Source organism: Taudactylus pleione, unplaced genomic scaffold, assembly GCF_031769625.1.
Source record: "Taudactylus pleione unplaced genomic scaffold, aTauple2 ptg000286l, whole genome shotgun sequence".
Lineage (NCBI taxonomy): Eukaryota > Metazoa > Chordata > Amphibia > Anura > Myobatrachidae > Taudactylus > Taudactylus pleione.
Genome location: NW_028284688.1, coordinates 2782158 through 2854246, shown reverse-complemented (window position 1 = coordinate 2854246; position 72089 = coordinate 2782158).

Here is a 72089-nt window from a genome sequence, read left to right as displayed (position 1 = left end):
CACAAAGAACACTGACCAACCACAAATTGGGAGTTTTTCTATTATGTGGACGCTGCTCCTACTGCTGTTTGCACAATAGTACCACTAAATGCACAACATGAATTAAGTCCAACCAAACCAAACAAGAATACCAGATCAAGGAACAAATCACCTGTGACAATACAGACTCATATATCTAGCAGAGTGCCTTGCGGCCTACAATATGTGGGAAGAACTAAGAGGAAACTATGGGGCATATCCAAGTAGGTGCATATTTTTCATGTTTTTCTCCTATTTCAAAAACTTACTCGCGCCTTATTTTTGCAATGCTTTGCCCGTTTTTCGCGCAATACAATTGGAACTAAATTGCACACGTAATCTGCATATGGATGCGAGAGGAACCAGCTCCAAAGTTCATGCGTCGCATATGTAAACCTCGCCTCGTGGGATATTGATATCCATTTTGTAAGACTTGAGGGAGAGATGACACGCGCAGCTGTGTTTGTAAGCTGATAATGGGTAAGTTATTTGCACCACTTGGCCCACAATGCACATATTTCAGTTTTACACACCAACAAACTAACCACACTCACACACACTCCTCAATAATTCCCCCTGCTCACTGATAGTCCCTTTCTCTTTTACAAAAGTTTAGAAATGTCTCCGATGGCCCTTACAACATTAATGATGTACTTAATTTTTACACCATTTAGAACCATGGTTGGAAACAAAGTTTTTCTTTTTTGGTTGAATGGTCGTGGCCTCAGTGTACTGTGGCCCCTTCCACCATTGTGTTGGGCTCCCAGCACATAACCAAACACAACAGTCAACACCCAGGCCAGCAGCACTAAACACAAACAGCACCCCTCTGTCAACATAGATCAGAGCACACCTCACACAGCAGCTCTCTCTCAGCACATGACACATTACAGTACCCCTCACCCAGCACAGTCTAGAATATAACATCTCTTACCCCTATAACACCTCAGCACCCCTCACCCAAGGCAACAGAGACCATAGCACTCATCACCCCACATCTCTCATTACCCTTCACCCAGTTCTGCACCCATCAGACTGGCATTTAGTGTGCTCAGCACACACCTTTTACAGCACAGCATGTTCTCAGCAACCACTCTCAGCCAGCACTTGTTTCCCAGTAGAGCACACCATTCCCAGCTGCCAGCACTACAGCAACCTGCCCTTCTCATAGTTCCAGACTTGCTTTGTTTGAGTGCAGGCAGACTAGTCTTCTAAATTTAGTTTGTGCAAGGCTCTGGAGGTGGACCTGTATAATCTGCCTCTTCCAGGCTGCATCCTTTTGCATGTTGCACCATAGGGCACCCCGAATTTTAAATTAATAGCTGTCTGTAGAGTCCCAAACAAAAACATGCTCCTGTTTTTGTGCTGCTTCCCACTCACTGTCTGCTGGTGTGGTTTTTTTTGGAAGCAGTCATGCTATCTCCACACATTTGCATTAGCCAGCATCAGTATTAGCTGGCATAATCTACAGACATGCACCATGAGCTGCCCCAGCTATGCCTGGTCCTTGCCTACATGTGAACAAGTTCCTAAGCATTGTACAGTGCCATTGCTTTTCCTTTTTGGCAAGAGGCCTTGGTCCAGCCATGTTAAATTCCCTACACACAACTTTTCTACCCAATTGTCATATAACTCCATTTTCATTCTAATTTTTCCATTCAAATTTCTCCCTTTCAAATGTAAAAAACATTCACACACATTCTATAGAGCAAACAACCATTACATTCAACCTTACTCATATCCTAAAAATACTACAGTAGCCAAACACAGTTTTTTTTAAATTTTGCAATGTTTACAACATACACTTTGTAAATTCAGGCATCCCTCATCTTAGTTTTTGGTACTTCACCCCCCTTTACATTTCACCCCCAAATTTTTTTACTTAACTACCGATTGGAAGTTTACATTAAATGTAAATTTACTTTGAAGACCCTTTTTGGTCTTTTTAAAGAGGAATTTTTAAGCCAGCAGCCTTCCAGTCCACCTTCTTCTACTGAAGGTTCGGGTTCATCCTATAGTCCATCTGAAGAACTCGAGGAACAAAGACATCAAAAGAAGAAGGAATTGTTGTTGTCAAAAAAGCAATGCAGTGGTAAAGGCAAAAAAAACAGGCAGATGATGCTGATCTAGAATCAGCAAGTGCTTCAGCAGGTGGGAAAGCCATCCACTTCACCAACACTGAAAACCTGTGTCTTGTGTAAGAATTATAGGGATTATAGGCTGCAAGGGCCAGACAACTGCTCCCCGAGAGAAGAAAGCCATCTGCCTTTCTATTGCCCAAAAAGTCAGTGCTGTAGGTCATGCATCCCAAACTGTGGATGTTTGCAAACATCGCTACAGGGATTGCAAGCATAAAACCAAGGAGAAAATGGCCAAAGAATATCGCCATGCTTGCGCTACAGGTGGTGGTCCTGTAAAAATAATAAAGTGGTTGGACTGGGAGGAGCGGATGCGGGATAAATTACAACCTCAAATGGTTGAAGGGGTAGGTGGAACAATTGACTCAATGAAACCTTCAACTGAGATAGGGACAGGTAATTTTTTTTGTTAAAGTTTTTTTTTCAGTTTGATACTTCACTAAACAATTTTCATTGGTTGCAGATGAATCACTCCTAAGCCAGGGCATCACACAGACATCTGCAGTCCTGCGTAAATCCAGTGTTAATGCAGGTAAATATCTAATGATTGTGTTTTTTGGGCCTGGTTTGGCAAGGCTGTATGGTTTTGGCAAAAGTTTGTTTTTTTGCTATTGGCCTGTGTGTTAGTCTAGTTGTTAATTTCTAAGTTTAATGTGTTGCCTCCTAAATCCTGTTTTTTTCATAAAAAATCAATTATTGACATTTTACACACTACATTTCTTTAAGGGCCAGCAAGTAAGAAGTCAAAGACAACAAGCACCAAAAGAAAGTCAAAGGGTAATTTTTCTATTGTTTGATCCTTTAGAATGTTCAAATTATACATGTTTGGTTATTTTTTCTCAGATTTGGGAATGTCTTCTTCCAATCTTCAAACAAGTATTCCAAACATTGGGCTTATAGATATTTTTTAGTTAGAGCTCAACCATTTATGTTAGTTTGTAATTTATGGTATATCCTAGTTTGCATTTGTAGTTTCTAAAATTTTGTAAACATTAGATATTTTTACATTTGCATTTTTAGTTACTCATAAGTTTGTTGTAGCTAAGGGGCATATCAAATTATGTGTGTAGTTTCATGGATGGCAAATTTGCACCTCAAACTCCAGCAGCTCTGGGACAAGCTATTACTTTAATTGCTTGCAATGCATTTTGAATGTGGATCTTGTTTTTTTTTTTTTAAACATTATCACTGCCTTTATTCCTCAAGTGCAAGGTTCAAAATCTAAATTACATCTAAAATTTACCTTACATCTCCAGGACATGTAAGTTAAAATAGCACTGTGGGGCCTCCAACGCAGGGTTGTGTCTTCCGGCACATGTATTCCCTTCCAATTGAATTATAGCAGATAACCTATTAGCCACAGTGAAAATACCATGGCTAATTGGATCTGGCCCTATGTGTTTTAATGTAATTAATGTAATGGTGTTTTTTTATTTTTGGACCATTAAATCAGACTCTTTTTTTTCTATTAAATTTTTTAGATTGTTGTAATTTCAATTTTTAAGTGTTTATCGCTGTATTTGTGTCTATATCCATGTAATGGCTTTTCCTTTATTTATTATTTCTAAATATCAGTGCAATCCAAAAACACAGTTTAAATACAAATTGAGTGGCTGCATGATGATCGCATTGTAAGCAGTTTTGAGGATAATAACCCCACAATATTATCACTGGAAAAAGGTGGATATCTGAGTTAGCATAAACAATTCCTGGCTAAATGTCAGTGTTCACACATGCAAATAGTTAATAATATGCCCCAGGAGTGTGTTAATGTTGCAATGTATGTATTTCTTCTTTCAAAGTTGGGTTTGGTGTGTTTAATATTTTGCAAAATAGTATGTCCAGCCTGTATCTGTAAATGTGGACTATTTGAATGTGTGTTTTGGAGGAGCTAGCCCATGCTCCATAAATTACATATTGTTTTACTGTTAATTGTAGGTATCCTCCCCTTTCTACTTTAAATGCACCTATGCTTGATTATTAAAAAGGTGCATTGAACACTCCCTTCATGTTCTTTCAAAAATCAACATAAACCTCATATGTATGTAGTTTTGTTTGGTAATGCATTCCCCATATTTTGCACCATAGATATCGCCATCTGAAGATGGCATTATTCACTGTTGGCTATGGTTCAAACACTGCACTCTAACCTCGCATTGACCAAAGTTTGTTTCCAGAATGGCTGGAGCAGATGTGCATCTGCAAACCAGGAGAATGCACATGTGCCCCACCTCCTCTAGTGGTTGTCAACTCTACTAAGTGTTTGCATGGTTGGTCTCTTTTGAGAGGCAGTGACCCTGCATGTTGCAGATCAGACATCTCTCTATTTTCTTTTTTTATTTATATGTGTTCATGGCCATTTCTGGCATGGCATAATTTTAACATACAACCGAAGATTGTGAAATGTTTTCATTTTTTAGTGTTTTGTAAGTTTTTGTTCTGTTTTGCCATTTAATTATTGTAAACTTGATAAATATACACCTAGGTGAAGTGCCACCACAGGTGATCCTAGAATCTGAGGATAATGTTGAAGTTGCTGCTCAACCACCAAATACAGATGTTGAGGATGTTGATGTTTTGGAAGGACTTGACGGTATACTTTAAACATATTTTCCTTTAAAAATTAGACTTCTCAATCATGCATGACCCTCTAGGTCTGTTGTCTGTGTTTTTGTTTCCAAAATTATTGTATGTATTCTGTAACACATTGTATTTTGGTTTGCTTTGTGTCTCTTATCTATGTTGTTTTGTCAGGTTATTTTTGTGGTTGTTTTTTTTTTTTGGTTACATGTTGTTGCAACCCTTTTGCCCCTTCAATATTTATCTTAAATTTTTTAAAAACATATCACTGTAGACCAACCAATGACCAGTGGTGGAATGTCTTTGGGACTAACATTTTTTCATCCAGATCTAGTAATACATGGTAATTTGAACTCAATTATTTTATTATTTGCTAGTCTCTGGGTATATTTCATAATGTCAGGTAATAATGGTTTCATTTTTCATCCTTAATCCAGATTCAGACTCAGATGTGGAGGAGGATGTTCAAGTCGACTTGTCTATAACAGACAGTTGTAAGTTATTTTTATAAATCTTACACAATGTTGCAATCATAACACTTTGGGTTAGTAATTGACAAATATACAATTGTGTTTATTAGCGAGGCCAGCAGGTCAACCTAACAGTGGCTCAACAGCTGGAAGCCAACAAACACCTGTGGTGGCACCAGCAGCAGCTGAGGCAACATCAGCAGACAGAATAGCCATGATTAAACAATATGGTAATGTGATGGAGCAGCAGCAAGACAATCTAAAATTGGTGGTTGAAAGTGGTTTTGCCAAATTTGATAGTAAACTAGACAACATTAGCATCAGCCTGGAGAAGATTATAACCAAAATGGAGTATATCTCTAGAAGGCAAGATGTCTTGATAGACTGCATGTTGAAGTATTTTAACAGCATTGAATGTCAAGCAAACAGTCAAGCTCAGATGACTTCAAATTTCATGCAGTCTGCAGTGAATTCAACACTAATAGCCACTAACTTGGAATTGCTGGTCAATTTAGAACTACTTTCCCGAATAAATGTACCACTAGGTAATACACCAGCTGATAGAATGGAACCTCGTTGGCTGGAACACAGATGAATGGTATCAAGTAATCCAGTTGACCTCTCATGTACCCTGGGAACCAGCCAAGAATCAGCTACCTTGGAGACTGAGGATTTACAACCCGAGGAAGAAGATGAGCCCACGGAGATCCAGCGTCGCACTAGGCATTGATGTTGTGGAGTGTGTTTTGACTCATATTTCAAATGCAAAGTAAGGGACTCTAACCTTGAAAAAGTACTGTTGTTTTCTCCTTAAATTAAAAAAAAAATTATAACAAAAAACATCTATTTGAACCATGATTATGCTGGCCTAGCTTGGTGTAAATTTTTACACCATTACTTGTACTGTGTTTGTTTGTGTGTGTGTGTTCGTGTCTCTGCATGAATGTGTTTTCATTAAGGTGCATTTCTTCAGTGTACTGTCACTCTGCCTTCCGTTTTTTATAAGAATTTTGTTTTTTAACTTTGAAATTCCGTGTAATTTTGATGATGTTTTAAGGAAAAAATTAACAATTGGACATTGTCTATTTTAAAAAATTTTGTATAAAAATTAAAAACATAAGTAGTTGTGTAGTATAATTCTCAATAACAATAGTCATTTTCTAATGGTCACGCATCAGGATGAGTGTACATTCCAAATTGTGAATTTTGTAAGGTGTACATTCCAAGAAAGGGTTCATTTTGCGTTTTTGCTTGGCTCCCAAAAACACTAGTTTACTTCTGGGTAGACAATATTAAAACATTTCCACACCATGCCACAGACCTAAAACTAAATACCCTATGCATAATGTGTCTAAACAAGAAAACACATCAATCCATACACCAACATTCTAAAGCTCAGACACACATTAATAAAACACAGTTGGCATCACAATGATGTGGCCATGCTATCACTGTTAAAGCCATAAATATTGTGTAACATTTTACATTGATTTCATTAGATTAACTATGTTTTTTTTTATTATTATTTACAGCATGAAACAGCTTAAAATTGATAATTACTTTGGTGTGGCAACATCTCACAGTCTACATGGCTAATTTATCCCAATGTTAGCCACTTTGGATTTTAATGTGTTTTTAACTTAAAAATTGACCTAAAAATACCTCCAGAAACATTTGTATGCTATTTTTGAGGTCTGACAATTTCACTTGCAAAGGTTGCAAAATTGTTCCTCTCTAAACAAAAACACATTGTTGTTTCTACTATGTTGTTACCGACCCATAAAAAATAAAAATTGGTAGTGTCGGTTGACATGGCTGATTGGAATTATGTCATTTTAGCCTACAAACAATAAAGGGTTGTAAGAGGCATGTTACCCAATTAAAAATTACACCAAAAAGGGATTTGGATAACACAAAGAAAATTAATAAACTCAACACATAATAATGTGAGTAATTGCAAGAAAAGTTAAACATATGTTATTACATTTGGCAATGTGATTGACAAAGTTTTTTTTGAAACAAATGAAGCTCCAAATTTCACAAAGAATATACAATAGTCAGAATCCTTAATATTTGGCCTCATGCTTCTATTGTTAACTCAAAATGTGCCAAAATCATCAAATACATTGAGATTATTTAATCACAGACATTGCATATCAGTAAAATTAAATTGACAACTGAAGGAGCTACAAAGAAAACAAATGCACTGTACATGTAATGCCAGTTGATAGTATCTTCATTCTTACATGGCCGAGTCTGGGCTAGTCATTTCCAAATTGGTTTGCTTTTTGAAAAAATCACACATAAAAAAACAGTGGCAAATTCTTGAGGTGGTTTGGGAATGGGAAACAGTATCTGCTTTGAAAAAGAACACTTTTTCTAAATTTAGCAATCCATGCAAGTTGAATAAGTTTTTCCATGGTCGATGACCACCAGATTTTCAATCTAAATGAAGGAAACATAAGCATTAATGATATTGCAAGCATCAAAAATGTGGGAGTCATGAGTTAGCTATCATTGGCCCTCATTCAGAGCCGTTCGCTATTTGCGTTCATTCGTTCAAAAACAAGGGGTGGCTATGAAAATGATCCGTTTGCATATTGCAGTCTGTTCACACCTCTAAGTCTGAACGAGCGAGAAAAACATTCGCTCGTTTATTTCATAAAAATGCCCCCTGGCCGCTCGCACCATACGTCATGTCCGCTATTTATTAGATTAATTGAGTACATCGAACAGGATATGAACTGCTCGCTATTCTTGTGGTTGGTTTTTTCAACCGCTATTTTGCGAGCAGTTCTGAGTTAAAAAAAACCAAGTGACGTGGTCATTGACGCTGCTGTATTAATTATGCACACCCATAAAACGCCCATTTTGACCTTTAAGCACGCCAGCGATCGGATCTCCACTCCCTGTTTTCAAGCACATTCCCCTGTTACCACCCACATACGCCTCATTCTGTCACTCAAAATAGCAGGCACTCGCTATATTGCGTACAAATGATTTTCGGCCGCACTGACTGGTTCGCGCATGCGTACTAAAAAACGTACGCATGTGCAGATGTGCAAACATCGCTCGGAACGAGCGTACTGCCGCTAGCGAGTGGCTCTGAATGAGGGCCATTGTTTGTTGTGGACTGGCTAAATTGATTAAAATTGGTCCTTAGAAATTACACTTAAAAAATAGGGAGACTATAGACACTGATGCAACAGCAAGGCACCTTTCAAAGGTTTGCCATTGACGAGGTTTGTTAACCTGTAAAAGTAAGTTCTTTGTGTGGTTCTCACTTTCCAATTTAGTAATTTAATGATGTTTTTAAAGCTAAAATAAAAAAACAAACTTTCAAAAACCAGAGTCAAAACTAAAATTAAACATGAATTTGTAAGGCAAACTAAAGCTTATTGTTTACTTGGGTGGCCTTGCTTACACCCTAGCAAACTATGGGGTAGGCACATATCTGCGCAAAGGGAGGACAAAATGCAGGGATGGCCAATTTATGCTGGGTTCATTTAATAATACATATGTTTGATATTAGAATATTTGGTTTACCCTTAAACTGGTTTTGTCCAGTTTTATGTTTTAACACCTATTTAGGGAACAATGTGAGCCACAAAATACAATTAAAACAATGGAAGTAATAATGTAAAATTATGTCTAAATGGACATCGGAATAGAAGTGTTAGTTTTTAACACATTGGATTTAAAATTGTAAAAATGTTTTGACTAATTAATAACCCTTGTCCAAATTTATGTTTTTAGAATAAAAAACTAAAATTTGCACAGTCAAGATCCAAAGCAACCAGTGGTTTGACAATCATTTAAAGCATATAAAGTAAAATCCAGTTTTTTTTATTGCAACAATTTGGACAAATATAAGCTACAAAACACAGGGCATGTTGGTTTAAAATAGGGATGTGCAGGCTCGGATAGGTTCGAGTTTGCACGTGGAGTTCCGATTTTTCCCTCCAAAAAAACGGAACTCAGAAAGAGGCAAAACGTCATCTTGCATGGACGAACATCATCATTCCTGGACAAAAGTCACCACCAGAACACCACCAGAACAGCTCTTAAGTAGGCCAAATGTCCGTTCAATAACTCCCCTTATAGTTTTATGGGCACACTGAAACCTTTTCTCTTCAGGAGTTAGAGGATTTGCAAGTGGTGTAAGCAACCATGGTCGGCAAGCATAACCAGCATCACCTGTTCAAACAGCATAAAATGAAATTGTTTGCTTCAACACAAAGATAAAATATAACTGTAAAACTTTTTTTATGGTGGAAGCGTTCAATGAATGGCCTTAGGTCCGGTCAGTAAAATGAAAAATAATAAAAGCAGCATGACAAGAGCAGACCAGGTAAGTATAATGGCCTAAAGCTAACCCTATACACCCATAACACTAACCCTCTTGTAGGGTGGCTAAACAGAAAATCACACCCTAGTGGCTAACCATAACCAAAACCCATAAGTGGATAAGGGAAGAATATTAGTAAAGGGCATTTTGTGAAACCAATTTGGCCATGTAAGTACAGGTCCGGATTGTTCCCAAAAATTAAAACTGAGCAGATGAATGTATTATCCAGCACATGCAGGGAGATGGCCTCCAAAAGAAAACCCTCCCTGTGATGTGGCCAGAGTGCACTTCTGTATGGTGTGCATGCACAGCTCAGCATCATGTACCTCAGCAAACAGGAGCAGTATAAAATCCCTCACACAACATTTGTAACACAGGTTTCCCAAGTCCAACTGTCTATTTCCAGAAAGGTACTAATGACACACGTCCAAATCACAATGCCTATCATTAGACCTATGGCAGGCGCACAATGGCTGGCAGACCAAACAAAAGTAAGCCGTGCGCTGCCAGCTTGTGCAGGGGGAGGCTTATGTTTCACGCCTCAGAGGGGGATTTAGGATTAGGCACATCCACAGGAGCGTTAGGTTTAGCCTAGGGGAAGGGGGGGTTAGGGTTAGGCAGTGGGGAAGGGGGTGTTACATTTATACACTTAGAGGAGTGTTTAGCTTATGTTTTGGGGTGGGGTTAGGTGTAGCCACACCTAAGGGAGGATTAGGGGGGGTGTAGATTATGGTTACTTACCTTTTTAGGCAGTGGTGAGATTCATCCCTCACCACCAACACATTCAAGTGCAGATGGTATTTAATCCGCCGGCCATGCCGACCATGGAATTAGATACAGATTGCCAGCAAACCACATTGCTGGTGGAGGTATGCTGCCAATCGCTCATACAGCTGTTAAAGAGTAATGTAGCCCGAGGCACCAGCGGCTAATGCTATCTTGAGATGAGGTTAGGTGGTGGAAATAATATTGGCAATGCTTCACAATATGGGTATTGGAACATTTGGAAGCTTGGCCCCCAACCCCCCCAAAAAAAGGTGATACTGATGCCAGCAGACTGCTGTGGCCCCTACAAGAAACCTCCTTTTTTAAAAGTTTAAAACACTCAAACATGTGTATGTGTGGAATACATTTAAAATTAAGAAATTTATGTTAACAAAAAAAACCATCAATTACCCTCCTCACACCATAATCTACCCAGGGGGGCAGGGGGCATAACCATAAACAACCCCTTGGGGAGCATAGCCAGAAAAACACCTTACCCTAGCCTCACCCTATCCCTCCAAGGATGGGGCCTAACCTGAAGCCCCCCTGCCAACCCTAACCTAACCAAAAAACAATGCAACTGCCAACTCACTGGGTCCAGCTTATCTTGCCTTGGTATGCCGGACGTCAATATCCCATCATACAGCTAATAAGAAACATTACATTTAAGACACCTTACATTAGGCCCCACACAGGTTTCAACAGTCAGGAAGCTGGAGGTGTCCATTTTAATCACCAGCTTCCACAATACATCCCTGTGGAGGGTATAGTACAAACAATGTTAGGGTAGGTACTTGACATTACACATCAAAATGCAATTGTACGCACCAACAAGTCATCCTGGCTCACGTTTGTCCTCCATAAATAAGCTTAAAAATGACTGCTGGAGAATGAAAGAGTCATGTGAAGATCCTGGGTAGCCGACCAAAATATTGCGGATTTTGAGATGTGAATCACAGACCATCTGGACATTGATAGAGTGAACATTTTTATGGTTGCAAAAGCACTCTTCACCACTCTGTGGCAGTGTCAAGGCAACAAGAGTGCAATCAATTGCCCCCATGACATTTGGAATGCCAGCAATTTGATAAAAATCATGCTTAATCTCCCTCCATTCACTCTCAGCAGGCAACTTGACAAAATTTGGAGTTTGTTTCCGGAATGCCTTTAAAACCTGCCCTAAAATCCGTGAAAAAGAAGCCTGGGAAACACCAGCTAACACTGAAAGTGTGGGTTGAAAAGTTCCCGATACAAACAAATGTAGGCCTGACAATAATTTTGATAAACCAGGGATGGCATTATTGGTGTGTGCCCTAGGCTCAAGGTCAAGCATTAATACATCATACAATTCTAAAATTGCTGATGATATGTCTATACAATCTAATTACCTCGGACTCTGAAATGTCAGACAGCAAACGCTGAGTGTGATATATTCCTGGCCGTAGGATTGCTACCAAATCAGCTACTGAAGGGATCCCAGCAGCAACATTTGTAGCCACTTGAGCAGTACCTTCTTTTCACCTTCCTCCATTACCTCATCAATCAGGCACAACAATAAAACTCCTCCAAATGCACCCATCACAGGTTCAAAGACTGAAATGTGCTGTGAGAACCAGACTGCTACAGCAAATTTGCAGGTCCAAACAGGAATAAAGCAGTTTAGAATGTGCTATTGAGTTTTTTAACAGAAATAGAGGGGAGTAATGGAATGTAACAGTTCATTTTGAGGGGGTTGGTGAGTTTTGGACATTGGACAGGTCAAACCATGCACCTCTTTGACATGCGTGAAAAAAAAACACGAACTTTACAGCCAAAATCACCCCTGAATTCTGATGTGAGACCAATTGGATAGCTAGGCGTCTATACTTTCCATTAGGAAAGTGCACGTTAAAGCACGCGCGTGCATGTTTTTTTCGCACACTATAAACTTTGGAAAAATCTTGCACATCAAAACAACATTTGGATTTTGCAAGTTTTTGACATGCGAAAAAAATAAATGTGCGCCGCTGAAAAAAAACACAAATACGCGACTAATTGGATATGCCCCTATGTGTAAGGACTGCAGAATACATATGAAACATCAGAAAAGGCCTAGACACTCACAGTCTCTCAAGCCACTTCAACGATACCCACAACAATGACCCTAAGGGACTACACATAATAGGGATAGAACTGATCCAGAGGAATTGGAGGGGAGGCAACTTTGAGAAACACCTAGATAAAGAAGAACTTAAATGGATATTCTCACTCAAGACACAAACACCAAGAGGACTGAATATCGATAACGTAGTCAAGTCAATAATCAATTATTGATTACCATACCCCAAGCTGGTTCACTATAACGGCTGCCAATTAGTTTTCATTACTCTTTCTTCTCAAACCGACGATGTTTAACAATTTACCTATTTATCGATTGATCACTATCCACATTTTATATAACTTGTCCCCTTTACAAATATTACCCTGTAATACCCAGTCTTAATAGAAAGACAGGTTCATGCAAGCTTGATTGCCACATTGGTTTTAGTCAGGCAATCCAGATGCATTAGTAAGTTACATCAGTGAACAATGCAATATTGATGAGAAAGGTCTGATTCACCACCGCACATCATATACAGTCTATATCAATACTCACCACAGACTTATCAGTGTAATATAATTATTCCTACAACAGACTGTTATATATTAGGACCACTAAATGCACTCTTTGGTCAGGAAATTTTATGTACTCCAATTCATTGCATTAGTAATCATGCAAGTGACAAGGCATAAACAAGCTCAAGCATGAATGAGTTCATAATTCCTTTATGTACAACATTCCGCTATACACAGAATTTACTGCAAGTTCCCAATTTGTGGAGCAGCTATCCATATACATAAAGAATCACATGCAATGCTCAGGTGATGCAGAGAAATCAATTACCCACCTTTGTTCACTTTACCATGATTTGTATCCATGACAACTGCCAATCACCATACCCCAGGTGATGCAGAGCAACCAATTACCCACCTCTGTTCACTTTACCATAATTTGCATCCATGACAACTGTTAATCATCATGCCCCAGGTGATGCAGAGCAACCAATTACCCACCTCTGTTCACTTTACCATGATCTGTATCCATGACAACTGTCAATCATCATTCCCCAGGTGATGCAGAGCAACCAATTACCCACCTTTGTTCACTTTACCATGATTTGTATCCATGACAACTGTTTATCATCATGCCCCAGCTGATGAAGAGCAACCAATTACCCACCTTTGTTCACTTTACCATGATTTGTATCCATGACAACTGTCAATCATCATGTCTCACATCATGAGCACTTCCCTTATAAAGGAACTACCAACTCATTTACTTCAAATCCCTGAAGAGGGCTAACCAGCCGCTACAAGTTGGACAGAGACATTCTTACACACACCATCATCTTTATTGATTTATTGCCAGCAAATCCACCAATGAACCCACTGAATTTGTCTGGCACACAGCATATGTGCACACCCAGAGCTGCATAATAGAACTACATTTCCTAAGTCTCCCTAACAGCTGGTGGGACTAGCGGCTGGCTGCATCATCAGTTAGCCAGGACCACATTACCGCAAGGAAGTGTGGGCTCTGTCAGATATCCCCATGGCTGGCGAACAGGAAGGAACCACAGCGAGTGTTTAACGCTGCACACACTCAAGCAGCAGGCAGTGGATCGATTACCACCAAGGACAGTGGAGGATTGTGGTGTTTCACAGGACAGAGGGTAAGCTGATGGACCGGAGGGCATGGGACGCTACCCCTCCATAGCGCCATTACCTAGAATTTTTTTCTATAATTTTTATCTATCTTTCATCCAAATTTTTTTCAATTTTTTTTCTTTTTTCCACTATCTATTTGGATGCTCCATGTGACAATTACCCACCCTCAATGATCATATCCAGTGGGCTATATGCACACAACCCCCTCTAACAACAATTACTAGTCCCAACCATTTTGGCACTAGACACCTCCGTGTTCCATCCAGAATCCATCATTATCCCCCTCCCCTATACCTTCCCCCTTCCCACCCTGCCTCAGAAGTGTTTAGCAGACAAGGAGCACTGTGAATCCATAATAACTCTGCAACTTATAAATAAATAAAATACTCACCATTTGTAGTTATATCTATTCATTTATCTCATTACCATCTCATCATCTTTCAAGCGCAGGCACATCTATTATTTTACTTACGCTAATTAGGAGTGGGGATTACTCCTAGTGCCTGCTGCTCATACTACTACCCAAAGAGTAAGCACAGGAAGTATTCATTTTCTATCCACCCATGTCTGTATGTCTCTCCCCTTCAGACTGTAAACTCCCACAAGCAGGGCTCTCTTTCTCATGTGCTTTTCCTTCCCTCACTTTTGTCATCATATTCTCCACACTGACTAAAATGCAACCAAAACTGGGATCTACTGTCTGCTGCTTATTTGTGTATTATGACTGCTTATGTACCAATGTTTATAAACTATGTCCATGCCCTGCAATGTTCTTGTTTTGTTCATACTGCTTCTGTTTATGTACTGTTGTAAGGCACTGTGGACCTTTTGTGGCACTATATAAATAAAGGATAAAAAATAATAATAATAATAATAATAATAATAATAATAATATGCTTTGTTATGTTATTGCTATGATTAAAGACAAAATAATTAATCTGAAGAGTGTGAAAATATATTTAACTCAACCCAGATAATATTTGCCACAGCATCTGTAATTTTTACATTACAAAATAAGTAGATGTAAAGATGGTAACCATCCAAGCATCTCCTCTTTGATTTACAGCACTCTCATTCAAGTTGTTTCTCAAAAGAAGGAAAGATCTTGTTTGCAGTAGTAACAAGATTTCCAGTTACTAGCATGGATAGATACATCATACTGTCCTCACCACCAACGCATTCATGAGCAAGCTCCTTATTAATAGAGTTGTGCGGTTTGGTTTTACTTGGATATGCTCAGTTCTTATAAACTGCATCATATTTTGCTACCCAGCTATCAGGTGTTTTTGAGAGCCAATAAGATAAATCCAAACTAATCTGAACTTGTGCTAATTTTGTGATAAAAACCAAATAAAACTGAACCAGCACATCTCTACTTATTATTAGACAGGACTATTACAGTCAATTTCCAAATAGAGACTGAATGCCCTAATGCAATCCATTGTTCTCAAGAAGAATGCATGTACACTAGGGCTGCTATTGCTGGGACGAAAATAAGCATAGTTTTGATAAATTGCATTTGTCTGGGAAACAAGAATTTGCAAGAATCAGCAAGTATGACAGACATCATACTGTTGCACTGAAGATCACTAGACAATTAAATTGAAATCAATTAAATGCATTACATTTGCATTCATTTTTTATACCAATGCATTATGTTTTTGCAGATGACAGTAGTTAAAATTTGCCCATGATACCAAATTCCATCTTGATGCCATTCCTGAACAGTTATTCCAGAGCTGTATCGGGAAGTTAGAGGCAAAGAAATTCACACCTAAAAAATAATTTTTTCTAGAATACCCACATAGCTATGGAGATGAGGAACAGTGGTACATGACTGTGACATCATCCTCATCATGTCAGCATAGTATTGCGAGCACCCAACATCAGGTCATTCACACACAGCTATTGTCTGTATATCTGGCTTCACTAGAAAAACATACTGGTATCAATAGGTTGGAAAGATATAGGAATGCAAAGCAATAAAGCCAAGTCCAACAAAACAATTAAAGATCATATAGAGAAGTTAAATATGATGGAGGACAAAACAAGTGATTCTGTAAAAGTAGGTTTCCCTTATATATAAAATTATTTATTTTCTTTGAAAAGACAGAAATATTTGCATCATCTTGTAATTACGGTAGATCACTAAGTTTTGGAAAACAGGCTTGAGGAATCTGGCTCATTAATTTTACTATTGTGTCATGAATCTCAGATGTACTGTATGTATGACTTTGTTTTTATTGAATTTATGGTATACACCAACCTTTGGACTTCATCCTACCTTTCTCAATTCCCCTGTTTCTTTTCTGTACAACCCTTGTTTTGTATTTTCTTTGAGAAAATCAAATAAAAATTAATGTTGAAAAAAAAAACAGGTTTCCTCTAGCAGTGGCCAAACTTATTTTATTGAGTGGTGTTTATAAACCCCCCCAAAAAATGTAAGGGTTACTCAGTGCCTTTGTTAAGAACCAAACATATTATGATGAATGGACCAATGATTTACTAATTTATTACTAAACAAACTGAAATAATAGTATTGTTCATCTGGTATAAGCAGTAAAATTCCTTTATTTTGGTTAAAAAAGCATGATATGGAATTTAAAATCCAATCCTCGAAGATATGAAATGATAAACATCCTGGAGAAATGATTCCCACATTTATGGACAGTTAGTAGAGACTTATCCAACTGTAAAACATACAAAATAAATATATATCTCACTCTAAACACAGGCGGCAAGTGGAAAAAGCTTCAAAAGAAGAACCCTGCATTAATGAACCTAGTAGCACATGGAATCTTAAAACTACCACAACATTATCTTTTGCAACCATAAATTTTTCTCCTGAGTAAAGGATTAAACTTTGTCCTTATGTGCAATATGAATAAATTTGAAACATTTATTGACGTGAACAAATTTGTCAGGAACCTTACACTCAAGATAAATTTTTTGAGGAAGGACGACAGCACCATCAATAATTATATATTACAAGCAAATTAAATTCCAGCCTCAAGGGAAAATCAAAATACTATGCCATAGAGTCCAAAGGAAGCCATATTAACATATTTTATTAAATGGTAGAAAAAAATTATGTGAGAAAGTTTTTGAACCAGCAAAAAAACTACCTCAAGAATAGAGAAAAAGAAGCCCTCAAGAATTTACAAACAAGCAAATAGATTATTTTAAAACAGGTAGACAAAATGGGGTGTTAGCACTAATTGAACGGTCCTACAACTTGAAAGGACACATATTTATCTATACTAGAAGAGAATGATCCTCTTGAAGGATTCATTGATTAACTGAGAACACTATTAGTATATGGATTACATAATGATAACTTGGATAAAGATGAATTCCAATACTTAATTCCAGTACTTAATACTTAAATCCAATACTGTTATTTTCCTAAAGATCCAAAAGTCAATGGTGGAACCACCAGGAACACATATAATGGCTGGAATCTAATCACTTACCTCACTTCTCTCTGAATATGTAGACATTTTTCTAAAAAGTATGTCAAGAACCTCCAATCAATGTGGGCAAAAAACAAGAGACCACTCAAACTTAGAGTACAAGAACATATTAGAAAACATTAGAAACAAAGATAAATGTCATATGGTCTCAAGACATTTCATCTCACTCTATTGATCTAACCCAGAAGAAACTTCCTTTAAAGCTATTGAACATGACACCATGGGAGAAAGAGGAGGGATCTGAGCAACAAGTTGACACAACTGGAAATGTTCTGGATATTTAAATTGAGTAGTCTATTTCCTATTTTTATTTTAATGATAATTATGAGATAGTCCCATTCCTATGAAGGATATCTCATTGGAATGGCCAGCAGCTCCTAATATCACCCAAGATGGCAACTATACACTCCAAAAATAATAAGTGACTTGCATATGAAAGACTGGAAATAGATCTGCACAACTCTACTCCGTACCTGTCAGTATCAGTGCTGCCAGTGTCCGTGGTCAGTGTGTGGCTTGTGTGGTCTGGATGATGATCTGGGTTCTGTGTGGTGGAGGATGGTGCAAGATTGTGTACTCCTGGGAGGTGCTGATGAATCTCCGTTTGCCTGGAGTCTCACCTGGAGTGCTGGATGCTGGGGCAGAGGTGCTGCCTGTTGCTGCTGGAGCCGGAGCTGTGGATATGCAAAGCCTCATGAGAGCAGCCCTGGGAACATTCATCCCCACTGGAATTATGGTGGTTATGGAGATGTCTGGGATGGCTGCTTCTCCTGATGTTAGAGGGACTGGGTTAACTGCTGCTGCACTAGCCTCTGATGTTGCGGCCTCCACTGCTAGGACCATTGTGGTTGGGGTAGTATGTTGCAGCAGGGCTGGAGCTGGGGCTCATGCCTAGTGGAGAACCACTGAGAAGGTTGTGAAGCATAGACAAATGATGGCAATTTCAGAGGTTAAATTGTGGATGGTGTGCCAGATGTTAATCTAGGCTATGGTTTGAGGTTGCAGTATGGGAACATAAATGAAAGTTGGAATTATAGGGGGGACAGTGGTGTAGAAGGTGACATTATTGAGGACTTGGTCATTTTTGGAGACAAAGATATGGCCGGAAGAGGCAAAAGAGAAGAGAATGGAGACAAAAAAGAGAGGAGGTATTAGAGATCTAGAATGTGACATTATTGAGGACTTGGTCATTTTTGGAGACAAATGTATGGCTGGAAGAGGCAACAGAGAAGAGAGAGGAGGCAAAAAAGAGAGGAGGTATTTGAACCAGGTTTGTTCTTTGTTCTATCAGACCCTCCTTGCCTAGTTTAATTTTAGCAAATGTCCAAGACTGGTTCTTGCAAACAATAAATATCTAAAGTTTTGTTTTATTTTGATTTTTACTGAGACTTGTCTAAATTACTTGGTGCCTTACCCTGTAGTTTCCTTTGAAAACAGGAGTTTATTTAAAGCAGACAGAAATAGATGTTGATTTCATAGCAACATTGGCCTTATGCTACATTAACTATTGCATGAAAAGTGTTACAGTAACAAAAACATCAAAGTTTTCTGAAATGAGAAGCATTGGTTGAATATGGAGATTCATTCCTTGCTTATAGCTCATGACAGGGTATTTAAATCTGGAAATTTAGTGGAGCTGAGATATGCTAGGGCTGCATTGTGTAGAGGTTTTAGGAGGGCTAAGTCAGTTACTCCAAAAAATTGAAGCTATAGGCTGTGAAAATAGGAACCCAAGATGTTTGTGGCAGTTGATCAAGGAAATTACTAACTGTAAAGCAAAAATTGAGGTTAGCAATGAAAATAACTTATTGGTTATAGATTTGAATCTATTCTAGGTTCGATAGAGATAACATAGACAATGTATAGGTGACAAATTGCGCCTATCAGATAGATTGGAATAGCACTAATGTAAACTAGGAGTATTAAGAATGAATATATAATTTTACTGAATAAGCTATGCAGTAAATAATAGGTTGACATATAATCAATATACTAACCAGTGTATAAATGAAATGAAAAAACAAACAAGCATTTGTCCACCTTTTATAATTCCCTTCTACACCCCCCCTTTATTTCCCTCCCCTTGACTGTTATCTCTCATCCCTTCTATATCCTCACTATTTTTTCTGGAAGATACATTTTTAATTAGCCTAAATATGTTTGTTTTGTTTTTTTCCTTTCATGTATACACTGGTTAGTATATTGATTATATGTCAGTAAAATTATATATTCATTCCTAATACTCCGAGTTTTCATTAGTACTATTCCAACTATCTAACTGACAGGCACAATTTGTCACCTATACATTGTCTATGTTTTTAAAGGATTTGGGTAATCTTTGACATATTTGCTGCCCAACACAAGTAATATAAGGGAGCGCGAGGTAACCCATTCTCTCATATTGATAGAGATAACAGTCTAGCCCTTTAGCCCCAAAATCTTTGGGAAAGGGAGGCCGCTCTAATGCTTGACGAAAGAGCTGTTATGCCCAGTTGATCTGAGTAAATCCACTGTTCCAGATGGGATTCAAGGAAAAGTCCTTAGGAGATGTGCAAATCAACTACCTGTAGGTTAGATATTAATAGTCTAATTTAAGCTGTCTCTTTTAAACTGCATAGTACCAAGGTGTTTTAAGACTATGAATATTGTATTAACTTCATTTATAATTAAATGCTTTGAACGATTGATTTTAAGATATATCCAATCCTCTTTTCCTGCAGAGTATGAGGCATTTCAATTTGCATATAGGAAAAACACTTTACTAATGATGCGGTGCTTACAGTGCTGCATTCTACACTATCTCAGCTGGAAACAAATAATTCTTATGTTAGGACTCTTTTTGTTGATTATACCTCTGCTTTTAATATGGTCATTCCTTTGTCACTGATATCTAAGCTGTTTGTCTTAGGTTTAAGTGGCTTTATTTTCAATTGGATTGTACATTTCTTAACTGACAGACCTCAAGTAGTTAAAATGGAGGTACAGTGTCAGGGGAGGTGTTGATAAAGACAGGTATTCCATATAGCTGTTTCCTTAGTCCCTTATTATATTCACTGTTTATCCATGACTGCGAGTCAATTTCCAATTATTTGAAAAAAGCTAAATTTGCTGACAACATTGCGGTCATTGGGTTAATCAGCAAAAATAATGATTCCCACTATAGAAAGGAAATTTAAAAATTGGTTGTCTGGAGTGGTGAAAATCATTTGGTTTGAAATAGAGATTAGACTAAAGAATTGGTGATTGACTTTTGAAGGAGATGTTTGGAGCTGAAACTACCAGTGCCTATCAGCAGTCAGGATGTAGAGATGGTCTATGAATTTGCTGTCTCTAATTAAAAAAGTGCAACAATGTTTAAGGGTTGCAAATGTGAGTAAATTGATTATGTTGAACTTTTATAGATGATCAATTGAGAGTATACTGACCTTTGTTATCATTGTCTGGTATGGCAACTGCACTGTGAGTGATCGGTGTGCATTGGAACGTGTTGTAAAGACCACTAGTAAGTCATTGGAGTGCAGTTGCCAACCATTTATGATCTTTGTGGGCTTAGGGTTCTAAAGAGAACCATAAATATTATATCAGACGCAAGCCATCCTTTCTATGAGTTTTTTTTATAAACTTCCATTTCAAAAGAGGTTAGAGCACTGTTGGGCTGTGCAGGATGCTTGTGTGACAGTTTTCTTCCATCTGTGGTGCACATGTTGAATACTGTGAATGTATCTTCTTAGTGAGTTTTTAATGACCTTCTTTATTTTATTTTTACCATGGACTGCTGCTTCTCTGTACTTTTTGGTGTGTCTTGTACAAATGTAATTTAATCTGTCAAATTAGTTTCCTGATGACAATAAATTTGTATTCATATTCATACTAGCTCCTTAAAGTAACAAAGATGGCTGCTATGCATTCAAAAGACCGGAAGTTGCCATGTGGAACCTGAACCCGGTTCCACAATCTACAGTATATGCTCTATATATACACCTTAGAGTGTTTGGACAGTATAGATACTCTTGCATAATCCTCCAAGTGTCCGATACATTGCAGCATGAACACTGTATTAAGCCATGCTTTGAACGAAGGGCAAAAGTGACGCATGTCTCCCATAATCCTGGGCGGGCAGAAATGACACAGTGTGTTCCACATGCAGTCCACCGCTGTAATTTCCTGATATTTTCCAGTGAAAGGTCTCCCAATTTTCTTCATCTTCCCCTAAAGGATGTATAAGTCTTTGTTGAGCATCATGTTTACATTTCAGCCATGAGACCCCTTTTTAAAAGAGTGTATTAGACCTAAAGCATGTACAGTAAGTGAGGTCATCAATTGAGGGCCCATATGATTCAGGTCTTTGTCTAACCCTTGTTATAAAAACCCTGTTTTGTCTTCCAACACACATCCCCTTGATGAAGTCCAGATAAGAGGACAAAACACTTTGGGACTGTGGTATCCTATTTTCATAAACCTTCCTAAACATTGTTGAGAGATAAGCTGAGTTACAATTTCCCATGTTTAAATGAACATTTTCATATTTTATTGTTTTCTAGTTCTTTCCTCCTTTTTTTTTGTCTTTATACTATTTGATTATTTTTATGTGTTTGGATGCTTAGTCAATCTTGATCCTGCTTAGTAATAAAGTATTTATATATTTTACAGACTTCTGAAATGTTTTGATTACTTTTTATTAATTTGCTGAAATTGCTGTGCACTTTATTGGTTGATGCAATTTTTTAAGATAAATTGAGTTGCTATTAGTTTTTGCACTAAATCACTTTCAATGTTGATACAGTGATGCACATTTGCACTTTATTCTAATTTAATACTGCTAGTAGCACATAAGAAAACTATTTTTGCATACACGTTGTGCAGGAAACTTGCACTAATAGGCGCTCGGTATCAACAACATTTCTATATACATATATTATGTATACTTCACAAAGTTTACAGTCCCACATAGAATAAATAATTTCACCAAACATTTATAACACTAGCGTAAACACATTTATAACCCCATTCAAATACTGTATGGTCTGTATTCATGTAATAGATTATATAAGTGGGCATTACTCATTTTACAGAGAGAAATAAAACAATTTTCTCACATAAAAATAGACTTGAATTTTTATACATTAATAGATTAGATACATAATTTTAAATTTTTTTACAGGGAGGGGAATTGTTTTTGCATGTGTTCATCAATGTAATAAAAATATTCAGATGGTTATAAGCAACAAATGTAATAAAAGCTCAATTAAAGATGAGCAACTGCTAGTGTTCATTAGATGGTACTGATTATTGTCACATATTGGTTACACACTACTGTACAATTATATTTGCATCTTTTATGACCTAGATGGTTTTTTCATGGAACTTTGAGACTACTACTGTAGGTGCCACTCTTTTAAATAAAAGCAATGGAATAAATCATCACCAAAAACTTTTGTGTGAGAATTTTCAGTCTCATTATTTTTCTTTAATACATTATTATGCACCTAGTGTAACCTGCATTTATTTTGGAGTTATAAAAGTTAAAACTAAAAGGCATAATAAATTGAAAATGAGCAGCAAATTAGGGGAAACTCCCAGGAAGAGTGTACCCTAGTGAAGCAGAACACAAAGGTGCTGCTTTTTGTTTTTTGTAGAGCATTGGTATAATAATTGTACATTTGAGACATATGAGCTAGGGTATAACACATTCAGAAATAATGTAACTGTATTAATAAGGGCTCTTCCAGAATATAAAAAAATATTATTGGACATTTGCTTGAGCCTGTAACCATTATAAGGTATGTCTTTTTAATATTTCCAATGCAAATATTTTAGCAATTTTTAGTAAAAATATCAAATCAGTTTTGTAGAATTATTTTAGTGTCAGATAATATTTGCAGGCTGAGAGTCAATTAAGATTTTTTGTTGAGTGAGATTAATCCAAGTTTGCTTTGAAATAGGTTCATTTCTGAAACATGTTAGTGACAACAAAAATGTTTTATGCAGAGCACATTACTACAGAGACAGTAGGTGACACATTGTAAAAGAAGAACCTGCTTTAGTTAATTTAATATTATGGTCTCTTATACTGTAAGTGAAAGAACAAAAATCATTTGAGTCAATCTCATGGTTTATTATGTGATAATAATTATTAATAGAAACAATCACCTTACCATTCACTCAAGGCAGATTAGATAAATGGTGATTCAAATATTTTTTGGTATTTGGGTAACATATTTATTCACACCTACTGCTAAGCTATTGGTCACAGAAATCACAAGGCAATACATATGTGAACAAGCTAAATGCTACCTAAGTGAATTTTAAATAAGACAGGGAGAGTTTTTTTGGAAATGTCTTATGTCATAGAGTTGGATATTTTGAGATGAGTGACAAGTCAGAGATGTATAGTTCTATAGCTAGTAGCAGATGGCTGCAGAGTTCCTTAGTAACAAAAAATGTAATAGTATAAAAACATCTTCATCTTGTGGGAAATAATTAAAAGTCAATCTTATAGTCCCTCTTGTTTTGTGACAATGAAAGATGAAAGGTGATGGAAGCTTGTCTGTGGATGATGGAAGTAAATGTTTCAGAACATTCATGGCCGTCCAGTGAAAGCCATCTCTGTAGTAGCCTGGAAGCATTAGTAACTGTGTAGCTATCTGTATTTATAAACCAAATGATTAGATTACTTTACTGTAAATATACAAAGAATATACCTGTTCTTCATTTTGCTTATTATTATATATTATCCCCAAAACTGCATTTTCCAATACCTTCTAAAATTAAATCTCCTATTACTAGTAGAGATGAGCAGTTTGAATTCATCTTATTGGCTATCCAAAATGTGAGAGCCAGATAGCCAATAAGATGTAGTTTTTCAGATTCTAACAAAACCGAGTAAAACCAAACCACATCTCTAATTACTAGACAATTGTCCAAGTCTTTCCTTAGAATTTGTTTCTTTTATATAAATGGCCCTTAATATGTAAAGCATGTTTTATCTTATTATTTTTACATTTGTTTCAATTCATCTAAAAATGATTTTATCTTTTACCTTCTAGACAGTGTAAACTTTTGTAGTATTAAGTAAAAGAAAATGCTAAACTATATTATAATATTTTCAGAGAATATAATTTTTTTTAGAAATTTTGCAATTATTTAGTCAATCAATAGATATTAGTAATACAGTTTGAGTCTCCCATACACAAAATGCTTGGGACCAGGGGTATTTTGGATATTGGAACATTCCATATTTTGGAATATTTGCATACAATAATGAAATATCTTGGGAATGGGAACCCAAATCTAAACACAAAGTGCATTTATGATTTATATACACCTTATAGACACAGCCTGCAGGTAATTTTGTACTATATTTTAAATAAATTTGTGGCTCAAACAAAGTTTGTGTACATACATGACATGTACATATACACCATATACACCCAGCCTGAATTTAATTTTATACTTTAATAATTTTGTGCCTTAAACAAATTTTGTGTATATTGGGCCATCAAAAAGCAAAGGTGTCACTAACTCAGTCATGCTAAAAAAAATCTGTATTTAAGAATATTCCATATTTTGTAATATTTGGATATGGGAGACTTAATCATTATTGTAATTTTTGGAGTAGGAACAGCTCAATATCCTGCTAGTATATTTAGATCAATTTATCTAAAAACACTGCAGTTTCTTGTATAGAAGAAAAACAATATCTAGTCCTAATTGTTCCATTATTGAATGGGTAACAACACTAGACTAACACTACACAGAGTCACTAATGAATAATAATATTCTAAGCAATCTCAATACCAAGTTATTGTCCAAATGGTAGTTCATGGTTTACACCAAATTGTTGTATGTAGAAAACAAATAACCAAAAAACATATACGATATTGTATCTCCTATGAACCTCTAAGTCTAAAAATAATGTCTTAGTGGGAATCATACTCTGGGTTCTTAGCATTAGAGCAGATGTATACACCAATATATTTTCCCATTTCACATATATGGCCAAGTTCTCTTGCTCAGAGAAAAATTAAAACAGAAACAACCAAGGAAATTTGAAAATGGTTATTATACAAACTTCACTTTCTTAAATGTATTTGTGGAGAATGTATGTAGAGAGAAAAAGATTTCTGTCATGGTTCAAAAGAATAATTTACAGATATAGTTACACTGAGGTAACAAAAACAAAACACATTACCATCATTTTTAAGAAAACAAAAAGTTTTTGCTACATAAAATTGAAAAATTTGTCATGGGGCCTGATTCAGAGATGTACTCTATTCTGATGTTTTTGAAGCTGAGTGATTACCTGAGATCTACGCATGTGTCATACCAGCAATGTGCAGTGATTGAATTGTGATTATGGTTACACAGCTGACTAAATTGCAAGTGTATGACATGAAGGTAGTATTTTGTGGGAGTAAAAGGGAGTGGTGGCTAAAACAGAGGCATGTTCTGGCTCCTGCATGTCAGGTATGGCGGCTATGCTGTATTACCATAGACTAATTCAGGGAGTCGATGGTTGATTGGTCTATATCCAATGCAGCATATGTGTATGCAGTTGCGGATAGTTACAAAGGCTCCAGTGAGCATTTCATTACAAGTGTCTGGGGCTATTACATTAGCATATTTTTCCTAGGGACGTGTGCTGACTCCCATGTTTTGGTTCTAATTCATTGTTGTGTTTTGTGTTTTGGTTTACAAAAATCCCTCAAGTGTTTTGGTTTTGGATCTAATTTTTTTTTAAAAATTAATAAAACAGATAAAATTATTCCTTTTTGGGTCTGTTTTTGTTCATTAACCTCAACAACATTCATTTCCAGTAAAGCTTGGTTACCTCACAGCTTACAATATTGTTTTCACCAATATTGGCCAAAGGCAGCAGCAAGCTAGCTGGCTGGCTAAGCTGAGTGACAACAGTGGCACCAACATATGGCAGTTCAATAGAATATGGCACATCTAGTGTTTGTGGATACGAAATTGGGATTATTAATTGGGAATCTCCATTTAGCAGTGTACTTGCGTACACTTCTGAATCAGACCTAATGTTTCATATAAAATTAGTTACTTGAAAACTATAACTAATGTAATTTTCTATGAAGTAACCTGCAAATTATGAGTACATAAATTATTTATTAGACCTTTAATTATTTAGACCATCTAGTTCTTAAGCCTGCTAGTCCTGTATAATTGGTTATGTTTAGCCCTTTGCATCTACCTGTTGGAAAAGTGTAGACAGCAGTATATTGTTTCTGTCATTAGACTACACATATAGACCAAATAGTCTCTGAACTGTCACAGTATATATTGAAAATGAAAGAGTATCAATGTTAAATACACTATTCTGTTTTGTTTATTTCATTTTTCTTTGATCAGGGGAAAAAAAAACTTAAGTTGTATTGGAATTGCTGGGAATTAAATATTTCTACATTATTTCTTATAAACTATTCAGAGTACTGTATTATTCGCTGCCTGTCCAGCACACAATCTTGGCAAAGCTGACAATGAACAGTAATCCATGATGGAATTGACCTTTGGCCCTCCCACCCACTTATATTTTGTACTGCATAAAAAAGGACATGCATGGTTTAACAAACCAAGCACTTCAGTGACAGTGACTGCCACTTTTGTGGGTGAAGTGCTTGGTTTGTTTGGGCCCCCACAAAATAAACTACTATACCAATGGGCTTAATGTGGATAACAGCATTGTTAATCATCTCTACCAAGGGAAGATGTCATTATCATCCTCATTCTCACCCTCATTAGTGTTGTTAATATTATCACCACACAATAGTAGCTCATCCCCACTGGAATCCACACTTACAGAAGTCTCTGTACTTTGTTGTATTTTGTGGCAAAGGTCTTCCACTTAGAATTTGTAGTTCATTTTAATGAACATAAGTTTTTCAACATTTTGAGGAAGTAGTCTCCTATGCAGATCACTCACAAGGTTTACAGCTGTGCTTATTACTCTTTCTGAGTACACACTGGAGGGTAGGCAGTTTAAGTACACCAAAGTAAGTTTGTACATGGTGCTCCAAATTGCCTTGATTTCCTCCCAGTAATCAAAAGTACTGTGTGACACGCTAATTTGTACATTATAATTAAAATAATTCTCCACCATTCTACTGATGCTTAGTGTATCTGGTTGAGTCATGATAGAGATGTCAATAATTTTGGGCAATTATGTTAGGATGCCAAAATAGTGTTTTACTTTTGTGTGCTGAGTTGACTCATCATCCTCACCACCAGTGAGTCTCTTGAAAAAAGTCAGTTTTCCTGGCAGCAACATTTGCAGGAAAAACTGGAGCAGCAGACATTGTTGTGTCATGTACCACTTGAGCCGACAACTTGCTGTCAAGGAGCTCTTTGAATATCTTAAGATCTGTGTGAGTTGGAAATAAAGACAATACATATGACTTAAACCTAGGATTGAGCATGGTTGCCAAAATGTAGTGATCCAATTGCAAGATGTTGACAACCCTTTGGACCTGGCAAAGTGTATAAAGAACTTAATTAACAAGTCCAATATACTTGCAGAGTCACTTTGTTAAATCTCCTTCAGTTTCTTGAGCTGCTTTTCTAGTAGTTTTATTAAGGAAATAACAAGACTTAGGCTGGCAGTGTCTGAACTCACTTCATTAGTTACTACTTCAAATTGTTTTAATAGCTTGCATAAAACAGAGACTATTCTCCACTGTGCTAGACTTTCCCCCTCCTCTCCTTACTTCATGGCTTGTTATGTAGGTTTGGATGGTTTGATGCTGTTCCTCCATTCACTGAAGCATATTAAGGATGAAATCCACCTGGTCACTGCCTCTTACTTCAGTTGATAACATGGTAACATTGACTGTTCTTGCAGTCACTGCAATGTTCTACATGTGGTTGCTGAATGCTGAAAAAATCCAGAAATTTCTTGGCCCACAGACTGCATCTCCTGCATGCCCCTTTCATTTTTAATGAAAACTTTCAACCACCAAGTATTGTGTGGGCAAAATATGGGATGTGTTCAATTTCACCTAATTGTAATAATCTCACAATGTTACATGCAATATCGGAATGACAAATCCTAAGGAGAATACTACCAGGGTAAACCCATTTGCTATGACATCTCTGAGTTTTTCTAACAGGTTGACACCAGTATGCCTCTTAGTAAAGCTGGTAATACATAGAGTAGCCTGCCTGTGAAGAGTTGTCATTGTGTGTTAGATGCTGCTGCTGCTAAAGGTGATAAACCTACCCAGGAGGATGTGTCACAGTCATGTAATATTTTGTGTGACAAGTTCCACTTGTGTACATACAGTATCTGTGTTTAAATGGATAGTGGGTAAAATTAAATTTGCAATGTCAAACAGTAGTTTTCTTTTAACATTCCTGTACAGAACAAGAACTGCTGTTCTTGCAAAATGGATTGAAGATGGACTTTGGTAGCGGGGACACAGGACCTCAATTAACTGTCTAAATATATACATTGATGGCAGATATTGGATGGAGATCTAATAATAGCAAAGCAGTATTGGCTTTAGTGATCTGTTGTGCATCAGGATGGCAGCTTTCATACTTTGTTCCTTGTGCAAAAGATTTTTTTCAAATAAATTATTGTTTGAAACTAGTCTTCTTGGTCCCCTTCTAGGATGAATATTCACCCCTGGCAGCAGCAGCCTTATTGTACAAGGATTCTTATGTAGAAACCTGGATTATTATTATTATTATCCTTTATTTATATGGCGCCAAGAGTGTTCCGCAGCGCCGTACATAGAACTAATAGGTGAACAAGAAACAAGTAACTTACAGTACATTACAGTGCAGGACAAGGACACAACTTATATACATTGCTGAAATAGTGATTAAAGCACTCACAATAAGCTGCCAGGAGTTGGCGGTCCCGTGTTAGCTGCCCTAATGGGGAGTAGAGAGTAGAAGAAAATGTAAATAGAAGCACATGAGGGAAGAGGTCCCTGCTCATGAGAGCTTACATTCTAAGGCAGACAGACAGGCGTGACACAGAATGGTAAGAAAGGAAGGAAAGAGCATGAGGTGGGTTATGATGAGTGCTGGAAGGCCTTGATGAAGTAGTGGGTCTTGAGAGCCCGTTTGAAGATTTGTAGAGAGGTGGAGAGTCTGATAGGGAGAGGGAGAGCATTCCAAAGATAGGGAGCAGCACGGACAAAATCTTGGATGCGGGAGTGGGAGGAAGTAATCAGTTGGCAAGAGAGGCGGCATGCATTAGTTGAGCGAAGTGGGCAGGTGGGAGTGTGAAGGGAGAGAAGGTCAGAAATGTATGCGGGAGAGAATTTGGTGAGGGCTTTGTAGGCGAATGTAAGAACCTTGAATTGGCATCTGAAGGGGAAGGGGTTCCAGTGTAGGGTTTGAAGGAGAGGGGAAGCAGATGTAGAACGTCTGGAGAGGAAGATGAGCTGAGCAGCAGCATTGAGAACAGATTGTAGTGGAGAGAGGTGAGAGACTGGGAGGCCAGCTAGGAGAAGGTTACAGTAGTCCAATCTGGATATGACCAGTGAGTGGATGAGGGTTTTAGTGGCATCCTGGGTGAGGAAGGGTCTAATCCTGGAGATATTTTTTTCCTTTGATTATTTGATGTGCAAACAGAACTGTTTTGCCTAAGGTGATAGCATCAATAGATGTGACCTCTTGATATTAAGCCTGGACAATGGATGAACTGGTTTTATGATTACACACCTGTGCATACCAATGCCCATTCCATTATTTATGACATAAACAGGAAAACTTGTTCAACCCATCCTAACAACAGTGCTAGATTTGATGTACAGTAATTCCCTATTTGACACATATATACATACAAACACACATGAACTCCTTGCTACGAAATATATATACTATTCACTATGGTGTAAACCACATTCAATCATTAATGGTATTTTAATTCAGGCAATATCTCTAGTCCTCATATTATTTTAATCCTAATGTTCAAGTATATTTTATTTTACTTATATAATTAATTTCCTACATCACATAAGGTAACAGTCGCCCCCTTGTGGCCATGAGAAATTAATTTTGATTGGCCACACGTGAACCTAACGTAATTATTCCCAATACATTTTGAAATATTTCTTCAAACCATACTTTTCCTTCCCTAATCATTATTTTAAACCATAAAGATAATAGTAATAACCAGTGTGATGGTTGCATATATTTTTAACGTCTTTAACATAGCTAAACTACTCTATTTACCCTATTGTAAGTAAATATGACCATTACTGCGGTTTTATTCAGTATTCATAAGGAAAATATTTGATCAGTCATTTAAAATACCATAGCATAGCTTGATTGTAGATACAATATCCTGTTATCTATCTGTGCTGATGTCTTTAAGATACATCTTCTGTCCTGTGCCAACAACAATTTTGCTCCTGTTTGGACTGTCATCTGTGTGTCTCGCATGCCATTGGAGATGCATTACCTTTGCAGTATGAGGCAGTAGAATTCTTTGTGGAAGCTGCCATTTTTCTTGCTGCGCAGAGGGCAGTGTACTTTGAGTGCTGTGGTCTTTAATCATTATTTCCGCTTCACCACAATGCTGTAACACTCAGTACCTTCAGTGTCACCTCGGTAATAGTCTTTCGCAGATGTGCATTGTGCGTCCTTTACGATTATCCAATGATGCAGTTATGACAAGTGTCCATATAATAGTATTTTAAGGTTTTGGTGTTGAATAGAATGCAGGTATATATATATGAAACAAAGTCTCTTCTCCTTTCTTGGTTGTAAATAATCCATCTCAATTTTCTTTGGCCAATGGCATTCCAAATGACTGGGGTAGATAATGTCTACCATATTGTATTTATTCTATATAATTTTCCTAACTGAATAAACTTCCATACCATAAGGTCACATTCTTACAATGTTCCTATATAATATCTATTTTCTAACTTAAAACTAAAATAAGGTGTGACTACTTTTATTCTTGTTTATTTTAAAACTAAAATAACCCTACACCAGAAAACTCTATTCAATGGCTTTCTATATTTAACCTACAATAAAATTAGCAATACTATTTGGAATGCTTTGAATTATTCATCATAACATCCTATCAATAATATAATTGACTATACATATATGCTTCATACAGGCATTAAATATCTTTCAAGAATGGCTTTTAGATATGTGTAACCCCATTCAGCATTATGCCATATGCCGCACTGTGCATATAATTGCAATGACATTTTTTGTGCTAAAATTAAATTCTCTTAGACTCCATGAAGTCTGTATTAAGAGAACAATTTCTCCCAATTAATTAATTTGTCCCAATAGGGTATACCATCTTCACTAGATATTTAATTTAGGTTTGAAGCCTTTAAGATGGAAGCATAGATATACTACTGTGTAATACACAAATAAAACAAAATAAACTATTTACAAGGTATGATCTGATATAAAGTGTACATTGTACATGTATACAGGTATATAATTTCAAAGGTATATGTAAAAATAAAACTATTTTGTATAATTGCAGTGATGAAATGTACACTGTAATTGGTGTGTACATGTATGTGTTGACTTGAAACCAATTTGACATAGACAATTTCAAATGATTGTAGTGATGAAAGGGTTAATGGAAACTTCCCCTTCTTGGAACTAAAACTGCTTTTGGGATTTGTCCATGTGTCAGTATTTATGGCAGGTGTCGACTGCTGTGCTAATGATCTTCTGTTGTGTCGCCAATCATGGGTTCTGCAGCGATGCTGAATTTGTAAACTAAGATTCAAACAAACAGAGAAATACAATGAATAGAATGGCTATTTACAAAGCGATTTAGCATTGCTTGCTAAGCATTCTGTCCTGTCTCCTGCATGTTATATGAGGTACATAATTTACATATCTGGCTATTTAAAGATTTACTAACATCCAGTTTCTTTTATCTCTGTAATATTGTGTGTCAATGACAGGACAAACTTTGCTGCAGATAGTCTGCAGGTTGGATTCAATCATGAAATGAGAGATTATTTTACCATGTGGGATTTCTATCTCTAATTTCAATCCCCATGGTGGCTGCATTTGATCTGAAAGGTAAACCAAGTAAAGAGGTGATACTACCATATATCCATGTGGACATACTCTCCCTTGTGGATTAGTCAGGATCCAGCCATTCTCCAATCGTGGATTTTTGTTGTCAGTGGGACTCCTTAGCCATGACAAATTTTGGATGTCCTGGAAAATATTCTCATGTGGAGAAAAACTTGTTAAACTGGGCCATATATCATTTGATGGTTCCAGGATTTTGTTCAGAACTGCAACAAAATGGTTGTGGCCCAAAGGCACAAAAACGTTTTTCCCCTGGTGATTCTTTTTGTCATTTTTGTCATTTGGTGTGGTGTTTTCAGAATGACACTCTGCATGTTGTCTCTCTGAGAGACTGCAAACATCTGCTCCACCACAAGATGGTTCTAAGTGCAGTGTGGGTTTTACTTAGGTATTATTGGAGCTTTTTGTGTGATTAGATGCCTGCACTCCTGAATTAATTTAATTGTTCAGCTTTGTCAATATGTTTGTGGCTGAACTCATTTCAGGGATATGCACTTTAGAAAATGTATCTACCCCTGTGTGCACTTCTTTGCTCTTGTCTGTGGTTAAGACTGTCTGTTCCATTTTTCCTAATGGTGCAACTAATTCTTCCATCACATTGGGGCCTGTGAGTGTGTATTCAGTAGAATCACTCTCCTTCTCATAATCTGAGCTCCATTGATCACTCACTTCAGCAAAAAATGTATAGGAGACATTTGACATTGCTCCCACTTTCTTTGCATCAATTTGCTCTTTTTGGATTAATACATCCTGCACCATGATTCTCTCTTTCTCAATTACTGGAAACTGATTGATTATATTAATCCTGACTCCAGTAGACTCTGTGTACAAAGTCTCAAATAAATCTACAATATTTTCTTTTGTAGTTTTGGGTGTTTCTATAATCTCCTCCTCAGAGGTCTTGACAGTTTGAGTACAAACTGACAGGCTTTTTGCTTCCAAATTTTCCTGTTTATTTCTTTTCCCTTTGTCCTTGAGGCATTTTAACAATGAATGCATTTTTGTATTAACAGTCAGGCATACTTTATAAAGACTTGAGCCTGATTTCTCATTATATTTCTGTTTAGCCTCTTTGGCTGAATTAGCACTTCGGTGCATTTTACTATATGCTACAATTATTTTGTGCATATTTGAATTAGCATTAATTTTACAATGCTATATTTATTTGTTCCCTTTGTTTTACACATTTATCCTCCCCATAAGATTGCCGGTGTCTTAATGGTTACTCTAATATATGGTAATTACATTCATTTATTTGGGAATATTAAATTTCAATTTTTTTTATAATTTTTAAGCGTGATATCCTCCCTCATCTGTTCGCTAGCCTGATGAGTTAAACTCTAATATCCGCTGGATAGGGAGAAAGTCAATTAGCCTTTACATATTGGATGCAGGAGGACTACCTCTAATCATTAATGAGGAAGTTGATGACGAAGGTGTTGGCAGTGGAGATTGCATGAGCTGGTATCTAGCAGAGATTCCGTAATAGGCATTCTAGTGCATGAACTAGCAGTAGCAGGACCACAACATGCAAAAAAAGGCCATGGCCTGAGCCTTTCCTTTCCACTGCATTTGGTCTATTGAGTGTTGCTAATTTTACAGTTTTAAGCAGTAAATATTCCTTTTATTAATAGAGGTGAGGTTTTCTTTAACATTGTGAAGATATAGGTAACATTCATATCAGTTAGATTGACTCACATTCAAATGTTATGATACACATACAACATGTACAACCACACATGAAATAAACCAAGCTGAACTTCTGTGATTTATTAAGGACTACAAATGTTGCCTTTAGGATTACAACTATAAGATAGATAAGCATGTTGGTCAATCACCATAAAAAAATGGAAGATACATGACCAAAGCTTAGTTAACTACAGAATGGTCCACATACATCTAGCCTCCTGGCGTGTTAAACAGCCCTTCTAGTTGCGCCATGCTGTGCCGTGACTCGGTAGCACCAAGCATCTTATCGTGCATCTTTTTACTTTCAAATGCATCTTATTCGCACAATGATGTGAATAGATAGCACAATCAGCTTCTGCTGATTAAAATGATATGCAACATGCATCTGCTGGTGTATCTGCATACTAAACACTATGTTACAGTATTACAGCTGCTGATACTGTAATGTAGCATTTTGCATGCAGTTACACCCGCCCTTGCTCACAGAACAAAGGCAGGCTGCATATCATTTTAATCAGCAGAAGCTGCATCCGCTACCTATTCACATCCTTGTGTGAATAAGATGCATTTGAAGGTAACAAGATGCACAAAAAGACGCTTGGTGCTACTGAGCCACACTGAGCTCCAACGTTATGTGTGGCATGACTTGTAGTACATGGAGATTAGATATATGTGGGCACTTCTGTATTTCAAGAAAGAAAGATTGAAACTACAACAAAATGACCACCACCATATATGAGGAGCAAAGCCAACACTACTTTACTGACACATATGGCAAATCTATTTAACTAGTATTCAGTAGAGGACCATCAGTATGCCAAGACAGATCATGACGAATACACACATGCACACCATCAATAGCTGTGAGTTTGTGGAGGATGCTGCGTAGAGAACAGAACCCTGAAGTGCGGCACTGGGTGACCGCATGCACTCAGTACCCGAACAACAGACGATATAAAGTCAGGAAAATAAGTGCATACAAATATTTGCTATTGAGAAAGTTCCCTCACTTGATGAAATGAGTTGGTTCAGTACATATAAAAACATAGGAACCTTCACCCTTCTCTCATTGCATATTCTTGCATTTTATTTGAGATTATAATATACAATAAAAATATTTTCATTTATTATAGTGCCTGTACCTATTTGGGCACACCCCAGTCCTCATGCGTGCACACCACCAGTACCAAGGAAGGAGATCGATGGGAGAAGGAGGACCAGCAGAACTATAGGGTATGTAAACATATTCCCTATACTTACCAGGTGCACTATCATGTTCACACCTCCCTGATACTGTGTTTTTCCTTGCAGTGTCCATAAGCGGAAACAGCACACAAAGCACAATATTCCACATGCATTCTGGTCTAGTGTACAAAGAAGGGCTGTGGTAAAATATAGTAGAGATTATACTAATACGCTGCTATTTTTAACAACCTGCCTAGAGTTATTGCCTACCTGCAATAAGGACAAATATTGACTAATTATATGTGGACACTTAAATTCAGTATCAAGAATCTGCCTACAGTTTTTGTCCACCCATCTGATATATCTGTTGTTGAAAGTATCACAATAATAAAATATCTGCCTAAAGTTTTTGCCCACCAGAACTTTTAAAAAGTGTACATTACTACATTATAATATATCACAAAACAACTATACAAATCTGCACAATAGAATAAGGTTACATAGCACTAAGCCCACTTTCAATTTTACACTAGGCCCTTGTCAAGATTTGACATTTACAGACCATACCAGTTACCTTAGAGTGCTTTCTCCATTTCCTGCCCTCCCTCCTTCCCCCTCCCATTTATCTGATAACTACAAGTAAGGAGTGTGGGATACATCCTACCTGTAAATCAGCATCTAATGGTAATTTCATTTTAATAATTATTTCTGTGAGCACTGACCACCAAATGTTATTTTTATTAATTTACACTGCATCACTTGTCTGAATATACAGTAAAAAAATACAAAATTTAATTTTCAAATTAAATTAGATAAGACTGCAGGTTTTTCTGTGTTAGACAATAGGAAAAAAAATATTTAAATTTTTTTATACATTGTGGCTGAACACACAATGCAGTGTTTTATTTAATTGTTTAATACAGTGCCTGAAACCATAACCCTGTGTTTAATTGTTTTTTAAACACCTTGCCTGAACACACATCATAGTGCCTCACAGCACTCCTAGTATTGGTACCCTAATGGTGCTTTTTTTTAATACAGTACCTGAACACACAACACAGTGCCATACAGCAGTCCTGGCAATCGCATCCTAATGATGTTATTTTTTAACAAATAGTTTTATGTTAACTTTTGTAACACAGTGCCTAAACACAAATTCTTTTTATTATTTCATTTTGCTAACTTAGCCTTGACTAAAATAAAGACAAATTTATTAATTGATTTTGTAATTCTTGTGGTGACAGAAAGAAACAGTACTTCCTTGCCCAAAGCCGAATACTAAATAATTAAAATAATGGGGACAGACCCCCCAGTGTACACTGGATTGGGAGGATTTCCCTCCCCCCAACTATCCTAGCATTGGTCCCTTCCTAAGATAGAGACCACGTTCACCCCTGAGGCAATGATCATTTTGCTGCTGTCAGCAGGGAAATACCCCCCAATCACTGTTGCAGCCTAACAGGCCACTGAAGATGCACAGCTAGGTTCACAGAATCTGGCCACAACCACAACAAACTAAGCTATAGTAAATAAAACAAATCCCTAACAAAAATCTCCAAGCCCTCACTGTCTTCCCTGTAAACCTGTACTTCCTCATATCGTAACTGGGGGTGTTTAATAGTATGCCCACTTAAGCTAATCACAAAATAGTACACTGTGGAATTGACCTTCTTACCAACCCTATCTAAAGCAGGGTCCCATCATGAACCCCTCCAGATATGACAGACAACTACAGATATAGCCATGCTCATCTATCCTGCAGTGTGTGAGCATCATGGCATGAATGGTGCAAACACATGCCATAGACTTCAATGGAGAAATGCCACCAGCAATGAGTCACAGCCTGGTGAATGTTGTGTTGTGCCACAATGCGTGTGCCCATGCACACCATTGTGGCAATGATGAGCATGGCTATATCTGTACAACAGACAATGGCCACTTAGTAACCAAAGTTTGCAGGTCTTGCTTAATTGTGTTAATGAGTTCCACACCCTTACACTTACCAAGATCATTATCCCCTAAGGAAATAACAATCCCAATGGGCAACACACATTTAGCCTTGCAAGACCACAGGGAAGCTAACAGACTCTTCCACCACATACCCTAGACACCAAACCAGTGGACCTACTCCACACCTAGACTGGACTGGACTTGAGCTTATAAAGATTGAGCACTAGCAAATTAAATGTAACAATGGCCTGCAAACCACACCAATTAGTAGTCATCCAGATCCGGCCTGCAAAATAGATCTGAAAGTCAGCAAAATTTATAAACAAACACAACAGAACCTAACCCAGAAACCTAGCAAGGGAAGGAAGAAAACAAAGGTGGGCGACCCAGCATGAAGGTGAAATCCACAAAAACCTCCATGAGGGCAAAAATTGGAAAAAACTTAATTCCCCAAAGTGGAAGGAGGCATAATGTTTCTGGGTTTCCCAACCAACTCACGGGAAGCACAACTAACTGGATGGCTTATCCCCCTGCAAATATCACTCATAAGCTGCCGACTTCCATCAACCCAGTTTTTTAGTCACATCAGTGAAAGAACCTTGAGCCACAGTGCAAGCAGGTGTGCCAAGTATAAAAGAGTGCATGCTAGAAAGATCTAAAGGCAAGCCCAGAGCCAGTAAACATTTATTAAACACATTACTGAACTGAAATTTAGAAAGAGGAAACAAGTCAGCATGAACTAACCTTTGATTCGACCATCTGGATGCAACAAGTTAAAATGGCCCCCTAACGCTGCCGGACAAATGGCTTGGTCAGAGTGTTTAGGAACAAAAATCAATTTTCTGTACCCCTTGGTAACTAATCTGTCTTATGCCTATGAAGTTTACAGAAAATTAAATCCTTTACAAAAACATTACAAAAAAGCAAACTACAGATGTTTGATGTTTTATTTAACTCTCCCACCTGAATGCACCAAAAATGTGAGGGAAAAGGCCAAACTAAAATATTTATCTAAAGCTATCCTGCAAACCACAAAAAGTAGATTCTTTAGAAGAACCAGATTAATAGGTCTGTGGGAATCACATGGGCCTGCCTGTTCCCTAGCCCAACCCTTCAGAGCCTTAGATAATAATAAATTTTTGGTTGGGTCAACCAAACCATATAGATGTAAAAAGAAGGAAATGCTAGTTAAAGCTGCTATCATGGCTGCCTTTGAACGTCGAACTCATTCCATCCCATAACAAATTCCAACATACAATCATGCACTATCTTACTTCCCAGACCAAGCAATATGAGGAAACTCTGCCAATTGGACCAAGCCATAATGGATCACGAATGGTCAACCATTTTTTTAAATTAGGTTTAAGACCTTCAACAAAAACAGAGGACAATGTTGGATGGAGCTCCCCATTTCAAACATTTCTTCAATGCCTCCGAAGTTTTGTACTTCTGTTCTAAACCTGACCCATTATTGCATAACTGACTCTGTGGGGTCTTGTTTAATCATAATTATCTTTCCCCAGTTAAGCTGGCATGGACATTTAGTTGTAAAAGCTCTCATCAGACATTTCCACTCATCATCTAAGCCTATTGTGTCTGTATCCACTGGTGATCTAAAAGCCATAGCTTTCCATCCTGCAACTGCAGTGAGTATCTTATAATCTAGATGGATTAATTAACCAGTCAATAATTGCATCATGTCTTTATGTGTAGGTGAGTGGGTCTTATACAGCCTCTTCAGTTTGGTTTTAACTTTCTCTAGCCTCTTTATAATCTACACATTCAGTACAAATTTGGTTTAGTTCTAGTCTGGCCCAAGTGACATGTATTGACCACAACTTGTCTTCATCAGTAGTTACCACTCTTAAGGGAGCTTTAAAAAATGTTTGTTGCTATGCTTCCTTACTTTGTGTGCTAGCTAGTTGTAATGATGTTGTGTTATCTGGGTGTATTTTGCCATAATGTGTTCCTATTTTAGTACTTGTCTTCTCTTTATGTGGAATAAATTTATTGTCTATATTTCTCTCTAAGCAATGTTGAACTAAATTCCATTCATCATTAACATATGTGGTATAATAAGTGTGGGTGATAGCATTATAAGTATATGGCCCTTCATTATCATCTCTCTCCTTGCCATCCAAAGCTATGAGATTAGTGTGGTAAATGTAAGATTCCATTTTCTTCACCTTGGTATGTGTCATATAATTGTGTTTTAGGGTTAAATAGTATTTTTCTCTACTGTATCTTCCCTAGGTGCACTTGGCTTCTTTTTATTAGCTAATGCCATTATTTCTAGAAGAATAGCTTCCAATGAGTACGTACTATCTGGGTCTTTTGTTTTTACAGGCATTTTTTGTGCTACATAGGCTGGATGGAGAACATAGCTAGATGCTTCCAGTCATAATGTATATGCTTTCCACTCATCAGGTCTTTTCTATAATTTATCACCTAGGCCAGGCCAATCACACAAACAAGCTCTCACAGAAAATACTCTCAATTTCCCAACATATGGTAGACAATATATCCCAAATTTTAAACTTAAACTTTAAATTGACAGTTTTTTTTAAATGTCAATAATAAGTCAACTTTGGATAAAGTGGTTCCATACTTACAATGTTTAAGTAGACTTCAGTAAGAACAAGCCAACAATAACACACACAGACAGTTGACCAGAGAAAGAATACATGGAGCAGAATAAGAAAACATGTTTTTACCTTTTTACAGTTGACCCAACTACCCAGGCTCTAAGTCCTCCTTCCTTCTCTGTGTGTCAATGGTGTTTTGATCTTGATAGTGACCTCCACTTAAATGCCATGGATGAATAACAGTATACAATAAAGTTTCCTTAAGATTTATTATGCTTGTCCATACATAACAGGCAAAATCATATTTACAAAGTATAGTTGTACAGGTCATACAGTGTTATATACCAAATTTGTCTACCATATATGCCAATCAAAGATTAAAATATACTCCACTAATGGAAGGCTTCCAAACTCATCATCCTGGCTATAATTTCTAAAACAATCTTGTAAAATTACAGCTTCCCTATTTTTAGAAACTGGCCAGCCACAAACTGCAAAATTCAACTTCTCTATTTTTATGAAACTGGCCAACTACAACCTGTCATATGCTTATGATTTAGATGGGTTTATTTCCCCATATATTTTATAGAATGCAATAAGAACTACATTTTATTGCAAACTTTAAAGAAATAAGTAAAATGTATCATTATTTTATATTCTTAAACATTCAGCTTCCATATTGTAGTAAGTTATCCATATTAGAAAGTATACAAAATACTGTGGTAAATGAAAGAAAGAATTCAAAGTGACAATTCAGGCAACAAGCATCAAAACGCTGCTAGTTACATTTAGCCCACAAATAGCACCCAGCTAAACTGCAATCCGTATACTGAAAATTTCAACTGCTCAAAAAACACCAGAGAATAAACCTGACAGGGAGTAGTCAGAATACGCAAGAAAAAAAATTAATCAAGGACTGGGAGTGAAAACTAATGTGAGTATGTCAAGTGAAAGACAGTTAATAGCAGACTTTTCTGGAGCTGACAGTTGGTTACTTGCCTTTCGCAGCCTTTCAACCATATTCATCATTTTTTTTAGGGTTGGGTATAAAATACCGATGGCTAATAGCCGTCGGTTGAAATCCCGACCATGGAAGCCTGAGACATCATAATCCTGATGCTGGCTGGTATGTATGTTTAACCCTCCCCATCCCCCTCCCTAACCATAACCCTCCCTTGGGAGTGCCTAATTCTAAGACTTGAGGGTGATGCCTAACACTTAGACTCAAATGTGGCCCCCCCTCCCCACAACCTAAACCTAATCCTCCCAGGGGGTGCCTAACCTCCCCACCGGAGGTGCCTAACCCTAACCCCTCCTTCCCCTAGCCTAAACCTAACCCTCCCAGGGGGTGCCTCAGCCTAAGTACCCCCGGGATGCTTAAACCTAACCCCCCATCCCCGGCTATGTGAATACTCACCTTCAGCACTGGATGATCCTGAGACCTTCCACAGAGGGAGATTCCCCGCTGCTACTGCCATAGCCATCTAAATCTGTGCCTCCTGTATACACACACAGATCCCAACACTGGAGAGCAGCTCTGTTTCTGTTCCATCTGCTGAGGATTAACAGTAACTCGATACAAGCTAAGTTTTATATGGCAGTCTGAGCCTTATACTGTTGTGAACTCCCTGTATACTTTGCAGCAACATTTGTTAGTGGGGGTTTGTTTTGCGAAGACAGCTGTTGTACACTGAATCAAGCTGCCATTTTCTAGTATTTATGCTAGACATGCCAGAAACCATACACCTTTCTATAAATTTTGGTATAAAATGAATTTTGGATTTACTGTTTGCCATAGAAATTGTATGTATTGATTTGGCATAATATTTGCTATATTCAGACCCAGATAGGAGAAACTTCTACGTTAATTATTGCTAGTCTCTCCTGAATAGTCTACAGTATTATTCAAGCATGCCATTATTTCCAATTTTATAATATATGTATATACCTGTTTGTTTCAGTTGCTGTGCCTTGATCTCGATGTTTTATTGAAATCTAGTTGTGATTATTTACCGATCAAGCTGATTTAATAGCTTTTATATCTTGCTGCTGCCTTTTTTGCTTTCTAGTGTTTTTAAACATCATTCTAATTAGGCTTACAACTGTTATTTTTATATTATTATCAAACTTGCATTTTATAGAATGATTCTGAATAACTTTGATGTTGTACAAGGGCATTGATCTCATATAGGTGTTTTTCCTATGAAACATTTTCCCTAATTGTAAAGGGATAAATTGTATATTTTTTGTATACTAAGGGCCAAATGTAATAGGGTGAGAGTTTAGAAAATGTGAGAGTTTAGCAGTAAACTCTCACATTGGTTGAGTTTTATCTTCAAAATGGGAAAACATCTGAATGAGATTTTAAATCGTTAGAGTTTTTTAAGTCTGAAAAAACATGCAAGTTCACTCTGTTACTTTGTTTTTGGACTCTGTTACATTGGCAAAGTTTAAAAAGTGGGGGATAGATATCGTAAACTTTGCATCCGTGAGGCTTATTGGATACATACACTACGGACATTATACCCAGAGGGGTTAAACAAAATGGTTGAATTAGATTTTTGATTCTTTCGTTTATGTGCTGGAAGGGACTTATGTGTGCTATGTATAGTATCCATTTATATGGGTCTTTACATCCATCATTCCCAGCATGTGTATATGTGTGCATATATGTGTGTATATGTTTTTGATCACACATATGTGTATATATGCACGTATTTGTCACCTTAATTCGGGATTAAATTGGTTTTAAGTTTATGTATTATTTGTTTTTTTAGGGATTTCATTACCACGTTTATGCTGTGGTTTCCTACTAGTTGCAATATTTATACTGCAACTATATTAGGCCTATTGAATAGGAGGTGTATCATCGATTATACAGGTTGGAATGTATTAATAAGGGTATATATAGTATTCCTGACAACATATAAGGGATGATCCAAGGGGTCTGACATTTTTAGAATTTTTGTGTATCCACCCAGCAAGAGATACAATCAAAGAGTTTTTGGTTTAAATGTTTTTTAATATATTGTAAGTGTTTAATGTTTAGATGTATTATAAAATTCAAAGAAGGAGTTAATGGCATGCAATCAGCATTGAAATGAATAATGGTGTTCTATTGAAGTTGTGATTGGCCATGATCCATTTAAAAAGGAACTCTTGGACACAATGGTTTCTTCAGCCTTTTGAAAAAACCCCTGTGAGAGGGGAGAAATGCGTCAAGGGAAACTAAGATAGGACTGCACCTGTTCCTGTTTGCATTTGGAGACCGCATCTTCACCTTTTTCAGCCGTTTTCAGCTGGTAGCAGTCACGATCTACTGCCTATCCATCAGCGGGAGTCAGGAGCCTGCCGGAGCAGATGGACCCCCTTCCAGCCGGTATCACCTAATACCATCCAGTGCTTCTCACTAGCGGGAGTCGGGAGCCTGCCGGAGCAGACGAACCCCCTTCAGCCGCTATCAGCTGGTTACCAGTCATCACCCATTGCATCTCACCAGTGGGAGTCAGGCACTTGTCGGAGCAGACGGCTCCCCTGTGAGTATTGCGCTTACAGCCAGACATCACTGTGGTCAGCATACATTCCACAGTTTAACATCCAGTGTGTCTGTAGCATTGGAAATCAGTGTTCTGCCGGAGCAGATGGACTTTCTTAGGCTGGATCAGCTGAGGGTGAGCGGCTTGAATAATCATCACATTTAATATATGTACCTTATTGTGTCCCTCAAACTTTACGGACACCGCGGATCCAATAACATTGGAACTTTCATCATTGGGCTATTTGTTTCCAATCTCCAATAGGAGTTCAATTAGGAATCCCTTTAGTATATCTTGGGATTAATAGCATTAATTTATTAAATCAATTGCTGCTTGTCTTTTCCCATCAATTGGTGGGATATTAATACAACATTTGTTTGTCTAATTGTTTTTACCAGTCAATTTCATATGTAATCATTTCATTATTGCCATATTGGCAATTGTACAGATATGATCTGAGTATATGTAAAATAATTGTTGAATCCAATGCTTTTAGGAACTGCAGTTCTAGTTATATGTGAAATAAATTGATATTCAATAATATTTCTAATATTTTTTTGTGAACATCAGCGCAGACATATCCTTTTTGTATATTTTAATTTGTTGAGAGGAATCTGGCAGTTTCCTCTATATGTCAGCAGCTGTGTGAACAATTAGATCACCAAGTGGAATTAGCGCTCCACTGTGTTTTGAATTAAAGTTTAAAAAGTGTCAGAAACTCTCACTTTTCTAAACTCTCACCCTATTACATTTGGCCCTATGTGTCTGTCTGTTCAGTCTAAAAGTCAATTTTTAAAGCATTCATAAAATACAAACAAGAAGTGCACCCAGCAAACGGTCTTCTTTGTTCATTTCCCATTGTGAGTTTTTCTCTGACTCTGGGGAGCACCACCAATGCACTAACCTTGATCCACAGTATGGCTATTAATTTATTGAAGTTGGTCCAAGCAATAGCAAACACATTATTTACCTGCCTTGGTCCAGTGGACCCAAGTGTAGTATTCAGTACCAGTCCAGTGCGATTCTCACCCCCCCTCGTCTCATGACACCAAAGTTGACAGAAAATGTGGTGAAACATAATTTAGGATAAAAAAAGAAAACCCCAAAGTAAAATAAAAATGCTTCCAATGTGTACAGGGTTCAAAGTATGAGGAAAGGCAAAAATTGATAATCATATTTGTTTCCTCTATGTACATATATTTAGTAAACTGAATTATGTTATAGAAAATATGGATTATTTTAAGTCACTTTTTCTTTTTCTACTTTCTACTCCTGCTTTTTCTCTAGTAATCATTCAGTTACATGAATGAGTTTAGGGGTTAAATACCTATTTTAAAAATAAACATGGTACAGCCCTGAATAAAAGACAAATCAAGGGTCAAAAGTCCATGGCCCTCATTCAGAGCCACTCGCTAGCGGCAGTACGCTCGTTCCGAGCGATGTTCGCACATCTGCGCATGCGTACGGATTGTTATACGCATGCGCGAATCAGTCAGTGCGGCCGAAATTCATGTGCTCGCAATATAGCGAATGCCTGCTATTTTGAGTGACAGAATGAGGCGTATGTGGGTGGTAACAGGGGAAGGTGCTTGAAAACGGGGAGTGGAGATCAGAACGCAGGTGTGCTTAAAGGTCAAAACGGGCGTTTTATGGGTGTGCATAATTAATACTGCAGCGTCATTGACCACGTCACTGGGTTATTTTATAGCCAGAACTGCTTGCAAGATTGTGGTAGCAAAAACCAACCACAAGAATAGCGAGCAGTTCATACGCTGGTCGATGTACTCGATTAATCTAATAAATAGCGGACATGACGTATGGTGCTAGCGGCCAGGGGGCGTTTTTAACAAATAAACAAGCGTATGTTTTGCTCGGTCATTCAGACTTAGAGGTGTGAACAGACTGCAATTTGCGAACGGATCATTTGAATAGCCACCCCTTGTTTTTGAACGAACGACCGCAAATAGCGAACGGCTCTGAATCAGGCCCCATGTAGTCTTTTCATTGATGCATGTTTTCTAAAAAAAATTTTTAGGACATTGACCAACATTTAGTGGATAGAATGTTACATTGTGTACATTCTCTGTAACATATGTCATCCCTACTAGAAGGTGCAATATAAATCTGCGATATAATATTTAATAGGACTGTATATTGATTTATTCACAGTACACGATCTATGAATGATTAAATCATTAGCATTTACTTATATTAAGAGATTGAGTGATAAAGAGAGACCTGTTATATATAATCCTATACTGGTAATTTAATTTCCATTTACCTTAAAAGTACCTCAGCATCAGTGGATAGAACATTACATTGTGAACATCCTCTGTAACATACGTCATCCCTATTAAAAGGTGCAATATTAATCTTGGGTACAAAATATAATAATTGAGACAGACAGTGGCATCCCTGCACACAGCATTTTTTAAAATCACTATTACTTTCTTTATTCACATCATTTATATTTTTTTATATTATTTTGCAGTCTTTCTTAGGTGATATCTTAATAAATAAATATATATATATATATATATATATATGTATGTATGTATATATATATATATATATATATATATATATATAAGCTATATTTTTTTAAATTGACTTATTGTGCACCACAATATACAATTCTTTGTCTTTCCATTTTCTATATTTATTTATTAACAGTTTCTTATATAGTGCGGCATATTCGTGCTTTGCAATTGGAACATTAATAGAACAAAACTGGGTAATAACAGACAGAGCTTGCAAGCTTACAATCTATATATTTGAATTTTTTGAGAAGTGGTAGCACCCCCTTGCCATATATATATATATATATATATATATATATATATATAAATATATAGTACAAAAAAAATATATAAATTTGAAGGCATTAGGGGACATGCACTACTGTTCAAAAGTTTGGGCTCACTTAGAAATTTCCTTATTTCCTGTTTTTTTCAATGAAGATAACATTAAATTAATCAGAAATACACTATATACATTGTTAATGTGGTAAATGACTATACAAGCTGCAATGTTCGTTTCTAAAGGAATATCTACATAGGTGTATAGAGGCCATTTCCAGCAACCATCACTGTAGAGTTCTGATGGTACATTTTGTTTGCTAAGCATGTTAGAAGACGAATGGATGATTAGAAAACCCTTGAAAACCCTTTTGCAATTATGTCAGCACAGATGAAAATGGATTTGCCCATTAGAGAAGCTATAAAACTGGCCTTCCTTTGAGCTAGTTGAGTATGTGGAGCATCAAATTTGTGGGTTCCATTATACTCTCCACTGGGCAGAAATAGAGAACTTTCATGTGAAGCTCGACAGCCTATTCTTGTTCTTAGAAATTGAGGCTATTCCATGCGAGAAATTGCCAAGAAACTCAGAATTTCCTGCAATGGTGTGTACTACTCCCTCAGAGAACAGCACACACAGGCTCTAACCAGAGTTGAAAGAGAAGTGGGAGGCCCCAGTGCACAACTGTGCAAGAAGACACATACATTAGAGTCTCTAGTTTGAGAAATAGATGCCTCACAAGTCCACAACTGGCAGCTTCATTAAATGGTACCCGCAAAATGCCAGTGTCAAAGTCTACAGTGAAGAGGCGACTCCGGGATGCTGACCTTCTAAGCAGAGTGGCAAAGAAAAAGCCATATCTAAGACTGGCCAATAAAAGTAAAAGATTAATATAGGCAAAAGTACAAAGACATTGGACAGAGGAAGATTGGAAAAATGTGTTATGGACAGATGAATTGAAGTTTGAGGTGTTTGGATCACACAGAAAAACATTTGTGAGGTGCAGAACAAGTAAAAAGATGCTGGAAGAGTGCCTGGCGCCATCTTTCAAGCATGGTGGAGGTAATGTGATGATCTGGGGCTGCTTTGGTGCTGGCAAAGTGGGATATTTGTATAAGGTAAAAGGGATTTTGAATAAGGAAGGCTATCACTCCATTTGGAACACCATTCAATACCCTGTGGACAGTGCTTGGTTGGAACCAATTTCCTTCTCCAACAGGACAATGACCAAAAGCACACCTTCAAATTATGCAAGTACTATTTAGGGAAGAAGCAGGCAGCTGGTATTCTGTCTGTGATGGAGTGGTCAGCGCAGTAACCAGATCTCAAACCCATTGAGCTGTTTTGGGAGCAGCTTGACCATATGGTATGCAAGAAGTGCCCATCAAGCCAATCCAACTTGTGGGAGGTGCTTCAGGAAGTGTGGGGTGAAATTTCTTCAGATTACCTCAACAAATTAACAGCTAGAATTCCAAAGGTCTGCAATGCTGTAATTGTTGCAAAAGGAGCATTCTTTGACGAAAGCAAAGTTTGAAGGACACAATTATTATTTCAAATAAAAATCATTATTTCTAACTTTGCCAATGTCTTGACTATATGTTCTATTCATTTTGCAACTCATTTGATAAATAAAATCAGTTTTCATGCAAAACACAAAATTGTCTGGGTGACCCCAAACTTTAGTATACAGATAACAAGAAATATTCTATACCTTGTGCAGTTGTTTTTTTCTTGGTGTTACTATGTTACAATGGATTGGCGCTTAGCACATCTGAAAATTTCTATTGAAAGTATTTAAAAAACTCTGTTCAGCAACATGCATAGTTTTAAATGTATTTTTTTTTGGCTATTCAAACTTTATTTGAAATGAAAATTCGTCAGAAAACAGTGGTGTAACCAAGGGTGGTCGGGCGGGGCACACCTTGGTCATCTGCCGTCCAGGTCAGTGAGTTCAGAAGTAGTGTACAAAATGTTGATATTGATCAACTAGTCAGCCGCAGACACTCTACCACTGCCTACCCCATTTGTTGGGTGCCCACTGAGATTTTATCAGCAGGTGATCAGCAGCTCTTTCCCTGCAGCATCATTGTATAAGGGGCACTTCTACTAGGGGCATTGCATGAGGGCCACTACTACTGGGGGCATTAAGGTGCATATGGAATGAAAAGGAGTGTTCCCAAAATGTCAAGAAATGCTGGTGAGTAATGTTGACATGCCCCCATTTTTTGTGGCCACGCTCCTTGTAGCATTTGGCCACCCATATTTTGGCGCAAGTGCTTTTGGTGCCTACATTGTTGGGGGAGGCACCATTTTTCATCTTGTCCTTTGTGCCAAAGACCCTTTTTACGCCACTGCCAGAAGAACATCAAATATTGTCAATCAAGAGCAAACATTAGTTTTACCTTCATTCATGTAAAAATATAATAACCAGTAAGAAGTAGTGGTAGGCCACTGGACCATTAGTCTCTTGTCACGCTAAGAGACTTGATGTCAAAATTCCCAAATGATACTAAATCATCTTAATTCCATCATTTGAATGTGTTTTGTAACATTTTTTGCAGTTTTCAAAAATAATCTCCAGTATGTCTTCTTTCAATTCCTTAATGGACAGACAACATTTCATGTTACTACATATGTGTTCAATGGCTAGAATGCTATGTAACTGGATATGGCATGATATCTTTTGGATTATTTTGAGTTAGAATTTCTATTAACTTTTTATTTTCTAAAGCATTGATATATTGCACAGGACTCTACAGTACATTGAGGGAATCAGTACATTATTTAAGCAAATGACAAAGTATGATGTGAAAAGATAATGATATCCTGCACAAATAACCTTCCAATCTAAGACGTGTGGGGAACACATGATACAGAAGGTAGGAAAAATAACTGTCCTTCACCATTTATAATAACTGTGTCCTTCCTCAGCTGGTACTGAACTATAAGAGGTATTTACTTACATGCACTGTTGAAGATACCTTTCAGTTTGGAGTAAATGTGTATAGCCCTATGTGTAGAACCAGGGCAGTTTCCCATGTTCAATGGCAGCTCTCTCACCAGTGAAGCAGCAGAAATTACCAAAGAGGAATAGATACAGTATAGCAAAATCAATGGGAGTGATGTACTAAGTGCTGAAAATAAACTGTAGAGTGATAAATGACCAGCCACTCAGCTCCCAACTGTTATGTTACAGGCTGTGTTTGAAAAATAACAGTAAGTAGCTGATTGGCTGGTGGTTTATCACTGACCACTTTATCAATTTTCAGAGCTTAGTACACCTGGCCCAATGTCAGTTATATTATTGGGTCCATGAGGTAAAATTAGCTCTACTAAACCACCTTGTCCTTGGTGTGTAGACAGTATATGGTGTAATTACAGAAGAGCAGATTCCTACGGCCTTCACATTGTCAGATGTTTTATCAGTTTTAGAAGATGATTACAGTAAGTTGAAGAAGAGGGTTAGAGCTGATCTGAAGTGCACTGTCATCCACATGTCACTTCATAATGTTTATGTTACTTTATAGACATTTTATCTGTTGTACTATAGTGAAGATATTTACAAAGCACAGTGTAGGTTATTCCCTTTCAGTATTTACTATCGAGAAACCAACACTATTAATAACAGATCAATGAGATAATTTTCCATTTTATCTTACAGAATGCATTGGGAAAATAACACAGTCATAATGGAATTTATTCTTCTTGGATTTTCCAGTGATCCCATAACACAAGTTATTCTTTTCTATGTCTTCCTGTTTGTGTATATGATCATATTAATTGGAAACATTTCTAACATAATTCTAATTCTGACTGATGAAAATCTTCACAAGCCAATGGATTTCTTCCTTTTCAACCTCTCATTTTTGGATCTCTGCTATTCCTCTTCCACTGTGCCGAGGATGCTGAAAGATTTGATGTCAGTAAAGAAAACTATCTCTTATGCTGAGTGTGCAGCACAAATGTATATTTCTCTCTCCTTAGGGATAAATGAGTGTATTCTGCTTGCTGTTATGGCGACCATTATGTAGCTATATGTTATCCATTACATTACACTACAATCATGAGTACAGTGGTATATGTGAGATTAGCCATGGGTACATGGATATGTGGGTTTCTTTTCTCTCTATTTCCCATGTTACTCTTACACTCAATGTAAATCATTGTGACAGTAATGAAGTTAATAATTTTGTATGTGAAGTGCCAGAAGTATTATCACTGAGTTGTGAAAATATTTTGATTATTGAATTAGTCATTTTTGCTGCTGGTGTGATTATTCTCATTGCACCCATCACATTTATTGTAATATCTTATTTACAAATAATTTTAAGCATTTTGAAAATTAAGTCTGCAGCTGGGCAGCAGAAAGCTTTCTCCACCTGTGGGTCTCACATGATGGTTGTTGCAATGTTTTATGGCTCATGTATGGCTGCCTACATGAAACCTAGGTCAAGCTCTCTAGCAGGAACAGACAAATTCATTGCTATATTTTATGGAATTATCACACCAATGCTGAATCCTATTATTTATACACTTAGGAATAATGATGTAAAAGCTGCCTTTGTTAAATTTAGAATTAGAAAACTGTTCCCCTAATATAAATACATACTTTAGGTTTACAAAATACCAATATTATAGGTTGTTGAGTGAGCATCCTGGAGTTAGATTTGCAAGCTATTTGGTTTGTCCTTGAAAACTTCTTAACTCTACTTGTATGTCCTAAGTAATGTTGACTGTCAATAGCACATAAACTGTAACTACAGCACAGCTCATGCTTATTGCCAGAGTTTGAAATAAAGAAACAATGAAGGGTCAAGGCCGATAGACTATCCAGGGGTCTGTTATACAAATTTTCGACCAGAGGTAAGAGACAGGAGGTGAGGACATTTAACACAATGTGTTACAAGCAAAGATTCACAGCAGCAATCAATCCAATGAAGCAAGATATAATGGGCCAAATTAAATAGGGTGAGAGTTTAGAAAATGTCAGAGTAGACACTCACACTTTTTAAACTCAGCCAACATAATAGAGTCTGAGATTAGCAAACTTGCATTGTTTTCAGACTAAAAAATTTCGCACGATTTAAACTCTCATCCAGATGTTTTCCCATTTTGGAAATACAACTCAACCAATGTAATAGTGTTACTGCTAAACTCTCACATTTTCTAAGCTCTCATCCTATTATATTTGGCACATGGTGTTCAGCAGAATAGCAAAGCAAGCATACATCAAACTGATTTGTGTCAGCCATTCAGAGTGATAGGGATTTAAATAGGATGTTTGTCATTAGCAGTTTTCAAATGACACTGAAAACCAATGCATAGTAAATACTGTTACTTTAAATATTAAACCACTGTTGATACCTGTTGGATTTAATGTAACAGCAAATATAACGCTATGTTGATATACCCCTTAGAGTCATTTACAGACAATTTTCTAGTTACCTCTTCGCAACTGTTAATATTTTCATTATATTACTGCTTTTTGGTAGTAGTGGACCTGCTAGTTATCTTCCAAGTATGAGAATGCCCAGTGCAAACTTAGGTGCCCCACATGACCATGCATCTTCTGTAACTTTCCAGAAACCACATCTTGACTCTGAGACTAGGTGTGTCAAATCCAAAATGGCCATAATTATATCTGAACAGAAAACTGAGTTCACAGTCCAGAGGAGACTCTAAGGCCGGGTTCACACTAGAATGAAATCTTCATGATTTGTCATTTCCAGGCAAAAAGGAATTAAAAATTATGAAGATCATTCAATGTGCACCAACAATTGCATGCTCCCGTGAGTCATTTACGTTATCTTCTGGTTAGCTGTGATGGTCAATCTGAAGATATTGGGACTGATTCATTATAGATTGCTATTGTGATTATGCACGCAGATGGGCGATTGTTGCATACTGTACTGCGCATGTGTATGAATTGCAGTGGGTGTGCGCAAATGCTCCACTGCAATCACACTGGGATCGCAGAAACCACACAGACCCATCGCAGAGTGATTGACAGGTAATGACCATTTGGGGATGTTGACAGGGGGTGGTCGGCAAAACGCAGTCATGTCAGTGCATTTTAACGCCTTTACAGGGGCGTGCATAAATTAGCCACTGTGATGGTATATGTAGCTTGGACTTTCACTGCATGTGATGAGGTTAGCAATGCCTGAGTAAGGTCAGACCTGTTGAAATTGTGCATGAAGCTCCGATGGTACTCCATGTTACCGATAGCTTTGCAGGCTTGCAAGGTATTACGGTATGAGTAAGGGGAAGTGGGCATCCTTATGTTGGGCTGCGATGGCATAGCAATTGCAAACATTAGCATATTTTAACAGTGAGTCTGCGTGTGTAATCACAGCTGCAATCGCAATAGCGATCCATAATGAATCAGGCCCATTGTGTACAATGCCATGCATCATGTCATTATACATTGCGCTGTCGTACCACTGCATTGTGCATTGTGTATGCACCATGGGTAGGTGGATCAGCTGGGAACACATCATTCTGGTGTGTACTCTGCCTTAGTGTATCCATGAATGCTACAGTATGTTTGAGTGTGACATTTAAGATCTTGACACTGTAATTATAGATCAGCCTACTTCCACAGTTTCTCAACAATTTGGAAATGTGATGATAAGAATAAATGATGATGATTAATACATTGTGTATGTTAGTTTAAAAGTTGCTAATGTGTAATAGGACAAGGGGGATATTGTTGGATGTGACATAAACAATATAAAGAAAATTATTTGAATTTGAAGAGATTTAGGATGGTGTTGATCAGTAGCATCTCCAAAAGTGGGGCTTCAGAGCAGTCCAAAATTCAAATAGGGGAGACACACCAACAGCCATTTCAAATACTGCCAAACAAAGATGGCTGGGACTCACTGGCAGTTGGTGTGACTCCCTTATTTGAGTTTTGGACTGCACAGCAGCCACTCCCCTGGAGCCGCCATTGGTGTTGATTTTGTTGCAGTAAGCAGGAGCGCCGAGAGGGGGGGAGTGGGTATAGATTATCTAGGCCCAGGCTTCCTTAGGGGCCCAGCGGGGACCCAGGTCTGACGCCGCCCCCCTCCCTCACAGCAGCTCAGCACAGAGCGTCAGCACAGTCTCCTATGCCTATGTGGGGGAGTGATCACACTGATCGTGCCCTCCATGGCTTTGCGCTGGGTTGTGGGGGCTCAGAGCACCGCCCTCCCCTCCCAAGGTGCGGCAAATCTTTTTTTTTTCGGGAAGGGGGTGCATTCATGCCTCCCGTGGTTAGGCCACGCCCCCTGTTACCCAGGCCCGCTGCTGCTCTTGGCGGGCCTGGCAGTAAGGCAACCATCAGTGGAATCACCTCATGCCTGTGATAAGTGTATTGTTATGTCTGGGGAAAAATGTTAAATAATTCATCTTACGTGTGTGGAAATAGTTTTACCCCAACCCAGACTACATTTGCCAAAGCATTTGTAGCTTTTTCATCACAAACTAAGTAGAGGTAGAGAAGGTAAACATGTGTTGCAGCACTCTGATTCAAGTGGTTTATCAAGAGCAAGAAGATCATGTTTTAGTAAGATTTCCAGCTCTTAGCAGCAATACTATATGCTCTCTCCACCGCCAACACCTTTATTATCAAGCTCCTTATTAGTAGACAGTTTTGCTATAGCTGATTTACAAATGGAGAGTGATTCCCTTAACGCAATCAATAGTTCTCAAGAAGAATGCTTGTACACTAGGGCTGCTGTTTTTAAATTTCATTATAGGAGGGGAACAAGAAAAATAAGCATAGTTTTGTTAAATAGCAATTGTCTGTGAAACAATCATTGGCAAGGAACAGCAAGTATGAAAGTCAGAATCCTGTTGTACTGAAGATCACTAAAGCTATGATTTGATGTGAAACCATTTCTTGACATGAAAGCATCATATTTTGAAAAATGTTTGAGGTCATGTGTGCGAAATAGAGATGAGTGGGTTTGCTTTCCTGGCAGATCTTCCCGCTAGGCTTGGATCCTCTTCTCTGCATCAGATTTCAGTGTTTTGGTTTCTGTCAGTTCTGTCTGTCAGATCTAATCAGCATCTGCTACCATGGTAACAGGCCACTGGTTGGCTAAGAATGACTTACTCCCAACCAACCAGTGGCCTGGTAAAATGATAGCAGCCACTGATTGGATGCCATAGGCAGAAGTGACAGAAACCATAAGGGGGACCTGTCAGATTTAGCTGCAGCGCAGAGAGAGGCGGGGACACCTATTAGGCACAGGAGCCTTTCCGTGGCTGCTACAGGGGAATAGTCACACAACAACAAAGGTAAGCAGCAAGGTACTCCTGGGAGGAGGGGGGGCAATGAAAAGAAGGAATGAGGAGAAGAAGAATTGGTGAGAAGGACAGATGAGGAGGAGGAATGATGAGAAGGAGGAATGATCAGAAGGAGAGATGAGGAGAAGGAATGATTGGAAGGAGGAATGAGGAGGAGGAATAGGAATGATGAGAAGAAGGAATAAGGAGGAGGTATGAGTTATAGGGGCAATACCATGGTATATGTGTATAAGGGGCTTTACTGTAGCATAATGTGTATATATTACACCACACTACTGTGGTGTTTTGTGTATATGGGACTCTACTATGGTGTAACATGAACTGTATTATGGGTTCTACTATGGAATAATGTGTAAAAGGGGCTTTACTGTGGTGTAACATGTATAAGTGGCTCTAATGTGGTTTAAAGTGTATAATGGACCCTGCTGTATGGTGTACTACTGTGTGGCATAATGAGTAAAGGCATTACTGTTTCACAAATCACACCCCCTTCTCAGAAGAATGTGCTCTTGGTTTTATTTGGCCTAGTTTCAGTCCTGTGGGGAGTGTGCAACATAAGGGGAATTAGTGGCAGAAGGTACCAGTAGCCCAGTATGGTGATCCTCTCAGTGATGTGGTTCTTGTTGGGAACATTGTTTACCTGATTGGAGGAGTCTGGGAAAGGCTTCCAAGCTACATCATTAGAAGGTGATCACAGAGCTATTCCTATGCTATGGGGTCTCTGAGACATGGAGGAGGGAATGATGGTCAGGGTGTAATGGGCCACTCCTTTAAAGGTCCAGGGCTCCACCAGTGGCTTCTTGTATAGGATGGTCTGGGGCACTGGAGGAGGAGGTGGCAGAGGATTTGGTATCATGGAGTGGATAGATGGGAGCCTGCTCTTTACTGTATAGTTGAGTGTATCTGATACCCACAGGAAGCCCACACACCCATATTCACAGAGCTCATTATCCTGACATCAGGAGAAATTATAGCATAATGTACAGGTCCTGTGTGTCTATTCTACACCATAACATAGCGACCTGTTGCTGTTTCAATATTATGGGAAGCCCCAGCAAGGCATGCTGACATTTGTTGTCCCGCAAGCCTGGCTGCAATGTCTGGACCTTTGAAGCCTCCTCTCTTGCTTGTTATACCAAATATTGTTATGTCTAAAGTATCACTTGTAAGTCTTCTCTTTCATTGCTCCTTTTTGTTCTGTATATGTAATCAGCTGTGGCTTGGTAATCCATCTCACCACTAAGGCATGCATATATTATCCTAACTTATCATATGGGTGAATCACATTGATTTAGAAACAGAGTGATTTTATTAATGCCTGGTTCAAACTGTGATTTTACTTTCATGTTTGCCTTTATTCAATGGCTATCCTGTCTGCCACTGCTGTGTAGCAATGTTTCATAGATGTCCAATATTCTTTTATAGTGTCATGTGTTTGTGCCGCTGCTCTGTTTCTTAATTTAGCCGGCCAGCTCGTTGCAGCCTTTGGCCGATGTGGGTGAAAACAATATTGTAAGCTGTGAGGTGGTCTAAATTAACTTGGAATTAATGTTATTGAGGTTAATAATACTGTAGGGACATATAAAGGCCCAAATTACATGACTATAGCTGTTTTTTAAAAAAACAAAAACAAATACAGATTCAAAACACATGAGGGTTGTTTTGGTAAAACTAAAACCAAAACATAATGATGAATTAGAACCAATACCAAAACCAAAACATGGGGGTCCATGCACATCTCTAATCCAAACTTACAAATTCTATATCAATTTAATATCTGCTGAACAGCAATTCCTCACCTGTATTAAGAGGTTAAAAGCAAATAAATGTATTCCTAAAAAAAATATTTTTCTGGACAACCCACATAGCTATGGAGAGTGGAAACGTGGTACATGACCATGACAGCCCACTGGCAGCAGCTCTTTAACAACATCATTGTCATCCTCCTCATCATGTGAGCATAGTAATGCGATCACACAACATCAGGTCATTCACACGCAGCCACTGTGTGTATTTCTGGCTTCATTAAACACATAGAACAGACAGAGATTCTAAAGAAGGATTTGATGAAAGACAAAGTAAGTGTTTCTGAAAAAATAACAGTAATTTGGACTTGTAGATCAAATTCTTTATTTGCTTTGAAAAAACTTAAGGGTCTGCATCATCCTGTAATTGGATCACTACATTGTGGCAAATATGCGTTATAATTTTTTAAGTCATATACAAGATCTTTATTCAGAATTCATAATAGATCTGAAAAGATGTAAACATGCTCCTTATAAGCAATATGTGCTCAAGTCATGGATGACACATCCCCTATTACAGCTTCTTCTATTAAGGCTATGGGCAGAACAAAATGACCTTTTCAAAGACGGATGATGATTCAGCAAAATTCCCCAAGGTGAGAGATTATTATGGCTTCTGGATACGTTGCAAAGAAATGGCAACTTATACTAACTGCCTTACCTAATGTCCCTTCATGGCATTATCTCTAAGGCTTTAACTTCCTTCACCCTCCCAACATCACACCAAATTACATCTAGAGAGGCACTATAGAGAAACAAGACAACTGCAAACACTCTGATAAAAAGCAGAACATCATTGGTGTAAACCCCATACTTTGCATTAGTTCCTCAAATATACTGCTACTGTATCTCATCAAGAACATTTGCAATTTGGCTGGACCATTAGCAATGTGTTACACTTCTCCTCATGTATTAAATTCTCAATTCCCTATAATTTTTTACTTGTGAGCAGGGTGCTATTACTATGTGGCACTATGGAAATAACCATTAATAAATAAATGTTAATAATTTTGACACCTCTATCATGTCTCCCTCTGATAAAAATATAAAACAATGGAAAGCCACAGGCCAGAGGAGAAATGTCAGAAGCAGATAGAAGGAGGGTGCTCTCTTCCTAGCCCAAAGCACAAAATAAATTCAGCAAATGATCAAAACAGCATTTAAGTTAAATGAAAATGTAATATCATATAGCTTAATAGAGTAAGGGTAAATGTAATAGCATATAGCTTTATAGAGTTAGGGTAAATGTAATATCATATAGCTTTATAGAGTAAGGGTAAATGTAATATCATATAGCTTTATAGAGTAAGGGTAAATGTAATAGCATATAGCTTTATAGAGTTAGGGTAAATGTAATATCATATAGCTTTATAGAGTAAGGGTAAATGTAATATCATATAGCTTTATAGAGTAAGGGTAAATGTAATATCATATAGCTTTATAGAGTAAGGGTAAATGTAATAAACATTCATATGAAAGAAACAATAGGTAGTAAAAATTGCATGTAATCAAAGAAAATATAATCCATAAAATGTATGGATATAATCAATCTGATACATTTGCAGTTGCACTGGACCAGTATCAGGAACTAATGATTATTAATGTATAGTAGCAGATAAATCAGTCTCTTTAGACTATATCATTTTATATTATATTTTATATACTACCAAAATATCTGGTTGAAGGATCACAATTTAATGAAAACCATTACCGGTGTAAAGATTCCCGAGTCCCCTGGAAAGACAAAATTTGATCCTTTAACGGTGCGCACCAAACTCTGCAGTATTCTTATCGTTCTAAAAATAGAGTATCAACATTCTATGATAAATACAATGTTCAATCCAAAAGAATTTTAGAACAAATAGTGGGCGCTGGTTATTAATATATATAAAAACATATAGATGATACTTTTTTAATTGGTCCAGGCATAGATTTTTTTTGATGCAACCACTTCAGATTTCAACTCGTGTGGAAGATGGTTCACAATATGAAAAAAACATATACAAATGGACAATAATAAAGATCTGTACAATACAGACATTTTTTATAGAGATCACACATGCCAACATTAATGAGTAACTCTGTATAGCGTACCCCACTCACATATAGCAGGTGGTGTATAGACGTGTAAAGGTTTCATTTCTCAATACAGTATTCACCCGGTGTATACTTCAAACTTGTATGGCATGGTAAGGCACAACTAAACTTGCAATTCTGTTGGCCTTTATGTGTATGTAAAGGTTTCTTTGTCCAAAAATCTTTTGATCCTCTTTCAACAGTTCCTCCTGCTTCAGTCTACTCACTCTCTGCTGCTTCTCCATTGCTATCTTGACCTATTCCTCATCTTCCATGCCCTTTGCAGAAACTTATCAAACACATATTGAGTGCGGCTATGTGCCACATGGCGTCACAATGGAAATCGCTCACACCATCATCTCTGTTGGCCACGATCAATGCGATATGGTCCACAAGGAGTGGAGAGAATCACCTCAGTATTACATGACATCTCAGTTAATTTTCTCAAGGTCTGGACCCCATGGACCATTCCCTTAGAGGCCGAACCTCCTCTAATAACTATTTACTACACCAACTTCTGACTATGGTGTATTGAACATAGAGATACATGCTGACTGGTCCCCCCAATCCCCCACTTTCTCTCCATACTCTCCCTTCCCCCTATGTTTCTTATCCTTTCTGTGACTTTTTTCTATTGTTCATTAAAATGCCTTATCCTTATGCTTCTTGTTAGGATTACCAATATTCTTGAGTTATGTTGACATACAGTACTTATTTAGAGAGTCTTTTGATTATAGGCTCTCTAGATGATGCCAGTGATCTCCCAATATACTAATGTTTGCATTGTTGTTACTTTTGACTATCTCCTATCTTCAGCTATGCCTTTGTTATTTTTTTCTGGTTTTTATCTGAATATTGCAAACACTGGAAGCATTCTAATAAACAGAATTTTCAAGAAAAATAAATGATATACTGTGTATACCAGATAAGACACAATTGTATGAGAGATGAGGATTTTAATTATCAGGTGTAGAGTATACAGCCAGAATTGGAATTAGAACATGACTAGATACAGCAGTCGGCTCATGAGCCCAGGATACGATGCAGGGATGTAACAACAACAACCTAGTCCACCACAACCCTCAATCCCATTTGTCACTCAATTTAACAGCAAATCTAGGAGAATTAAATCAATTATTAATAGAAACTACTCTGTCCTGAAACAGGAATCAATACAATGACAATTCTTGGAGCCTAAACCTCAGATAGCATTCAAGAAAAATGTAAATCTTAAAAATTTGTTAACAATTAGTGCTTTAAAAGTGACAACTGGGAATAGGGTAGGAAATGTCACATGGCTGCCGAGCAAACCTATTGGTTGCTATCGGTGCAACCAAGCTAGATGTCTTACTTGAGGACACATTAAAAATAGTCAATACAGTGACTTCCTTCAGCACAGGTGTTTATAATTACATCAAACATTTTATCAACTGTGAATCTGTATCTGTGTTTTATGTGCTGGATTGTCCATGTGGGATCCAGTACGTGGGTAGAACTACTAGATCGCTTAAGGAGAGATTTAGAGAACACAGACTGAACATATGGAAAGCAAGTCCACATCATAATGTCTCAAGACATTTTACTGAAAAACACCACAGTAATCCTTAGTCCCTTAGCCTTTTATGGCTGAAAATGATCGAAGTGACCCAGACAGGTGGAGATAGATACAGACGACTTTGTCTGTTTGTGGATTTTTTTACTGCAAGCATTGAGCACTGATGGGCTGAATGAAGCATTAGAATTCATTGACTAACCATCTCTCATTGGGCACCTGACCTGGTTTGCCATTCCCGGCCACCGCTATAGTGTTTTACTGTCCGGTCAGTTCACAGCTTATAGTAGTGCTCTGGGTTGGCCATTACAATTTTCTTTTTTATATCCGGTCATACTATCTACATCAAGCACCATTGTGCATATTCCCTAGGTTTCTTTTTGTACATGTCACGATAAGATCACTGGAAGTTTGTTTATTTCTCTAATTTTACTTTGCTTCCCCTGTACTCTCCATTAAATCCCTTCTACCGATTCTTTTCCTATGAGTCAGCTATTAGATGACTAGTTTTGGTGCGTGTGTGGGAGCAGGTTGTCTGAAAATTTGGATCTGAGTTGACTCTGCAATGAGAGAAAGCCTGTATCTTATGATATGTGGTTGTAGAAGTACAGATTATTCCTATACCTGTTAGGATTGAATGGAATATATTTTCAGTATGAATACAGACTGTGAAAGCGGGGCCTGATTATCCTTCTGACTTTTTGGGTTTTAAGCAGGAGGTGTCAGAAAAGTTACAACTTATATAAACTTATGTTTATGCTTATCTATTATTTTCTATTATTCTTTATAATGTTTGTTTGGAATTAATTAATATATAAAATATAGTGTGTATACACATACAGATACTAAAAATAAAAATTATAGTATTTTAATGTTTTTTATATAATATCTATATATTATGTGCCAGATGCCATATATGAATATTGCTACAGTTTATATAAGCTATATGATTGCTCATGGTTATTCTAGCATGATTGCATCAATTTTGCATATGTATGAGTGTTACTAAACTACTCACTTCGGGAGCTTTTTAAACCTCAAAATCTTTCAACACAGGTGTATGAGTTTTATGGTTATTAAGTAATTTGGGAGCAACCAATGAGAAAACTCTCCATGATATAAGTATTTGTGGAGAGTTAGGGACACTCAGCTTGAAAAAGTCTACAGAGTAGATGAAACACGTTGCTGTCCTGTTTCTACTATTTGGATTTTATTATTCTGCACTATCACTATTGCACCTTGCCTGATTGATTGACAGTATCTAGAGATTCTACTCTACCCTGGGGGATTGGCAGGGTTTCTTTAGAGTAAAGTCCTGCATGTGCTGGCTAATCTCAATCCATCACTCATCTCTACCACCTGCCGGTTCTCAGCATCATTGTGCATGGCACTTAAATGGAGAGGCCCTGGGCGGTATCCAGCTCAGCTCATATCACCGGTCAGGAGTCTTCTGCTACATGTTGGAGTAGTGAACAACGCTTGGAATCTCCACTGTAACATTACATCCTCTTGGAGATTGTTCCAGTATGGTGATCGGGGCTAGTTACTTGTGGTGCAGGCGGCACACTTACTGTGGATTACGGCTGTGACAGAACTGTGGTGTATAATTCATCCAGCTCTCTTATTCCTATATCAGGCTGATGTGAGTTATAAACATTTTGCTCAAAGTGGTTCAGGGGGACACCCCTAACCACTATATGCATATACTCTGGTAGACTAAAAGGTGACTAGAAGTCCTCGAGGCCAACTACTGACATTTGAACTGTGACAATATAGACCTCTATGGATCTATTTGTGATGCAATAATAAAACCTGATATATTTTATTTTTAATTAGTAGATACAATTTCTTGATCTTTGCAGTATATCAGCAATGATTCATTCAATTTGTTTCTTGTTTTAATATATGCAATGATGTATTTTGAGGTGTATTAAAATTGTATTTATTTATCAAATGTATCTAGTGCTGCAATTATTTGGAAGTGTTACACTTTCCGTAATTAGTTATTCGTTTTGTGAAGTTGCAAATTCCCCTTTGCTTTGCATGCTGCTGGTCCACATTTTTTATATATTTTTATATATCTTTATATCTTTATAATTTTAATATTATTCATATATGGTCAATAATCCCAGCACAGATCCACTGTTTTTTAAATTTATAGAGATACATGCCGACTGGTACCCGCCTTCCCCCACTCCCCCCCATACTCTCCCTCTCCCCCTATATTTTGTATCCCATTTGTGACTTTCTTTCTTTTGTTCCTACAAATGCCTTATACTTATGGTTCTTGTTAGGATTACCATTTTTCTTGTGTTATGTTGCCTGAGGGTACATATTTAGACAGTCTTTATTTGGATAGTCTTTCGATTATTGCCTCTCTAGATCATGCTGTAGATCTACTATTATCCTAATGTTTGCATTTTTGTTACTTTTGACTATTTCCTATCTTCAACTATGTCGTTGGATTTTTTCTGTATAGTGCAAAAACTTGAAAAAATTTAATAAACAACATTTAAAAAAAAAAATGCCCCTATAAGCTCGAGATATCAATGTGAAGCCCAAAGACCACATTAGGGAATATATAAAAAGTGATACAGTAGACTTGACTCTGATGATTTTTAATAGGAACGACCCCACTCCAACAATTGGGATTAACAGTATCAGACCAACCACAGGGACACGAAAAAGACAAAGCGATTTAAATTTAGAGGTGGACAAAGCAGAAATGGGAAAACCCAAAAAATATTCTAAAGAAAGATAATCCCTTGAATGTATATAATCTTTCCTCAAAACAACTTGATCCTCACCAACTCTTTCTATTAAGTAAAGTCTCAGCAGAGATGGTGACCTCATGAGGCAAAATATTTTTCTCGGACTGTGTGTGTTTCCTTCATCTTTACTCACAATAATTTTTTTATCTGACATTTTTTATGTTCAGGTGATTGGAACAGCAATTCACAACTGTAACCAATTTGATTTCAACAAGAGCAATTAAATAATAAAGATTTATTGTGGTGCTTTAATGTGCAGAGTCACATGCCCACAGCAGTCCTTTGCTATCAGAGATGTGATCATTCTGACCCTCAAATAATAATAAACATATGTAATCACTTCAATTAATTGAAGAGAAAAATAATTTTTTGTCAACATCCTGACTTGTGGGTGTGTAATGGGAGTGTCATGGCATGTATGAGGCATGTATCAGAAGCTCCATGTGGTTCTATGTTTTACCTAGCATGGGGCTGGTGTAAGTGCAGATACTAACAATGCCGGTGTAAAATCAATGGCATCACAGGTGCCAGCTTGCACATGCTAGATGGTACTGGTCATTGCCACATGTCGCTTCCGCACTACTGTACAATCATCTTTGACTCTTTCTTAACCTAAATGGGTTTTGCCTGCAACTTTGAGACAACTGAGTGCCGCTCTTCCAAATTGAAGTGACATCACTGAGTATTTGGCTACAATGTTAGTATATTCAGACTCACTGTTTTTGTTTAGTACATTATTATAAACCTGATGTGTGCTATAACCTGCATTTATTTTGGAGTTATAGAGGTTAAAACTATAAAAGTTACAAAAAAGTGTCCATAAGCAGCAACTTCAAAGAATCTCCCAGGAAGAGCATCCTCTGGTGGATCAGAACACAAAGGTGCTGCTTTTATGTTTTTGTAGAGTATTGGTGTAATTGTACATTTGAGACCAATTAACTAGGTAATAAGACACTCAGGAATAATGTAGCTGTAATATTAAGGGTTATCCTGAAAGATGATAAATTATTACTGGACATTTGCTAGAGTCTGTAGCCAGGATAAGGTATGTCTTCTCAACATTTCCCAAGCTAGAATTTATGCTTTTTTTTAGTAAAGTTATCAAATAAGCTCTGTAGAGTTATTTTAAAGTCAGATAATATTTGTTGTCTGAAGGGAAATTAAAATTTTTTGATCATTATGATTATTCCAAACTTTCTTTAAAATAGGTTCATTTCTGAAACATATGTTAGTGACATCATAGATTCATACATTAAGGGGGAAATTGTTTTAAAAATAATGAGCAGTACTGTTACTATTATATCATATACATATAAACAATAAGAATCATACACACATGTGCATGACTGCATGCATAACCACACACACAAACACAGTAGTATTATAAATAAAACACGGAGCATTTTTTTGGGAAATTTCTTATGTCATAGATTTGTTTTTCTGGATTTGAGTGATAAGTCAGACACATATAGTTCTATAGATAGTAGAGGCTGCAGAGCTCTGTAGTAAGAAAACTATTGAACAGTTTAAGAACATCTTCATCTTGTAGCAAATATTGTAAAGTTTATAGTACTGCAGTAGTCCCTCCAGTCTTGCATCAATGAAAGATAAAAGGTGTTGGAAACTTTTTTGGATGATGGTAGAGTAAGTTTTATAACTTGGCCAACCAGTGGAAGCCATCTTACCAACCTCTGCAGTCTTAGAAGATAATGCATCAGTGACTGAATTTATGCAAATGGCTACAAACACCTTCCCTTGTGTTCATTCATGTGGCCAAATGTACATAGACTGAGATGCCTACTTTTACAGTAGCATCTGTGCACGCTGTAATACTGAATGGTGCATCCTTATACAGCTCCATGTGTTGCCTTATCAAAAATTGCACAAGCCCAAAGGCAGTTGCAGTTTCTTGCCTCCTATGCTTGCGACTGTGAATGCAGCTGCTTGCATTTTCACGCCCATGACACTCCCATAGTATATGAACTAAACAGCACTACTATCTACCTCCCAGTCACCAACCAGGAACGTCCATAACTTTTACACCACCATTCCAATACTGTGTGAATTGATCACAACAGCACTCTGGGCCTCATTCAGAGGTTGTCGTAGGATGCAAGCAGTCGTTCTGAAACAGGGCGGCCGCTTGCATCCTGAACGGCCACCTCCATGATGGTCATTAGGCTGTGGGTTAACACCCACAGCTCTAACGACCGACAAGGGTGATGGTGGCGATGGTCAAGACCATCGCGACCATCGGGGCTTATGACGAGACCCTAAGGTAGGGTCTCATCAACCTTAAGCCCCAGGGAGCTTCCAACTCTGATCAAGCAGGAAGCTTCCTGCTGACATCACTGATGATGTCAGTGGGGCCGCCCCCAAACGGCAAGCATTCCTACTGGAACGCCACCATTTGGCCAGGCACACCCCCGGCCTGCCCAGAAAACGGGGCGAGCTGTCACTCAACATCGAAAGCTCGCCCCATCTACGACGAGACCCCTAATGACGGATCACCCGTCGTTAGCTGGGTCTCGCGCATGCGCACGACGGAGCCGGCTCTGTCATGTGCAAGCTCTGTGGGCCAAAATTGAGTCGGTCGGGAGCACTCAGCGCTCATGACCGACACTGAATGAGCTCCTCTGTGTAATGCATGCGTCGTAGGGCTTTTCAGAAATTTCTGTGCATACGCGGTTGCAAAGAATCGCTCAACATTGGCATTGCATGTGGCCCAGAAAAGTGTTGGTGAATAGAAAATACACAAATGTATTCATATTATTTCTATAATATATAATTATATTTTATAATTTTGGTAATCATGGTCAATTAATAGGAATTAGTAATATCTGCAACATGTCTGAACAATTGATAAGATTGTGTTTAATAAACTATTATCCATTTAAAATAAGTAGTCATTAGAAACATAGAAACAGAATTTGACAGCAGATAAGAACCACTTGGCCAATCTAGTCTGCATTTTTCTTCACCATTTGGGAACCTCAACCCTCTTTGATCCTTAGTTCTTTCTAAGGATATTCCTATGCCATTCCCAAGCATGTTTAAATTGCTTTACTGTCTTAGCCTCTGCCACCTCTGATGGGAGACTATTCACCTTGTCCAATACTCTTACTGTGAAGTAATTTTTCCTCAGATTTCCATAGACCCTCCCTCCTCCCAGTCTCAGTGCTTATCCTCGTGTTCTAGTACTTCACTTCCTATGCAGAATGTCTCCTTCCTGTACCTTGTTAAAATTCTTGATGTACAGTATTTGAAAGTTTCTATCATGTCCCCCCTTCCCCTTCTCTGCTCAAAACTATACATATTAAGATCTAGTCTCTCTGGGTAAGTTTTGTCAAGTTACATTTCTATGTACAGTCTCTATTATATTTATATCCATCTGAAGATGTGGCCTCCAGAATTGAACACAGTATTCTAGATGAGGCAGGACCAGTGATCTATACAGTGGCATTATCACTTATTTATTCCTATTACAGATTCATCTCCCTATGCAACCATGCATCTGACTTGCCATTTCATTGCTTTGTTACATTGCTTCCCTGCTTTCAAATTATCTGACATAGTGACTCCTAGATCCCTTTCCAACTCTGTTGTTTCCATTATAGTACCCTTAATACTATATTCAGCCTTTGGGTTTTTGAGACCCAAGTGCATGATTTAGCATTTTTAGCATTAAACTGTAGTTGCCATGTTTTGACCATTTCTCTAGTCTCCCTAGATCCTCCATCATTTGTTTTACCCCTCCTGGTGTGTCTACCTTGTTGCCTATTTTTGTGCAAAAAGGCATAATTTTTCTTTAATGCCATGTGCAATGTCACCAACAAAGATATTAGAAATCACAGGTCCAAGTACAGACCCCTGGGGAACGCTGCTGGTAACCTTTCCCTCCTGTGAATCCATTTACTACAGCTCTCTTTTTCCTACCCTGCAACCAAGTTATTATCCATACAACCATCTTACAATCCAACCAAAACTTTCAAGTTTATTTAGCAGTCTGCACTGTGGGACTGTATCAGAAGCCTTACTAAAGTCTAGATAAGCTAGATCTCAAAAACTCAATAAGATTTGTTTGGCATGCTCTCCCCCCATTAATCCATGCTGATTAGGATCCTGTAAATTCCTGGATTTAAGATATTCCACAACTCTTTCATTTAACAGTGGATCCATTATTTTCCCTACTACTGATGTAAGGCTCACTGGTCGATAGTTACTTTCCTCTTCCTTGCTTCCAATTTTGTGCAGTGGGAACACATTAGCTCTTTTCCAGTCCTCTGAAATTACTCCTATAGCTACCGACTGGTTGAATAATTCTGTTAGTGGTGTTGCTAGCACCTCTTTAAGCTCTTTTAGGATCATTGGATGTATCCCATCTGGCCCCATTGATTCCTCCACATTCTGTTTTGCGAGGTCTGTTAGGACCTTATCTGTAAATGTGCTTTAATGAACCTCATTAGTATGAATGTCCTTGCAACTTAACTGTGGCCCTTTCCCATCTTTGCCAGTGGTAAAATCAATGTATAGCACATAATCTATATACCGTACCTATGAGAATATTCAGGATTCTTATACCAGTTAAACAAAGGCCATTAGATTTAAATGGAAACCATTTTATTGCCAAATTACCATTACTATAACACATATTTTAACATGGTGTAGTCATGGCATGTTATTTTTATTCTAAGATGAGGTTCTTACATAAATCATGAGTAATTCACAGCACTCCAGACACAAGGAAACTGTGGTTTAAACTTCTAATTATTTAAAATGACCTTGAGACAATGTAATTTCTCAAAATGTACTAAATTTAGTCTATATTTAAATCTAGTTTGAGTAATATTTTGCAAGTCACCACTGCTTGCTATGTTCAAATACACAGACTAAATAGAGTATGAGTAGTGTCAGGAAGCCAGAACTTAATAACAGTCTAAGATCTAATCTCCAGCTACAGAGAGCACATTATTGTACTGTCTTGTCTTTGTTTTGGATCTGATTACAGGGGGAGTATAGAGTGTTATTATGCCTTTGTCTCTTTATTTGGGCCCTTCTACTGAGGATCCTCAGACAATCATCCCTCAGGACACATACCACTTACACTTTGAGGCTTGTACCCAGGTCATTTTCCCTTCTAGAAGGAAATACACCATCACAGGACACTGCAAGTGTGCATCTCAGCATCAAGAAAATCGGTTGCAGCAATAGCATAAGATGCAGCCGTGGCCTAATTTGCAGATCTGAATTGTACGTCCAGATATTGCACACATAGGGTCACAGTACAGATTTGGATGCACTGTAGCAGAAATGTATGGCACACTAATGGACATGGACTGGAAGGTAATGGGGGGTGGGTATAAAGATGCACAGAGATGTGTGTATTACGGGAGTGTTGCAGACATGTTGTGGGTATGTCACTGAAAGCAGTTACGTATGTTGACGTTCAAACGCTCACATTGAGGGCCAAAATCAGATGAAAAATATATATACCTGCCATAGAGCTGGTGCAAGTTTCACTGGTGCGACTAATTATGACGTCCAAAGGTGCACCAAGCCTTATTTCAGGGTCTATGGGCACTGACCATGGGCATCTCAGTCCCTGCACATTCTGAAGCACATATTTACACCACGAAAGGGCTTTATAACCACATTTGCACAAAGACATAATAGATGTGACTGTGGCACAATGCTCATCTGCATCCTTGTCCAACTCCAAATCAGTCCCTATAAGCACTGATATAGTGATGGAATGCCTATGAGAGCTTTACACTTTACACAGAAAAAAGGGATTTGCCCTCCAGCACACTGTAGCAAAATCAACAAAAAATACTTAAATCCTACATGATAATAGAGATTCAGAGGTATAGAGGAGCCTTGACGATGGCCTTCCGCTTATTCGAATATTTGCAAATGTATGTAACTGATACCTCTGAATCTCTATTATTATGTTGAATTTAAGTATTTTTTGATGATTTTGCTACAGTGTGCTGGTGGGAAGTCCCTTTTTTTGTGTTCAGTGTAAACCCCGCCCTTTACAAGCACCTGTGCTATGTCATTAAGCTGATATGAGCAACCACCATACTTTTTGTTTGCAGCTTTACACTGTGCATGGAGGCATGAGGTATGAGGCATACTCATTCACTCATCATACAAAACCATTTTCGTTATGCACATTCAAAAAGATTTTAATCACAATACATTTAATTATGTTGTCTGGTATCTTAGAGAAAGTTTATAAAGGAGAGATCTGTACGGGCAGTTTTCATTATCCAGACACCCAAATTACAGATGATTACATATAAAGTGTGTATACAGTATAGAGTATTTATTCAGATATTTTGTGAATTTTATCAGAGTAGTTATATCTAGGACTTTTTATATTACTAAGATGTTATTACTTAAACAGTGGTTATTTTTGAAAAATTATCAAATAAACCCTCTGGTGGCCATCATTTATACTCATCATTAGGGTGTCTGTCCCTTGTATCGTAACTTTACCATTTTCCGAGATAATGTAACATTATTGCACCATCTTACTATTTTTTTTAGTTATTTTTATGCATAATTTTTCAATTTAATTTTTACCTTATTAGAATAATTTCTCATTGATAATAACAATTGGGGACAACACTGTTTATTATATGGTGTAAGTGGATTATATCTAGATTCTGCATACAACATGTATAATTTCACTTACATTTTTAAGCACAACATATTTTATTATGAGTTAAATACGGGATCTCGGTGGTTGAGATGCCTGCAGTCAGAATACCAACAGCAGTATCCTGACAGTCAGAATCCCAAAAGTATTAGGTAAGTATCTTATCCCTAACCCTCCCCTAACCCATCTTTCCAGCAGCCTAACCGTCCCACCCGCAGCCAAACACTAATATTCTCCCACAGCCTACCCCTAACCCTTCCCCCACAGCTTATCCTGAACTCTCCCTCTGGTGCGTAACCCTAACCCTCCCACAGCCTGACCCTAACCCTCCACCTAGTGTCTAACCATTAACCCTTAATCTGTCCCTAATCCTATTAGTTACCATCTGGATGTCAGGATTCTGAAGTCGGTATTCCAACTGTTGTCAGGATTCCAGCAAAGGTATTCTGACCACTCGCCCCCAGACCTCCGGGATGCAAACTACATCCCTTTACTATGACTTAACATGAACTTCAAATTGATGGGAATCTATGCAGATCCCCAGGAATACCTTTGATGTAGTGTGTAAGTGGAGCCACCATGATGATATTGTTGGTGAAGGTAGAAGGCTTTCCTGGTGCTGACAGCTGGCTGCTTGCCCTCTGCAGCCTTTCAAACATTTCAGTGACATTATATTAATCTCAGGAAAGCTGAAGATAAATGTCCCATGTGCAGGTAGCTGAGTGGTTAGTTTGGGCTAATTGTTACAATGTTCTTAGTTATATTGATTTTTTTTATTTCATCCAAAATAAGCTCCAAAGATTTGATCTTATTTTTATAAAAGAGCATATATATATATAAGTACTTGTATTTTTTACTGCATTTTGTGTTTTAGAAGAATGAGGTTGTTGGAAAAGTGTGTGACTTGCTGATAGTATTTATGGACATTTACAATAATTTTGTTTGAAAGCTGACTTATTAGTGTAAGTATTTATTTATCTACCTTGTTGTGCCAGGAGTACACTCATGTTTTTAGTGAAATACTAAATAATACTTTTCCAGTATCTCCTATTACAGTTAGTATATCTTTACCATTTAAAGTGTGACTCAATAGTTTTTTTTCCATATACTTGTGTGATATTAATTAAGACAGTAAAACAAATATGATGCAAAAAAAATTGAACAACAGAATGGCAGATGAGACAGCCTCAGTATTGCCTCTTGAAGAGGAGGAGGAGGTAACACATATCTTACTATAATGTGAACAAAGAACAAGGAATTCAAAGTAATCATGATGGATATAAGCAATGTGGGCTTGTGGCATTATTGTTGTAGTGATCAGGACCATAGCTAGGGGTATGTGAGGCTCTGTAGGTGGTGCCAATGTTGTCCTACAGTCCCAGCATTTGGCTAGCAGAGTGTCTGGAACAGCAGTCAGTCAGATATACATCCTGCAGCCTATACATCACCCAGGAACATCCTGATGATGCTACCATAGTGCTGTTGTTCCTTCCATTACCAGAGGCTACACCCGCTCAGCATGACATCACAAAATCATGCGGTAGATGCGTGGCAAAGCCCTGTTATGGCACTCGTAGTGATTCCTAATAACTATATGGTGGATTTTGGTATAGTATGATTTTCTGGCATGGCCAGTTGCTGCAGGTTTAGATAGGGTTAATGTTTATACACTAAGGAGTCGAATATTCAATGGCTGGATAGGGGGGGATCACAATGACCATGAGATTGCAAGTCTCTGCGTGCAATTTAGGTCTGCATTTAAGCACAGTAACCATTGGGGCATATACACATTCTGAAAATATTGTCTGTTTGTGTATGGTAAAGACATACCGTGTATTTCTGAATCAGGCCCAGTTTGTTTGCAATTGCAACTGGTTTTCCCTGCCTCCCACTTCACTGAAGTGATCAATAAAATGTGGACTTTCTTCCCGCCAGCTATTGTGTGTTGTGAATTTATTTCTAATGGTTACATTTTTTATAATTGAGATGCAGTCATAAAGGTTAGTGAAAGAGATAGACACATTGTAAGCCATCAACCTTAGGAAGCTTATTATCTGATAGCCCCTGCCCTGTTTCTCAAGAGATTAGGTAGTGGTGGTCCCAGCCCTGTCACCAAAGAGAGCAGGAAGTGGTGGTCCCTGCCCTGTCACCAAAGAGAGCAGGTAGTGATGGTCCCAGCCCTGTTTTCCAAGAGAGCAGGAAGTGGTAGCACCCACCCTGTCTCCTGCATGGTGAAGGAGCTGGCCATGACACCAAGGCAGGCTGATAAGGTGCTGAATCTCCACATAGTTCAATATCAAAAGAGAAGCCCCAACAAATTAAATATCTATATTTCATAACATAAATAAAATCTTTTAGATGTGTACAAGGGTCAAGTAAACAGGAAGGTAATAATAAAATAATGTATTTGTCTCCTCTATATACACATATTTAGTAAACTGGAATATGGGATAGAAAATATGGATCCTTTATACTTTAATTTTTTCACTTTATATTTTCTGTCAAATTGTAACTTTAATATTTGAGATTTTTTCTGTAACCATAGGAAGAAGTTCCACCCTTAAATGTTGAAATAAATGCTAGTGATAC